The 70,750-nt window shown below is 47.6% G+C and overlaps 4 protein-coding genes across 5 annotated transcripts in view; 1 reads left to right on the plus strand and 3 right to left on the minus strand.

Moving 5' to 3' along the window:
- Positions 1 to 6,955: 6,955 nt before the first annotated feature.
- LOC142590136 (E3 ubiquitin-protein ligase sina-like) lies at positions 6,956 to 21,096 on the minus strand. Of its 2 annotated transcripts, none has more exons than XM_075702018.1 (5): positions 21,022 to 21,096; positions 14,209 to 14,427; positions 11,386 to 11,518; positions 9,405 to 9,511; positions 6,956 to 7,885 (listed from the first exon to the last, which is right to left on the minus strand). In XM_075702018.1, the coding sequence occupies exons 2-5, from the start codon at positions 14,405 to 14,407 to the stop codon at positions 7,500 to 7,502; spliced, it is 825 nt and encodes a 274-aa protein (XP_075558133.1). In that variant the 5' UTR covers positions 14,408 to 14,427; positions 21,022 to 21,096; the 3' UTR covers positions 6,956 to 7,499. The 2 variants fall into 2 exon arrangements, with proteins under 2 accessions (XP_075558133.1, XP_075558132.1); XM_075702017.1 differs by lacking the exon at positions 21,022 to 21,096 and adding an exon at positions 18,963 to 19,035.
- Positions 21,097 to 24,584: 3,488 nt separating this feature from the next.
- LOC142591010 (E3 ubiquitin-protein ligase sina-like) lies at positions 24,585 to 33,959 on the minus strand. The gene is made up of 2 exons (XM_075703386.1): positions 33,703 to 33,959; positions 24,585 to 25,358 (listed from the first exon to the last, which is right to left on the minus strand). Exons 1-2 carry the CDS (start codon positions 33,845 to 33,847, stop codon positions 24,973 to 24,975), a joined length of 531 nt encoding a protein of 176 aa, XP_075559501.1. The 5' UTR covers positions 33,848 to 33,959; the 3' UTR covers positions 24,585 to 24,972.
- A 2,511-nt stretch (positions 33,960 to 36,470) lies between these two features.
- On the minus strand, positions 36,471 to 38,973 carry LOC142591374 (E3 ubiquitin-protein ligase SIAH1B-like). Its single transcript, XM_075703699.1, has 2 exons — positions 38,775 to 38,973; positions 36,471 to 36,607 (listed from the first exon to the last, which is right to left on the minus strand). Exons 1-2 carry the CDS (start codon positions 38,971 to 38,973, stop codon positions 36,471 to 36,473), a joined length of 336 nt encoding a protein of 111 aa, XP_075559814.1.
- A 22,738-nt stretch (positions 38,974 to 61,711) lies between these two features.
- Prp31 (pre-mRNA processing factor 31) overlaps positions 61,712 to 70,750 on the plus strand; it is an 18,420-nt gene continuing 9,381 nt past the window's right edge. The window contains exons 1-7 of the mRNA XM_075702020.1: positions 61,712 to 62,138; positions 62,908 to 62,965; positions 63,040 to 63,123; positions 64,167 to 64,264; positions 64,979 to 65,085; positions 67,969 to 68,020; positions 69,491 to 69,608. Coding sequence (XP_075558135.1) covers positions 61,965 to 62,138; positions 62,908 to 62,965; positions 63,040 to 63,123; positions 64,167 to 64,264; positions 64,979 to 65,085; positions 67,969 to 68,020; positions 69,491 to 69,608 — 691 coding nt within the window. The 5' untranslated portion in view covers positions 61,712 to 61,964. The remainder of the gene's footprint in view (positions 62,139 to 62,907; positions 62,966 to 63,039; positions 63,124 to 64,166; positions 64,265 to 64,978; positions 65,086 to 67,968; positions 68,021 to 69,490; positions 69,609 to 70,750) is intronic.

Genomic DNA, 70,750 nt, shown 5'->3' on the forward strand with positions numbered 1-70,750 from the left:
AAGACCTCCGTGCGGCGAGTGCGTCCGCCACGACCAGTGCTAGAAATAAGAACATCGAAATTCGAACCAAACAAGCGGGCGACTAGTGCATGACACAATAAAGATACGAAGACACCTAAGCACTTCTCATAAGTTGTGAATGCCAAAGCAATAATGTCCGGTTGAATGGAGCTCAGCGGTCCTTCGAGTTTTGCGCTGCGAGTAATGTACCATAGCGGTACGTGCCGCCCGAGCCAGCAAGCAGCGGCAGCCTGCGGTGCCAACGCCGCATGCTACCGACGCGGCGACGCCATCTCCCCTCAGGCAACACCTGGAGCGCTAGCGCTGCAGCAAGTTGTCGCGGCTCGAGGCGGCGTTTGGGCCAGAAATCCACCGAGCCCATCGACGAGTGCGTCCGGTAGTAGGAATGAAGGAAAACGGGGTTATTTTCACATTATTTACACTGGCTCCAGATACGGAAGCCCACTCCATGTAGGAGCATAGTAAACGTCACGGTTCACGTCAAGACACGTCAGCACCCCTTCACTGCACCAAAGGTATCCGCTTTCAATATCGTCGTCATCCCTAGGAGACTAGACTAGGGAATCTGATGACTGTATGGCTGCCAATCACAATCGTCGAATCAGTCGCAATAACCCACCCATGATTATCGCACCGTTCCGCCGAACAGCGCCTCCGATGTTGCACCTTCACCCCCGCATGTGGCGCAAGCGCGCAGCAATCTGGGAATCCGAGGTAGAAGCCGTTCCTACGGTAGCATTAGACGTCGGCCCTTTTCATCAATTAGTTCAGCTTGTCAGGTTCATGTAGAGAGGTCTTTTGTTGACCCGTCAACAGACGACGTCGACGTTGCGTCGACTTCTGGATGGGCGCTGATGAATGGGAAGGGTTACCTCGTGGTAAATGTCGAAGGATTGCTCATTGCCGTGTTGAGACGTAACAAAGTGTTCTCTGTAGAACGACTTGTTGTCGGGCTAGTTGGTGTTTGCTTATCAGCCTTATGTAGTGGGCAGGTACAATTTCAAAGAAGAGACACAGAATACGTCACGGGAGCTTAACAACTGTATTTGAAAGACAGCGAGAAGACTATATGTACTGTTCCAAACACGCAGGCGCACCTACCGTTACTGAGGGCGATTACCAGGGCTGGCAAGATCACTTGGTAGATCTAAATAAAGTAAGCTTCGCGTTGTACAAAACAACATAAGTCTGGCATGCGCAGGCACTACTTTTCTTTCTTTTATGTGAAACGCTTCTAATACCTCACGTGCCCTTTTATCTTTACTTCTGTCCAGGATCTTCACATCATGAAATACTGGCTTACAAGGGCAAGCTTTACAGTGTTCTGAAAGAGGTGCAGTGAAGTCCTTCTTCAGGTCATTAGCATGCTCCCTCATTCGGTCATTGACGCAGCGGCCTGTTTGTCCTATATAGGACTTTCCATAAGACAGGGGAATTCCATAAACCACCCAGGTGACGCAACGCACGTAAGGTTTCACGTGTCTTACTTGGCAGCCTCTCTTCGAGCTGCCCATTTTGCGGGAGCACAGTTGGGCCAGCCTGTTTGGAGCGGAGAGCACGACAGGCACTCCGTACCTATTCGCCCCTTTTTTTCAGATTGTGGCTCATCTTATGCACATACGGCACAACTTCCGGCCTTAGGTCACTCCGCTCGCCGGCTCTTGCCGCATTCGCTGGAGTGCCTGCTTTTGGCTTCTGTTGCCGGGATTCGGCCACTGATGTCGGGACTGAACGAGGTAGCCGGCTTTTGAAAGCCTACTGAACTGCTTGTAAAAAGTGTCCTGCATCTTGTGTCCGCAGGTCCTCTTGAGTGCTAACCCCAGAGTCAAGCTATAGCTTTTTTGACAAGATAGGAATGCGTGGTCCATCACAACCAAAATATCATCAACGTATATAAAAACATTAAAAACAGGTGAACCGTGAAGGCTGTCAAGAGTTTTGTACATTTCCGGCAGGACTGTCACACATTAAGGTACTACGCACGATCCTATGTATATGCCCTTCTTATGCAAAGACAACCAGTTGTCACACATGACAAAAGTACTCTTCTGGTAGGTCTCAAATAAAACTAAAAAGTTGTCCACACACATACCAATAGTATTATGAAAAGAAACATCCCCGTTAACTTCAACACACTTCCGAACAGCAGTAAACAACTCGTTGTGCGGCACTGAATAGAACACGTGTTCAATATCAACAGAGAATGCGTAACCTATGTTCTGATTTTTCTGGAAGAAATTGCTGATGTCATCGGAGTTTACTGCGATACAATGATCATGAATGTCGAGTTGTTTCAAGCCCTTTAACAAAAACCTACTAACTTGAAGTTGCCATGCGCCGCGCTCGCTTACAATCGCTGTCAAAGGAACGTCTTACTTGTGGGTCTTTGCTGTAAAGAACAAACTCGAAGAACAACACGCGCTCTTGTCAACGCTCTCGACGAGCTGCTGCGGCTCGTTCTCTTTACAAAGTCTCAAAAAAGCCTTCTTAGCTTTCGCAAGCTGGTTTTACCAGTGAACAGGAAGCCTCGAGCACGCTTCTTCCTGACACCGCCCAGGTTGCGGGAGCCGCTGGGGACTTTCTCCATCGGCGTCGCCGCCGCTGCTAGGCCGCTCTCAAAAGTTCAGAGTTGGCAGATCAGCTCTGGGCAGTGCGGCAAGCCGAAGATGCCGCCCAAGTCCAATGACTTCGACCCGCCCCCGGAAGCCACCACAACAAAAACTGCCGCACCATTCTTTAATAAAGCCGTCCGGCAAGCCGAAGATGCCGCCCGAGTCCAAGGACTTCGAGCCGCCACCTGAGGCCTCCACAACAAAAAATGCCGGACCATTACAGGCAACTAGAGTCAGATCAAATCAACATCGGGAGCTCGGGCACACAGCACGGCTCGGTGATCTCGCCGATGCTCCACAACCTCGTCCTGCTGGGGTTACCCGACCGATTGCTTCAAATCGAAGGACTGCATCACACGCTATACGCGGATGACATTACGATCTGGACGACAACGGGCAGCGACGGAGCGATCGAGCAACGTTCACAACAGGCCACCCAATGCGTGGAAAACTACCTCGTGGGCACGGGACTCGCTTGCTCGGCCGAAAAATTCGAACTGCTGCTATATAGGCCGGTCAGAAAGGGACGCCGTCCTCGTGGCCGGTCAGAAAGACTACTCGTGGAGGTGTAACAAGTACACCAACTCGAGCGCCTATCCAAGACCCGCCCGGGCAGACACGTGCTTGAAAAGGTCGGCATTACATACCACTCGCAGTACGGCATCGAAGTAGAAATTCCAAGAGCTATACGCGAGCAACCATACGTACCCCCATTGTCTCGCAACATGCACCCCCAACATCACACGGGGAGGCGTAAAGCCAGGGCACAATACATGAACAAAAGTTACTCCAACGACAAGGAGGACGTCTTCACCGACGCAGCCCGTTATCGAGACAGGAAGAGTTTCGTGGCTGCAGTTACTAGCCACCGAGCAAACCACCTCACGAGCGTCACCGTGAACACGGCACATGCCTAAGCGGCAGAGGAAGCGGCCATAGCCCTGACCCTCACACAAACTAAAGCTACATACGTGATCTGCGATTCGCCAACTGCAATTCGCAATTTTGCAAATGGGCGCAATTCGCAAGAGGCGTATCACATACTTCAGCGACATCCCATACACCAGGGAGAGGCCGACTTCGATAACCGAAAAGATTTGCTGTGGATCCCGGCACACACTGGATTGAGCACCCCCAACGAAGCGGCTCATCGCGCTGCTCGAGGCCTAACTCACCGAGCATCATCGGAGGATGAGCCCCCACGGGGTACTGCAAACGTCTGGGCTTGGGAGGATCGTATGACCAGGTTCCACAGCATCACGATACACTATCAGTTTCAAGACGCGTATACCCATTCCCTCACGCTAGGTTAGACAGGACACAAGCAGTACACTTCAGACAATTACAAACGGATTCTTACAGAAACCCCACACTCATGCACGCTATGTATCGAGACATATACACTACAAACAGATGCACATCATGTGGCGAGGTGGCCACACTTAATCACATGCTATGGGAGTGTCGGGATTTAACAAACAAGTCTGGCAGTGCCGACTCCTCCGTCTCTTCCACCGCCAGCCGCCGTTCGCGCTGGAAAACCGCACTGCTAAGCTCAAACTTGACAGCACAACTCTGGGCCGTCCAGCGAGCCGAGGAAGCCGCTTCGAGACAAGGTCTCCGAACCTTGTCCGCGGCGGGTGCCCAGACCCACTAAAGAGACGCCGGACTCAAATCTTCTTCATTTGAAAATAAAAGTTCTCTCTCTCTCTCTCACTCTCTCTCTCTCTCTCTCTCTTTAATAAAACCACCCGGCAAGCCGAAGATGCCGCCCGTGTCCAAGGACTTCGAGCCGCCACCTAAGGCCACCACAGCAAAAACTGCCGGACAATTCTTTAATAATGTTTCTTATTCTTCTTTACAAAGTTCTTGTCAATGGCCTTTTGCGCTTCTTCACTAAATGTGCCTTTCGGCATTACGACAAAATGGCCTTCTTTGCCGGCCTGTAAAAGACATGTCATTACGCTTAAAGTAAGCCGGTAAGTGCTGCAAGGCCCACATTTCACTAACTTTGCCTTTTGTTGCGCATTTTTGGAGGCAGTCCACACGTTCAAGGAGGCACCTTTCCCGTTGTTCCGAATCCGCTTTTCAAGACACCTTCCTCATCGTCACTGCCAGTTCGCGTGCTGGAATCTGAGGCTCCACTCCGAACTTCGGGCCTTTCAGAAGTATCCTCGCAAAATTTTCAGGGTTGTAAGCACCACCTACCACTTGTAGCCTAGACACACAAGCGTCCTTCTCTTGAGGATTCCTAAGCTGACCCAGTCATTGAACTAAGATACTCTTCCAAACAGCTCCTATCGTTTCGTGCGTTTCATGAATAATACGCATGTGGCCCTTTAGCTTTCTTGAGGCTAGCCAGTCTGGGTCTCGTGTGTAGCGCAAGACTTTTAACCAATCGCTCAAAGACGAATCTGGCACCACAGTTCGGAACACAGAATATTGGTCATCACCTTGACGGTGCAGCTGGCTGCTGTACTGAGGTAACACGGTTCGACACCCCCCATCGGACCAACTTGGGTCATTGAATATGTGGCAGTGTGCACGTACTTGTTTGTCACTCTTCGACGAGCCTTTTCTATGCCGGCATGGATTGCTGTAAGATGAGGGACTGGGTAGGTAAGGCGCTGTTCAAAGAAGCTTCTTGACGCTGACTTGGAGCACTGCGACTGCGCCAGTTTGTCACTGATGATCTTCACTGAAACTATTTGACGCCAAATTGGGTCACTATGTATGTGTCACTGGGAATGTGCTGCTCTAGATTCACGAAAAACATCCCTTAAATTTCTCCGACGATGAGCGGAATGAAGCCGGCGTCACAAGGGTTCATCATGGACAGCAACCCGGCGCTAAGAAACTGTCCTAGACTTAGCTCCCAGAGCCGCTTCAATAATATACTGTGATAACTTTTCTACGAACCAGCTAGTAACAGTTTATGTTCCCGGTAGGTGCGTGTCGCAGCGTTATGACGCCGACTGTGGTCACGCGGGATCAAGACTGCGCTAGGTTTCAGCACCAGTTCCGGCTCGCTTGGTTGTCTGCAATGCGCTGCTGTACTGGCTTCTATCTTATTTTTGCAGCATCGCGTTGCCAAGAACGTACATAAAGAAACGGTGGTGGTGGTGATAAACTTTATTGAAAGGGGGAAGGGTAAAGAGGGACGTGACTGAGGGTTAGGGCTCAAGTAAGGCCCTGGGCCTGCTTGGCCTTTTCCGCCCAGTCCACCAGTTCAAGTTGTCGGTCGACGTCCCCGGAACTGAGCCAGGCTGTCCAGTCAGTCTCGCTGCTGACGGGGGGATGAGAGAACGGGAGCGAGGTGCATTCCCACATTATGTGTGTGAGTGTTCCTGTTTCTGAACAGAGCCTACATTTGTCGCTTTCCCTGCCCCCTGTGATTTTGTTAATGTATTTTGGGTGTGGGTATGTATTTGTCTGAAGTCGCCGAAACGCGACCGCTTGCATTTTGTCGAGTTGCTTGGCCGGTGGTGGGAGCGCGCGACGCCTCAAGCGATACCGATGGGCTATATCATAATAAGTCTCGCAGGGTTCCTCGTGTCTCTCCTCCTCATTCACGCCGTCCGCATCCGCGGACGTGGCTCGGCGCGCGAGATCTCGAGCCAAACTGTGAGCCGAGCGTTGCAGGGCACAGCCGCGTGAGCGGGGGTCCACACGAGGGTTGTCAAGCCGCTTAGGGGGCGTCGTGTGAGGACATGGTACGCCTGTTTGCAAATTCTACCACGGACGAAATTGCCTATGGCCTGCTTGCTGTCGCTGATGACGGTATGCGCTTCCGCATGCATGGCCATGGGAATCGCGGTTTCCTCCGCTTCCACCACTCGGCCAGCCGTGATTGTTGTATGTTCAATCAGTCCTCCGTTGTAATCAGCTACCACCGATGTCATGAGGTCGCCGCGAGGGTGTCTGGCTGCGTCTGTGTAGACCACTCCATCTTGCGAGCCGTAGCGTCGCCAAATGGCTTCACTACGGGCCTGCCGACGGCCCTGGTGGAACTCGGGGTCCATGTTGCGGGGTAGAGGTGGGGCATAAATATGCCCCCTGACCTTTCGCGGAATCGTAATGTACTCTGTAACCTCGGGGATAGCCTCGAGACTGAGCTTCCGGAGGACGGTGCGGCCAGCCAGAGTTAGCGAAAGACGACGGACTTGGGCTGTGTGGTGAGCGTCTAAGAGCTCCTGGATCGTGTTATGCATGCCTAAGGCCTCTAGCCTTGCGGTGGCCGCGTGGTCCGGAAGGCCCAAGGCTGCCTTTGTGCTTCGTCGGATCATGGTGTTTAATTTGGCAAACAAACGGTAGTGAACAGGTGAAACGCAAACTGCCGAATGGCGTTTATTTCAAAACGCATGGCATAATAAAATGAACACTGGCAAAAATTGGTGGCCTAATTGGTCGGCACTAAAATATGCACTATAATTATACACATCGATCTATAAGCATGTGCCACTTCATGGCCGCGTTCAGCTACTGATCTATATTACTTATAAAGAACAGAAAATGTCCCAATGAATATGTTCTAACAGGCATTAACTTATCGCACGCATCAATCTGTGCTTGAAATACGCGGAATACTTCCAAAACACCGCGTCCCAGACATCATCCTCCAATTTTCGTTTGGCGGCGATTCCCTGGCGTCTCTCCCTGTTGTCGATCAAGGGCCCATGTCGAGATCGCGACGTTGTAGAGGTGGTTAACGCTTAAATTTATCCGAAAGCGCACAAATTTATGGCGTGAATCGTCCCGCAGAAGAAGATCTAAATGACGTCATGTACGATTCTGAAATACATAGTTCCAAATTTTATCTTATTAAGTTTCCTTTTTTTTTTGTCAGCCGGCCATGCCCCCGCGTGCCTACAGGGCAATATCGCCGCTCGAGGACGCGATACTGATGGCCACGTTCACGTTGAGATCGGCCCCATTACTGAGTCGCTTGGCGGTGCTCATGTCGAAGGCCAGGCCGTCTCCGCTCTTGATCGTCTCGGCTCGGGTGTGGAGGCTTCTGGGTTTGGCCTCCCAGGTGAGCCGGTGTTCGGCACCGCACAGCTGCAGGCGGTACACGAATCGCTGCGCTTCCTCGCTAGAGCCCACCAGCAGGACGACGCCGAAGAAGCGGTCGCGGTAGTTGTTCCTCTTCTTGAGCATCACGACAAAGTCGCGACCCAGACACGACTGCAGCGCCACCCAGCAGAAGGCCTCGGCACGGTTGAAACGCATCGCGGTGAGGACTACGTTCTCGCCTACAAATGCGCAAGAAAAACGAATAGGACGTTCATTATAAAAAACGTGAAAGGGCTTAGACGGTCGATCAATGTGTTGTTCTGTTGGGCCCTGCTTTGCCTCGTTCCTAATACATGTACTGCATTATGACTTTGAACAGCCAAGCCAAACCAAGCCACCCAGCCAGCCAGTTGGAGACACCATCACATGGCTCATAACCATGCTACACGAATGCGCAGTACGTTTTCATGCAAGCGCATGAGCAGTCTATACTGCTTCACATATATAACCAATTCAGTGGTACAATAAATTCAGTTAAAAGTTGGCGCTTCATGTGTTTTCTTCTCTTACGTCCGTGCTTTTTATTGTGCAGTGATACTTGACTATAAATTACATGCAGGTAGACTCTTGTCATCATATGACTTGTGAATTTAGTCTTGTACAGGTTGTAAACCCAACGAAACTGCCGGTTTCTGTTAGAGTTGCTTTTGTTTTATGATAACGATTACAAATAAATAATTGATACAGTAATTAGACTTCAACTGGAAAAGAAGCATTGCAAATAGATAATTTTTTTGATGTTCAACGGGAACAATAATAAAAGAAAGGTTAGTGAGACCAAAGGCTGGTAAACACGCGAGTTTCTTGGCGCCACAAAGTTGGAGTTTTCCATGCTAAACTTTTCAAGATTCTACCATTTCACGCTGTGCCATGCTTAGGCAACTCAGCTATCCTCGCCGTTAAGGCCTTGTTCTTTCTGTTCGCTCGTACAGGATCGGATACGACAGAATTCGTATTATCGTCTCCGTGGCTCTCAGTATCTTCACCGATAATCAACATCTAGGGCCACTGTACAACTTATATTGTGGCATTTTCTTCTGTGCATTTGTACTTTATTCTATCTATTTTCTTTCTGCAATGCTATCCACCCTTGTAGGCATGGCATGGTAGATATTGAAGGAATATTATCCATGCTAACTAGGCTGGCAGTGCAGGAAGGTGCATGAGGGCCCACAGAATCGACAAGCATGATGGCCAAAGCCAGAAAATGTCACATGCATACAAGAGCAGCTTAGCACAAGGCGAACTTTCGAGAGAAAACGGCGCAAAATCAAAAACGGCGCAAATACACCGTATCGTCTAATCAGAGCCACTTACAGAGTCGCTGGCCATTCAAACAAGTTCGAACAGCGGTTTAATGCTGTCGCTTGTACTCAGTTTAACTGTACAGCATAGCACATTTCTATGATGGTCTAGTCTGTAAAGGCATGCATTTTCACATATAGAAGTACCAGTCTGGTTATTTCCCTCGCCGATCACCCGGTCTAGAAGCAAATCAAATCGATGTAAATCTTGCGGGGGAAGTTTCCAGGATCCCGTTAAATTTAGTATGACTTACGTTACCTCTCTATAGAACCTACAAACTAAAGTCAAATCATCAAAAGCAGCTCTCCTGTTACCCTCAAATCTGAAAAAAAAATGCGCACGTTTATTAGGGCCGGTGGGATAAAAGTGAGCTCGCATAGCTCGGTGCCTCACCTTGCAATCGTGGAACGAAGTCGTGCGCGCGAAGAATGTGGTTCACAACTTCTTGCAGCGGTCCTCGCCACTTGCACGACTTCAAGCCGAGCACGCAAGGACACGGCCTGAGAAGCATTGGAAACAATGTCACACCAAAGCCCACCACTGTGTCATTTTGAACCGTGCTGTCAGCGGGTGCTACACGTTTACGAAAAGGAGTTTCAACCACCTGCGTAGATTCCTAAATACAGGACACACTTGAAGGATGACTAACATTTGCACATTCAAACACTTCGGGTTAAAAGCAAACAGCGAGGCTGGCAACTGCGTTTTGTGCGGTTTGCTCTGCTTGACATAAAAATTGTTACAGCGCAAACACATGCAACCACAAAGTATCAAGGACGAGACACAGTGCTTGTGTCTCGTCCTTGATACTTTGTGGCTGCATATGTTCGCGCTGTAACAATTTTTACGTCAAGTATGCACCAACTCGCCCAGAAAGAAGTTTTAATGAATTACTCTGCTTGTAGTGCATAGCCTCACTTTCTAAAAGAGTTTTACCTTTTGGATATAACCTATTGCACTTCACAGAATGGAGAGTTGCCCGAGGCGAGAATGGAAGCAGCAACGCTCGTGGCAGCTCGTGGTGACATATTGTGATGCGCTGATCATCCACGATTGCTTAGACACATTTCTGTCTTATGTAAGTTTTCCAGTGAAAAAAAATGTTTTTTTGCTGCATGTTAGTCACTATTTCCTTGAAACGCTTTGCACCAGCCGCTTAGTTGAATATAACTTGTAGCTACGACAATAGAAATGTGTCTTCTTCGGTTAAAATCAGCGCTACCACTACAACTACACGGCGCCGTGTTGTAGTGTTAACAACAGTACGCTACCAGCATCGTCACCTCTGTCCCCTTACCCGGTAATCCTGCATTTCCTACCGGAAAGGACTCTCTTAATAGCGCTACTGACATGACCAAATTGTTTACCAATATCAAAATTTTTTGGACTGTGTGATCGCCGAACTGAGTCTACTTCAGTCAACAATTGCTACAGCGCTCTAAAGTGATAAATTCAAAGGTGTAAATTAGGTAACCTACGCATTTAGCCACACTGTTATCCATTAACACACAATTTCTGAAAGTCTGCTGTTCAATATAACTTGCTGCCGGAGAAAAGGGGGCATTCGCATCCTCATCTCCATCCATCTGTGAAGAAAATTCTGACCTGCTTTATATTTTCTCTACATTTTTGAGGATGCGTTGTATTTGCTATATACAGTGGTGTTATATCCCTTGCAAACTTTCATAGAATATCCAACCACCGCACCAGACCAGAATCTGTTACTCTGTAAACATTCGTTTTAGAGCAAGCGCAACTTAATCCCGATCCCAGTCACCAGCTGTCTGCGCGGACCACGATAGCTGTCAAATATATGACGGGGAAGCTGACAGCAGAGACACGGCGACCGAAGACTGGCCGTGAGCATACCCTAAGAGCAGGATGAGCGCTTTCGCGGTCTTTCTTTCTTTATTTCCGCCAGTTTCCGCAATTACCCGGCAAAAAGATGGCCGCCCCCTAGGCGTGCAGCAAATTATGGTCTATATTTCTGTGTCATAAGGAGCACACACGATATGATACCGCGAGCAAAAAAACAAGGCAGTGCCTATTCTTCAGGCAGCAAGGAGAATATGTGAAACGAATTTTTTCCCGGCACTCAGTTCATATTGGCTTTCGGAAAGTAAGGTTTGGCTAGGTGAGGTTATGCGAGCTTAGGTTAGGTCAGGTTAGGTTAGGACGCACCTGCAGGCTCACGGGCAAACCTGCCGACAGAGTTCCCCAGCAGTTTGTCACGTGACTTCGGAGCGCCAATAGCATGTGAGTGCCGGGAGGGATTCGTTTTAGAATTTTTCCTGACTGCCAGTAGAATAGAACGCTGCCAAAAAAGACAATGCCGCAATACAATACTGCCGGTACTTTGGAAAAGCGATCTCACCCATACTCGCAGGAGCCTTCGTGCTTCTTTTTGGCGGTGATGAGGAGAAGGGCAGTGCAGCCCTTGGGGCGGTACTGGCACGGGAATGTTGCCGTTTCCGCTAGCTTCTCCAAGGCCAGGTTCCTGTTCCTCCCTGGGTGCAAATAAACGTGCAGGGGACTTTCCTGACCGTGACAGCTGGATGCTGACGTCTCGTCGACTGGCTCATACTTAGAAGAGATAACCGAATTCTGTGCCCAACGGGGAGATCGAACCTCCGATAACCGAGACCAGCCACCGGAAGTTCTAGCCATTAGGCCACAACCTCAATTCTACCGTACCAACAACTAGAGCTTTTAAGACGATCGCCGCATGGGTCCCAATGCGTAGCACGGCGTGTGCGAGTTTAATTTAAGCCAAAGAGACACGAATTAAAGACGCAAATTTAAAGCATTTTTATTACCGGCTTCACTACAGCTTCGCTTCACGTAAATTCCAAGATGTGCGTTAGATTTGCGTGCTTTTTATGGTTCTTTTTTTTCAATGCGACGGCAGTTCAAAGCTCTAAACTCGTTTTCATCTGCCTGGCCAATCATTCCGTTACGACATCGATGACAAGCCAATTGCATCACATACCCGTACTCGGCATCACACTGGCCGTATGGCAAATAACAACAAAAAAAGATATTGCGGCAACCATCTCAGAGCGGATGTTGACATTAAGGCGATAGGCGTTGAAATAATGATATCATCATTTTGACAGGTCAGAGCCCACAATTCAACTTTTTAATAATCATTGAAGCACTGTAGCGACACATCGTATTCCGCCCCACCCCAAAAATATGTATCACGATTTTTTTTCGTTTGTTTTTCGTTAAAGAGCAGAACATACTCAGCGGAGCATAACCATTGTGACACAACACGGAGTGCAAGGAAAACACCGCCGCTGTAGCACGATTGATAAAAGCATCGCATGCGTAATGAGAGGATGTCGGTTGGCATACCAACAACGGCAAGTTGTTTCACTGCTGTTAGCATTCTTTAGGAACTTCACACAGTTTGAAAGAGAAAGAAAATTTAATTTACAGAAACGGCGGAGAGGTCGGCCAGAGCTATAGCTTGCTATCTATGTGTCTATGTATAGCGGCCTATCTATGTACCTGTGTATGTCCATGCCTAACCTCTTTGCCACCAACATGGGTCACTAGCACGTCCATGATCAAAAATTAAGAGCCAGTGCACTGTAAAATTTACACCCTTAAAAGTGAGAAAGGGTGCAAATGTGTCTATAACTCGCACCCTTAGGGTGTAATTTATATAACGGATACCCTATGGGTGTGAGTTACAGACACATTTCCACCCTTTTTTCCCTTTTAAGGGTGTGAATTGTTTTACAGTGTAGGCTGCTGTGCTGGGAGAATCAAGGGGTTCAAAACTAACCATCGGACCAACTTAGGTCACTGGGTGTGCAACTCTGTGTGCCTGGTGCTCTTCAATGAACCTATTCTACGCCAACATGGGTCTATGGGTATGTGCCGCTCTTCGATTAAACTTTTTCCCGCCTACTTGGGTACCGCGGTATTTCTCATTGTGTATGAGCTGACTAATAAAATTGGGAAATTTACAGGTGCAAGTTGGAATAAGCTAGCCGCAAGACAGGGGTAATTGTAGATCGCGGGGAGAGGCCTTCGTCTTGCAGGGTGCATAAGAAGGGGATTATGATGATGATGATGATGATGATGATGATGATGATGATTATATTATCGTCAGTAAACTTCTTTGATACTAACTTGAGTCGATGGGTATGTGTGACTTGTTACGTGCCGCCTCTGATGATAATCATTACATAAAACATATCGTCAATTACCTACCAAGTATAATATAGATAGCTAAAAGCAATAAAGTCGCCAATCATTTCTTAAGAGAACCCTGAAACACTTTTTGAACATAGTAAGATAATGTGTCCAATAGGTTAAGGAAGGTCCTGCGAGTATGTGAGCCAAATATTATTGCACTGCATGCAGCAATGGATTTGCAATCTCGTGCCGATTGCAGTGAAAAATCGATTGCTCTCTCCTTCGCAATGTCGTCATGCAGCGTCATCGCAAGCAGCTGGACCCGCCAACTACTAGTGGCTGATTTTTCGATCGCCGAGAACATTCTCAGTAATAAAATACTTGCCCATTTGAGTTAAATAAATGAACATAAACCATTTCATATTTGCACTGCCGGCCTACATATGACAGTTGCACATTACTGCGTCTGCTATGCATGGCCTCCGAGATTAAAACCGTAGCATAGACACCACGGCCGCCACGAGGTGCCGCCACGAGACGTCTCGCCGCCGAGGGTTTCAACCTCTATAAGGATGAATGCACCTACAATTTCTTTGTCTACTTTCATTTTCCTTTACTTTAGTGCTTCTACTTTAGCGTTTTTACATGGTTTTCTTGTTTTCCTTATCTATTGCTTTCAAAAATCAGGTCCCTCGATTCCCACTCCTCTTGTTCTATAGCAGATAGCACATTAATAATAATGGGGTTTTACCTGCCAAAAAATATGACTACAAGGCGCGCCATAGTGAGGACTACGGGTTAATGTAATCCCCCTAAATCTAAGTACACGAGCGTTTTTTTTTTTTTTTACATTTCGTCCTTATATAGATGCTGCCGCCGAGCTCAGCAGCCCAACGTCATAACCACTGAGCTAGTGTAATGGGTAATCTAGCACGTTTCTGGTCTGGGAACCGGACTGCCAACACAGCGTGCACAACCCGAAAGTCATGGCGTGCCCCACGACCTTTCCTTTGGTACCACCTTCGAAACATGCGGCACCTCGGCTCACCTTTGGGCGCGCGACACACGGGGCACTTGGCCACGTTCTTCCGGCAGGGGGCGCACAGGTGGTGGCCGTTCTCGCACTGCATGATGGGAGGCAGCGCGTACTCCCTGCACACGGGGCACTCGAACAGGCTGGACATGTGGGACAGCGAGGACGTCCTCACGGATCGGGATGGGCGGGATACGCTCGTCACCGAGGCCATGCTTCCTCCCGTTAGCTGGACTGGAAAGAACCGCGCATATGCAGTACACACCGGGTAACTGGTATGTGCGGGTATCGGCAGCGAGCAGAACTCCTGCGCTCGTCCCTCTCGCGACGACGAGTGATGGCCGATCAGGCTCGGACATAGTAAATTTTCATTTTTGGAGTGAAAACTAATACCTATATTTCTCTCTTTTATCTCGAAAGTCTGGTGCGCGAGCAGTCAACGGCATTGCATTTTTCGATGTTTGAAGTGTATAAAGATCGGCGTGAGCGTTACAATCTAGGGCACCTTAGAATCGAGTAAATACGGTAATGTCATTTACACTTCTCATAGTTTGCTTTGCCTTCTTGTACGGTAGGCTCGTCCCTTTAACTAATTAAGCCTATCGGGTAAACCGACCAACAAGTATATTTCCTTTTTGACTAGTGTGCTCCGCATGTTTCTAATGATTTTGCAGATAGCCTGTAGTAGTCAGTTGATAAAAAATCCGATGAAACCTTATGCTTCATCTCACAAGCTAGTTGCAGTACTGTGGAAGCTACACGAATCCTTAGTCAATAGCAAGGCCGAATGCCCCTCGAAATGTGCTTATCCGCGCCGCGTCGTCTGCTCAGTGTCTGCTTGCCACCGTGTTACATGCTCCATGGTTGGTGGACCGAGGCAAAAAATGTTTGGTGCCGTAACCATAACAAGTTAACATGCATGCGACAACAGGGCTTCGCTTTACCTGTACGCTTTCCCTGCAGTTACCTTGCAGCCTCTTCGGCGAGTAGTACGGGCGAGTGTCCTTACATATGTTCTCTGCGCCACAGCGCCTGCACGGCGTCTGCTTGGTGTTTGCTCGCTACTATCATCACGTACCATGCTATAGCGGTGTAATCAATTAATGACGCAGTGTACTACTAGGCTTTTATAGCGTTCCACTTCGTCAACGCATCACCAATGCTAAAGCCGTGGCGCCATCTGCTAAATAGAAATCAAACCATTTTTACGGCTCGGTGTCGTGTCTGTAGTCCTAGCAGCATAAAAACAAACAGCCGATCTCAATCATAACGACAAAACATACCTAATGATTTGACCTCAGCTTTACATAGATTAGACTTAGCAATGACAGATTTTGCCGCTTGTTTCTTGCTGACAGGGCGAAGAGACAGTATCAGGCGCGAATTCGGATTGAAGCAGGTGGTCGGCTCTGTATGAGCTCTGCCGTGTTGCCCCGTTTGGGGTAGCTATTACTGTTAGCGGTCGTAACTGCCACAGTAAGTCTCGGTATACGACGTGCATGCGCAAAGGTGCTAACCTGTCACGTATCGCTGTACGGTGTCACGTAACGAGCAAAAATAGAACTCTCTAGTGTAGACAATAATCAGCCAGTTACGCCCGGAACTATATAGTGATGTGCAAGGATATTGCCTGTTTACGCCTCGCACCGTCGGCAGTGCTGCAACCAGCTAGTGAGATGGTTGAAGCCCTGCCGGTCCACTAAGGCCGCTGCCGATCCGCTGGAATGTCCGCTTGGCTTTTAGCCCAGTGGACCATCCAACATATTGTCAGGTAAATAAACTTGAATTTGAGCTTGAATTTGTGTATAAGCTCATCTTATGAGTTGTGAATGCGAAAGCATTACTGTACAATCGAACGCCACTGGTGGTAGTGGTAGAAACATTTATTGCCAAAATATATGATGGGGGGGGGGGGGGCGAAACCTCCTACATGGCATTTGGGTGGTCCCCATGGGGAAAACGCCCTCGACATCGGAGCCAGCAGTTGAAGAAGTGGACAAAGTGACTCAGGAGCGCGAGTGGTGGTTCATAGCCCGGCTAGGCGCTCTTGGGCGCGGCCGGCCAGGATCCATGGGGCCTGTTGGCGTGGACTGAGAGACCGCGCCGTTCCCACAATAGCAAAGGATAGTCCTTGTAAAGCTATCCTTTTCATTGCGTCGGGAATGATCCGGCGCTGATCTTTAGCTGTCGTGCTGGTGAGCAGAGTTTCCCAGTAGGACTCCGCCGTGGCCGGGGATGGGGGATGACGGAAGGCGGTGCAGATGAGGAGGGCGTGAAGAAATTTTCCTGATTGGCCACAGAGCTTACAAGAGGAAGGGAATTCGTCGGGGTACCATGCATGAAGAACGATGCGGTAGGGGGTCGTGCGAGTCTGTAATCGGCGCCAATGTGCTGCTTGCGGAATAGCTGGGGGTGTGTATTCTCATTGCTTGTTCCGATAGTCAGTGAGAATATCTGTAAAGATTAGCAGGCGTTCCCCAGTTGGTGGGCGGGGTCCAGCTTCTGCCCGGAATGCGAGACCTTGGGCTAGGGAGCGGACCTCCTCGTTCCCGGGGAGGCCAGCATGCGGTGGGGTCCAGATTAGGGTTACCGGGTGTTTGGGGTGCCAGAAGCGCAGCAGGCGAGCAGTAGTTTGGGAGATATAGCCTTTGGCATGATTTAACATGGCGGATTTGGAGTCGGAGATCATTTTGGTGGCAGGCTTGGAAATGAGGGCGAGCGCAATAGCCGCCTCTTCTGCCGCTTCGGTGGTTTGGTAATAATTGAGCCTGATGTAAGAAGTTTTGAGTGGTTCTTTGCTCCGGCTAGGATCATGCAGGAGCACGACGAGTACGCAGCTGCCTCCACGTAGACTGCCTCCTGATCAGCGTCATGCTGTTTGTGCAGGGCTTGAGCCCGGGCTGCTCTGCGGGTCCCGTCTCGCTCAGGGTACATGTTTTTTTTTGGGGGGGGGTGGAATCGGGGGTATGGTAAAGTGAGAGCATAGGCATGAGGCAGGGAAACCCCCTCGGCAGGTTGGATGACTGGAGTTAAGCCCAGTTGGGATAAGACAGTGCGGCCTGCTGTCGAGTTGGATAGGCGAGCTATTTGCGATGAAAGGGTAGCTTCTGCTAGCTCTTCGAAAGTGTTGTGAACACCAAGCTTGAGGAGATGTGCATTATAGGTGCCTAGGGGAAGGCGCAAATCCGTTTCCGTGCAGATTGTCAGAAGCATGTTTACCCGGTCTCTCTCGTTTTGTTTCAGTGGGAGGTATGTAAATGCAAACGTTGGGCGACTGGTCATGTAGGCCTGAATGAGGCGTAGTGCGTACAGCTATGGCTGCTGTAGCTTCTGCTTTGGCCACCGCTGCCTCCTCCTGGGATTTCGCCTTCGCCAGGTCATGATGTCGATTGTGCGTCGCTGTCATGGATGTCGTGTGTTTGTGTGAAGGAGGGGAGGGGGGGCTGTCCCAGGCTTGTTTCAATGGTGTCGTCCAGGCTTGCTTGTGTTGGTTTGGCTGGTTGAGTCCGGACAACTGGGGAAAGTTGTCCATGGGTGCGACCAATTCTTGCTGTTGAGTTTGTTGGCGACTTTGCTGTTTCCTGTCTGGTGAAGGTTTCGTCCCTTGTACGATCCCGTGCTGGTGAGGTGAGGGCTCTCGCACAAAATGCGCTTCGGAGTGCAAGGAGGGTCTTGCTGCGAATGTAGTGCTTCACAGCGGCAGCAAAGGTTAGGTTTGGGGTTTGGGCATACGTCGTGACGGTGACCCGGCTATCTACAATTGGTACAGGCATCTGGACTGCCACGGTATGGGGTGCATTGGTGGATGGCGCCCATGTATTTGATGGAGTGCGGGGCTGTGTTTGCGCCGAAAGTTATTAGGATAGAGTGAATCTTCCCTTAGGTCGGGCTGCTGGTATGGTGTACTCCGGGTTTCTTCTAACCAGGTCTTGATAAAGTTGCGTTGGGGTCTTCTCGTCGTACGCGTTTGTGACGACTCCTCTGGTAGACCCCGGGGGGGGGGGGGGGGTGGCACCACGTAGGCCGTGCACGGGTAGGTTTGGTCTCCAATGGTGAGAAAGGTCAGCGTCTTGAGAGTTTCTGCTGCTGGGAAGTGCGTTGTTGCCATGGTGAAAGTGTTGTTGGTCGGGTGGATGCGCAGGCAGAAGTCGTTCAGTTGAGTGACTTGTAGCTGGCTCTGCACTGCCTTCCAGAGTCGAAGTGTTGGGGCTACTCGGAATCGTAGTTCACCTCGCAGGCGAACGACTTCCCGAATAGCGTTGGGTGGGAACGATGGCAGCTGCTTGCTGCGTTGCACTGTGAGGCGAGCGTCCTTGGCCGCAGCTGGTAGGCGGGCCGGCGTCTTGCTGCTGCCGGCTGCGACTGCTGCATCGCGCGCCGCGTTCCTGGCGTTCGAGTTAGCTGCCTCGGAAGCAGCTTTGCTGGACTGGTGAGGTAGTCTCGGCGAACTGGCTGTTCGGGAGGCACAGGCTTTATAAAGAACCGGCATCCAATCGCATGACTGTAGCTCTTGTGCGGTTATAGTGTGGCCTTCAGCCGTTACTTCCATCATAACGGGTGGCGTCGCCATTGGTGTCGACGGAGGGGCGGAATTGGAACTAGGCTTAGCTCGGCGGCTTCGCGTCCCGACCCGATAAGCGTTTTTTTAGTGCAGAAATTGTCGGATTTTGCCCAGAATGGGCGGTTGCACTGTCTTCCTTAGGCACTTATGTCGCGTTTCGAGCAGATTAGTGGCCGTAGGAGAGATTTGGTAGGAGTGCAGCACATACCGTTTGCCGGAGCCGACGTTGCAGGCATCCGCTCGCGTTGACCCATAGCGTGAACGCAGCTGAGCGGTCCCTCGAGTTACGAACTGTTCGCGGGCAAGCGAGCGCGCTGAGACGCTTGGCGCGTTTTCATTTGGCCTTACCGAGGCGGAGCTAGAGCGAAGGCGCGAGCTTGCGCGGACAAGGAACGCGTGGATAACGCAGGCTTCCGAGACCGAAGTAACGTGAACGCTTGAGTGCAGTGGGGCAACTCTAGGTGGCTTTGAGTGGGGTCGTGCGGGGGCCCGGGATCGCGCGTGTTCCAAACTCCTCAGTCTTTACAATAAAGCTTTTATGATGATGACGATGACGAGAGCGAAGGTGCCGTGGCGTCGCCGCGATGCCTTCTCCCCCTGATAGTGATCTAAAGAAAGGAAGGACGCTTGATTCTGCTGACGCAATAGCGTGGTAGCGGGTGCTCCCTTTCGCCCGCTCTTCTCCGTCGAGGCCCGAGCCAGCAAGCGCTAGCCTGCGTCACGAGCGCGCGAGACGCCTTCATGACGTGGCGTCGCACAGCCAATGGCAAGTTTCGCTGTTACACACGCCACCAGATTTTTCGCTCAACGGGTGGGTCATTTGGCGCTTTCGCATCAAAAAGAGGTACAGTTTTACGTACACAAGCCGTCTTAGGCAATCAATAAAATTCAACTTCAAGACTTCTATACATTTATGGAAGCTGCTACATGAATGTTTACGGTATGTTATTATATTCTTTTTTATAAAATCTAGTGAACTCTTAACGAACCGCAATCGACAAAAGGAAGCTTAACATATTATTGCGCTGCGATAGTAAATTTAAATTCCAATTGAGAGCTTATCGAAGTGAAGAAAATTTCATTAAAGGACTGCGTTGCGTATTTGTGAATGAGGAACTATTGCTGCGAGTGTATCGGTTTGCCCCTAAGTTTGATGTAACATAGATTACTTTGCTGATTTCCTCACTTACGGTTGCATACACGCAGTGCGTTTGTGGGCACAGATTAGTGGCGGTTGGTGGTGATATGTCCTAGAAGTGGGCAAGTATTGAAAATTTTGGAAACAACCTCACCATCGAATCAAAGCATTCGAATAAACTGTTCCATATTTACTTTCTCGGAAAACTGCACCTCTGCCAAATACACGCCGTTGCTTCAACTACTGGCACCTTGCATGCCATTGAAAAAGGCCCATGCAGGGCAGGGTTCCCGTTCTGAGCTAATTGTGAACTACGGTGACTATTTTTCGTCGATTTACAAACTAAACTGTCCAGGTGATCAATCACCCGAAAACCACTGTGTGTATCGAATAAACAATAATATTCACATGTTCTCTTCATATTTCTTTACCTACATTTTGAATTATACAAAAGAAAAGCGGCATTCGATTCAATTCTGGTGTCGGTATTCGAAAAAAAATTTTGTTCGAACAGTACTAGCACTGGCTTGTTTTTTTTTCGCAGTGAGATTTATATAGACCCTAGTCAAAATATTTCTTGCTAAATCAACGGGTATTCGGGTGCGATAGTGTTCCAAACACTCTCATACACTTTGCTGTTCGACATCGACAGTGAAGGCCTCCCTTCGTCGACCATAGAGTGCAGTGAATTTTACTTATCACGCCAGTGTCCCCGACGCCAATAGGGAGAACTGCGAGTAATACTAAACGACCTTCCGACAGACAGTAGAGGCTTGCCTGAGTGTTCACAACACCGAGCACTGCTCAGTCCGAAAAAAACCAGCTTCAGAATGCTCGTGATAGAGCGTTCGAGCCGCGATCCAATTACCTCGCGATAAGCGTCCCGAATGGACATCGCAAGTCTAGTCCATATTCCTTCGATTTCACTTCTTTTTTTTTTCTCTCGCTAGTTCTGTGTTCTGGCTCTGCTCTCAGCTGCGCGGAACTTCAGTGCAAGGTGCTTATAACCACAAAGAGATACAGAAGCACAAAAAAAGGGTCTCGTAACTGCTGGTGGTGTTATCTTACAATGATGCCATTGAGGTTTCAAGCTGATACGATCTTAGATACGAGCAGACATGGTACTTACCTTAACACGGGGTCAATTTAGGTTGTTGTTAGTGTGCCTTCAATTTTGGTTCCATATATTACTCGTCTTCTTCTTCCTTACGCGTGAAGCTGGTTCGTGGTTCTCCTACGTTCGACGACCTCTCAAGCGATTGCCCAAAGACTGCATGTATTTTTTTTTATTTTTTTGCAAAATGTAAGTACGTCAAAAAGCATTTCCGTAGTGATTTCGCACGGCAACGGCACGAAGGTTCCTATTTTAAAGCGAACAGTTTTTGTGCCTTTTTCAGCAGTTTTCGTGGTTGGTCGGCTATCAGTGGTCGAACTTGCATGGGGCGCTAGTGGAAAATGGCGCGAGCTCTCGGACAACCGATTTACGAGGAGCGTTCAATGCCGAGTCCTGTCTTTAGAGCTTTTTGATAAGTTTTGATGTTTCTGAAGCTTTAGATGCGAAAGTCGAACGCTTTCTTAGGAGAACTTTCGTTCCTTCGTTCGTTCGTTCATTCGTTCGTGCTGTTCGGATATACATCGACAACCATCGTCCATGGTGTCTGCCCAATTTCTTTATTTCCTTTAATTAGCACATTTAATCTGTCTCCTATATTTTTACGACGACTTCAAAAGACGTATATACTGAAAGTCTTCGAACGCTGTTCTTTGCAATATAATGTGCAAGAAAGTACTACGAATAACATTACTTTAGCAACTTCTCGCGACAACGCGAATTTTTTCTATTTCAAGAAATCGGGACATCTATGCTCTTTATTCTGGCTGTAGCCACTGGTGTGTTCGTACCTGGATCCACCAATTTATTGGAAACTAGGCTGCCCTTTTTAAGGTCCTTTTATAATATTTTGTAGCATGTTCCTTCAATTAGTACGTATGTTCTCATTTCATTCAAAATATACATAGCAATGATTTTTTCGTCCAAAATTGTTTTTTTACTGATTTTCGCGTCAATTGACGGTTTTATCTGATTCCTCGATGTTTGGCAAACCACCTAAGTGAACCATAGAATTTACTGCAAATATTGCTACATGAAACTCTGGGGCTTAGTGTCAATACGGGAGTTGCAAAAATGGCGCTTCAGCGGGCGAACAATACTAATTTGGTTGTTTTCTCTTAACTCATACGTGATTTTTTTTTTAAGTTTCGACCAACTTACAGACACACCCTGTATATTATCATTTCCTCGGGCTTCAAACCTACCGTCATGCTGGAAGTGGCACCGCGTGAACACTGCATAGACTGCATCGCGTATTGTGGGAGTGTGCGGCAAGCGATCAGCTCAGGCAAAAGTTCACTGACACCCTGCCACAGCGACTTCGAGTTGACAGCTTCGACTAGAGGTATCACCCCAAGCGATCGCCGGATCGGACCAAGATTCGCTACGAAAGCAGTGGAGAGGGGGCGGCGGCACACACAAATCAATAGACACAAGACAATCGCTGAAATAACAACTGACAGTTTATTAAGAGCTGCAAAGAACCAGATACGAGAGCCAAACCTGAGTGCGCACCCTCATATTACCGGCATAGACCAAATCTCTCGAGAAGACTGACTTCGCAGAGCAGCAGGGTGACAGATGAAAACAAAATGCAAAATTCACGTTTTTTACTAATTCGTTAGTATTCTAGGGGTACGTCACGCATTTTTCGGGGGCTATTCATGCATCTATCTAGCTATCTATGTTTGTATCTAACCGTTTTTTTTTGCTTACCTGGGTCACCTCGTAGACCTTGGTCGAATGGGTAGAACACCGGACTGCTGTGCTGAGGTAACAGGGTTCGAAACCAACCATCGGACCGACTTGGATCACTGAGTATACGCGGCAAAGCAGACATGCGTGTCACTCTTCAATGAAACTCTTCCACGCCGATATTGATCACTGCAAGATGCTGGACTGGGCAGGTACCGCTCTTCGAAGAAACACTTTGACTCCGACTTGGAGTACTTGGTGCGTGCCACCCGGTTTGCGCTGGCCTTCCGTGAACCTTTCTGACGCCAAGTTGGGGTCACCATGTATTTGCCAGTAGGAGTGTGCCGCTCTTCAATGAGGCGTCTTTGACGTCAACTTGAGTAACTAGTCATGTGTCACTGGGAAGGTGCGGACCCGCCCTTGTTGCTCAGTGGCTACGGTGTTAGGCTGCTGAGCACAAGGTCGCGGGGTCGGATCCCGGCCACGGCGGCCGCATTTCGATGGGGAGGGGGGCGAAAACACCCATGTACTTAGATTTAGGTGCACGTTAAAGAACCCCAGGAGGTCGAAATTTCCGGAGTCCTCCACTACGGCGTGCCTCATAATCGGAAAGTGGTTTTGGCACGCAAAACCCCACAATTTAATTTTTTTTGGAGGAATGTGCAGCTCTACAATGACGATTAAAGATCTTTACATTCCTGACGATGCTGAGCTAAATCGTACCCGCGTGTCATCGGGACGCAGGTGGTGGTAACGTGGTACCAGGACGTCGCGACGCTTTGGCACTATGTAGCTCCGGCTCGCTTGCTCGTCTGCCATGCTGCTGCTCATTGATCGACCCGATGTCGCAGCACAATAGGCAACCGAGTGAGCCAGAGTGACTGCCACCACGTCGCCATGGCCCGCTCCCCACTTTGCCACGTTTTGCGACACGGAGCACCGCACGCACTAATCCGGTGCAATTTATTCGCTCTACCGTGTCTTTTCAGCTGCCACACTATATCTGAGCTTAGCACTTCTATACTATACGTTATATCCGACGCATTTCCATGTATGATGTGCCGGTGTCCCGGCGTCGAGCAGCCTATTTTGATCGCCTGGTGTGGCTGTGTTGCTGATTGTAATGAGCATTTGACGCAGTAGTTCTGCGGAAACCCGCAAGGTGGAGAGAAGTAATGAATAAAGGGAAAAATCGGACATCCACCCGTTCGTAGCAATTGCTACAAAGGAAAACCCATACGGGTTCCTCGAAAGAAACGCCTCATAGTTGAAGAAAAATTCGTCCTGGTCCGGGACACGAACCCGGGACCACCGCCTTTCCGGGGCAGCCACTCTACCATGTGAGCTAACCAGGCGGCTAGCAGATGGCAGGGCGAAGTCGAATTTGTCGACAACACGAAGCAAAGGCTAGTGTTTGACGTAATAGTTCTGCGGAAACCCGCAAGGTGGAGAGAAGTAATGAATAAAGGGGAAAATCGGACATCCACCCGTTCGTAGCAATTGCTACAAAGGAAAACCCATACGGGTTCCTCGAAAGAAACGCCTCATAGTTGAAGAAAAATTCGTCCTGGTCCGGGACAACACATGGGTTTTCCTTTGTAGCAATTGCTACGAACGGGTGGATGTCCGATTTTTCCCTTTATTCATTGTAATGAGCATTGTGTTTCGTGCACTCGTTGTGCATCACCGACGCCGGTGCCCAGCTGCGCGTTCTCACCAATGACCTGGTCACACGGCTGCTTCGGGGCTCCACCGCAGGCTCTATTGCTGGCTGCCATCTGAAGCCCGCCATGTAAGAGTGAATGTCCAATTAAGCTCGCACTACTAATCGCATACATAGATCATTAAAGTTGTGCCACCTCGTTGGCCGCATTCAAAGATACCGATTTATTTTATCCACAACAACCAGCAGAGGTCAGGATAAATTTATTATAACGCGCACTGATTTATCGGACACGTCGATCTGTGGCTGAACGCCGCCACGCAGCATTCTTCCGAAACACGGTGTCCCGAACACCGTCCCCCAATTTTCGTCTGGCTGCGATTCCGTCGCCTGCCTCGCCAGTTGCGCTCGAAAGCGAACGACGTTCATGTCCACGTCGAGGTCACGAACCATTCAAGGGGCGCTTAAATTTATTCTACGTACGCAAATTTATCGCGTCAATCCTTCCGCAGCAGATGATTGCATACGACGCCATGTAGGATTCTGATATACGCCGTTCCGAATGTCATCCCGGTAATCGGCTTCTGTCAGCCGGTCATGCCCCCTCGTGTCTACAGCGCAATATCGCCGCTCGAGGACGCGAGGCGGATGAACACGTTCACGTTGAGGTCGGCGCCGTTGCTGAGTCGCTCGGCGGTGCTCATGTCGAAGGTCAGGCCGTCCCCGATCCTGATCGTCTCGTTCCTGGTGTGCAGGCTCCTGGGTTTGGCCTCCCAGGTGAGCCGGTGTTCTGCACCGCACAGCTGCAGGCGGTACACGAATCCCCGCGCATCCTCGCTCGAGCCCACCAGCAGGACGACGCCGAAGAAGCGGTCGCGGTAGTTGTTCCTCTTCTTGAGCATCACGGCGAAGTCGCGACCCAGACACGACTGCAGCGCCACCCAGCAGAAGGCACCGGCGCGGTTGAAGCGCGTCGCGGTGAGGACAACGTTCTCGCCTACAAATGCGCAAGGAAAACGAAAAGGACGTCCATTATAAAAAAAAAACGAACGGTATTAGAAGGTATATATACGTATAGCTCTGGATGTGCCCTGCTTTGCCTGTTTCCTTATACCTGTACTGCATTATGAATTTGGACTTGTTAGTTAGTTAGTTAGTTAGTTAGTCAGTTAGTTTATTAGTTAGTTATTTAGTGTATTAGTTAGTTAGTTAGTGTATTAGTTAGTTAGTGTATTTGTTAGTTAGTTAGTTAGTTAGTTAGTGTATTAGTTAGTAAGTTAGTTAGTGTGTTAGTTAGTTAGTTAGCTAGTTAGTTAGTTAGTGTATTAGTTAGTTAGTGTATTAGTTAGTTAGTTAGTTAGTTAGTTAGTTAGTTAGTTAGTTAGTTAGTTAGTTAGTTAGTTAGTTAGTTAGTTAGTTAGTTAGTTAGTTAGTTAGTTAGTTAGTTAACGATGCCTCATGGCACCACGAGGAGCATAGAGTAAGAGGAGAGAAGGGGGAGCAACACATGAGTGGGTATAACACATAGTAATATTGAGTGAAGACACTACTGCCTATATGTACACAGTACGAACCCCCTACGCTCCACATAATCGTATAATTTAAAACACAAATGATAAACATTATTGAAAATACCGTTAGCTTTGATGAATTCAAAGTGCAATGCAGATACAGTTCACACGGAGATCAATGGCATACTTTAAACACATGTACGAAAGAGACACCCAACACAATGTACACAGCGGTAAATTTGCAAGACCGGAGTGAAAGTTTCCTTTCAGAAGCGCGGGAGAAGGCGCTTTAAATGAAGGAGATCTTCAAAAGAACAGACTGGTGGGCCAGTTGGTACTGCATAACTTGAGGTAAAGCGCAAAAGAGCGCGCAGCTAGGAGGACAGAGGGAGACGAAGAGACAGTGCTACTAACAGCTGATTGTTTAGTGCACATGGTTAATACATATATGTCATAGTACAAGAGGAAGAAAACAGGGGAACAAAGCCACCGTCGCAACATTGATCACATCTTGGCCTAATCATCCGTCACTGCCGCTACCGCGATAAGAACCGAATTTTTTTTTATTTTTGACGTTGAAACAGGTGGGCAGCTTACACAGTTATTCTTTTTATTCATTTCGAACGCCTCGATAATCTCCCTAGTCACTTGATCCGTGTTTTTTTATACAACTTTTGATCTATCAAAAGTTATTTTGTCTCCTTGTTTTCTTCCTGTTGTACTGTATGGTATATATTGCCACATCGTATATGGTCACTGCGGGTATGTGCCAGGCGATGAGAACGACGCTGAAGTAGCGCGCGAGTGGAAAAATAGAGACGACAATGACGTCGCGTTGACCGCTCTGCTAAAGTGCTTCCATACGTCCTCTACGCCGGCTTTCCCGTCTTCTACTAGGCTGCGACACTGGTGGAGGTGCGGGGTAGGATTGCCTCATGCTCGGCACCCCTTCGCGGAGCCATACCTCGAAAGCGGAATCACCTTCGTTCATCGAAACTCCTGTTCACCGGTACAGTCGCCGCCTGCTAGGCCTGACGCCCGAATTCAACCCTTTGCAGGACCCTGCTGGAACGCGTCAACCTACTTCCGCCATGGCTACTGCAACTCCATCGCAGGTGACGCTTCAGAATCCTAAGATACCAGAAATCTTCCACGGCGACGCTTTTGAGGATGTCCAAGATTGGCTTGACCAATTTGAGCGTGTCGCCAGTTATAATGACTGGGGCTCCCAGCAAAAGCTGTCTAATGTCTATTTTGCGCTTCAAGACAGTGCGCGGACGTGGTTTGTGAACCGGGAGAGAAATTTGACCACGTGGGATGCCTTCCGCACCCAGCTACTAGACACGTTCACTAGTAGCGACAGAAGAGACAACGCGCAGCGCCTACTCGAATCCCGCATTCAAAAACCAAACGAGAGCGTTGCCATGTTTGCAGAAGATATGGCGCGCCTTTTCCGCAGAGCAGACCCTGAGATGGCCGAAGAAAAGAAGTTGCGCTATCTCTTGCGCGGAGTGAAGGAGGAACTGTTTGCCGGGCTCGTGAGGAACCCACCGACGACAGTGGCCGAATTTACCAAGGAGGCTACCGCTATAGAACGGGCACTACAGCAACGGTACCGCCAATATGATCGCCAGAGCTCGCCGGTGAATGCATCCATTCTACCTGAGAGCTGCAGCACATCTCTACGTGAAGTCATCCGAGAGATTGTGCGAGAGGAGATCCGGCAGCTCGGGATCTCTCCCATGGTACCAGCGGCGGCTTCTGTCGCTGATATAGTTCGGGAGGAAGTTCGAGAGGCCTTTTCGTCGCCCGACTGGCAGGCGGTGCCGCGACGATTGACCTACGCGGAAGCTGTCTGCCGTCCACCTCCTGCCACTTCGATGCTGCTGACACCGTCGACCACTACGACGCAGCCGTCACCGCCACCCCCGACGCCCTATTTTCGACAGTCACAGCCGCCGCCAACTATGCCGTATCGCCGCCAGTCGATCGCTGCGCCTCGGTCTTACGGCGAATCCCCTGTGGGCTACCCGCTTCGAAAGACCGATGTGTGGCGCACCGCTGACCGCCGGCCGCTGTGCTTTCATTGCGGCGAAGCTGGACATGTTTATCGCGCGTGCCGCTACCGCGCAGCCGGGTATCCAAGGTTTCCCAACTGCAATTACCCTGTGTTTGATGCTGCACGTACCTGCGACGACAATTCTACAAACTTTCGGCCAGAAGGTTCAGCGACGCCTCGATCACGTTCCCCTTCTCCGGCTCGTTATACCCCACCGACCCGTCGCGATTTTTCTGACGCCTCTAGGGGCAGGTCCCCTAGCCCACGCCGGGGAAACTAGAAGCAGCGGCCTCCGGGGGTGAGGTTGCAAACCGTCTAGCTTTCCAAGAGCCCCCATCACCGACGACCGACGACTCTAAAACTCCGACGTCTCCAACCGCACCCCCTGTAACCGATGCCGTCAGCGCCGATCTTGTCGTTTTCATTGACGGCCACCAAGTGGCCGCTCTCGTCGATACTGGTTCGCATTTTTCGATAATAAGTCAAAAGCTGGCCGACAGGTTGAGAAAAGTGAAGACGCCGTGGACCGGGCCCAACATCAGAACTGCCGGCGGCCAGTTGATGACGCCGATCGGAAAATGCACAGCCAGGATAGTAATCGCCGGTGAAACCTTCGTCGCCACCCTCGTCATTCTCTTTGAGTGCTGCAAGGAACTTATATTGGGCATGGATTTCTTGCGGGAGTACGGTGCAGTGATTAATGTCCGTGACCTCGTCGTCACATTTTCTACGAGCTCAGACGACGTCGACCCCGCGGAGCACCAGCGACCCCGCTTACGTATCGCCGACGACGACGTCACGCTTCCGCCGCGAAGCTGTGCCCTCGTACCTGTTATCTGCGACAACTTGAACACCGGGACTGGTGTCGCTGAACACATCGACGCACTGGTACTGAGTCAAGGCGTTTCCATCGCCAGGGCCGTAATTAACGTACACGACGGACGTGCTGAACTCCTACTGACGAATTTTACCAGGGAACGTCGACACATTGTTAGAGGCACGGCTGTTGCGTACTTCGACGAATTTACCTCAATACGAGACTGCCTCTCAGTGGAGCACGTGACGGCCACCGTGGCCATGCCTGCCCCTGTGGTTGATATCAGTCCCACCTTGTCATCCGTCGAACGTAACAGCCTTCTTGAGCTCATCGATGAGTTTAAGAAATGCTTTTCATCTACGTCACGAGTCAGCCAGACGCCGCTCACTAAGCACCGTATTGTCACCGAAGCCGACGCCAGACCAATTCGGCAGCATCCTTATCGTGTGGCACCGAAAGAGCGCGAGGCGATACAAACGCAAGTGAAGACGATGCTTGAGGACGGGGTTATTCGGCCATCTAAGAGTCCTTGGGCATCGCCTGTCGTGTTGGTGAAAAAGAAGGACGGTAGCCTGCGCTTCTGCGTCGACTCCCGAAAACTCAACCAGATCACAAAGAAAGACGTTTATCCGCTGCCGCGTATCGACGATTCACTGGACAGGCTACGAAACGCACGTTACTTTTCGTCGATGGACTTGAAAAGCGGCTACTGGCAAATAGAAGTTGATGAGCGAGACCGTGAGAAGACCGCATTTGTGCCGCCCGACGGACTTTATGAATTTCAGGTGCTCCCCTTCGGTTTGTGTTCTGCGCCAGCAACGTTTCAGCGACTAATGGACACGGTACTCTCAGGCCTCAAATGGCAAACCTGTTTGGTGTACCTCGACGACGTGATTGTTTTCTCCGCCACGTTCGAGGAACACTTACGGAGACTAAAGACGGTCTTTGAAGCCATACGCTCAGCTGGTCTAACTTTGAAACCTGAAAAGTGCCATTTTGGCTTTGAAGAACTTCAATTTCTCGGTCACGTTGTCAGTCGTGAAGGTGTCCGACCTGACCCTGATAAAACCTCTGCCGTTGCTAATTTCCCAACGCCATCCGATAAAAAGGCCGTGCGACGTTTTCTGGGCCTTTGCGCCTACTACCGACGCTTTATTGCGGACTTTTCGCGCATCGCATGGCCATTAACGCATCTAACCAGAGAAGATGTCCCCTTCGTATGGGGTGACGCCCAGCAACGGGCATTTCACGACCTACGGCAACGCCTGCAGACGCCTCCCGTGCTCGCACACTTTGATGACGACGCTCCTACGATTCTTCATACCGACGCTAGTAATGTCGGCCTCGGCGCAGTGCTTGTACAGCGGCAGGACGGCGCCGAAAGAGTGCTTGCTTACGCCAGCAGGACGCTCTCAAGAACGGAGGCAAACTACTCCACGACAGAAAAAGAATGTCTCGCACTGGTGTGGGCCGTCCTGAAATTTCGGCCATATTTGTATGGTCGGTGTTTCACCGTTGTCAGTGATCATCATGCACTTTGCTGGCTGACTAATTTAAAAGATCCCGCTGGTCGGCTAGCGCGCTGGAGTCTTCGTCTCCAAGAGTTCGACTTCACGGTTGTCTACAAATCAGGGAAACGACACACCGATGCCGACTGCCTTTCTCGGTCTCCTGTTCAGACTGCAGTGCACGACGATGATGACACGGCTTTTCTAGGCGTGCTAGATACTGTCGCCGTTTCACGCCACCAACGCGAGGACGCAGAACTGGTTCCTCTTTTTGATTACTTAGAGGGAAGAACAGGCAGTGTGCCGAGGTTATTCGCTAGAGGGCTGCCTTCATTCTGCTTGCGCCACGACGTTCTGTATAAAAAGAACTTTTCACCTAGTGGCAGCAGCTACCTACTCGTCATTCCCGCATCTCTTCGCGACGAAGTCCTACACGCCTGTCACAACGAGCCGACCGCTGGTCACTTGGGCTACACTCGGACATTAGCAAGAATTAGGCTCAAGTACTATTGGCCGAGACTTGCGTCGATCGTGAAACGTTACACACAGACATGCCTGGATTGCCAGCGCCGCAAAGCCCTACCCGGCAAGCCAGCTGGACTGCTGCATCCTGTTCAGATACCGCAAGCGCCGTTCGAACAAATTGGCATGGACCTTTTAGGTCCGTTTCCACTGTCTATTGCCGGAAATAGATGGATAATCGTCGTCACGGATTATCTTACGCGATACGCCGAAACAGGTGCTATCCAACGTGGAACAGCAGCCGAAGCAGCGCGATTTTTTGTCGAAGCCGTCGTCCTAAGGCATGGCGCTCCCGCAGTGGTCATAACAGACAGAGGATCTGCGTTCACGGCTGCGCTTCTGGATACCGTGTTGCGACTAAGTGGTACCACTCACCGCAAGACCACGGCTTACCATCCCCAAACCAATGGGCTGACAGAACGTCTGAATAAGACTCTGGCAGACATGATGAGTATGTACATCGACGTCGACCACGAGAACTGGGACGAGATTTTACCATATGTTACATTTGCATATAACACGGCTCGCCAAGAGACAACACGCGTGACGCCTTTCAGCCTTGTTTATGGACGCGAAGTGACAACCATGTTGGACGCAATGCTGCCGCACGAGTGCGGTGACGGCGAGACAGGTGCCGAGGAGTTTACGCAACGCGCAGAGGAAGCCAGGCAGCTTGCGCGTTTGCGAATCAAAGCACAACAGGAATACGATGCCCGACACTACAATCTTCGACACAGACCCGTCACGTACAACGTCGGTGACCAGGTGTGGGTCTGGACTCCGATTCGTCGGCGGGGGCTGTCTGAAAAGCTCCTGCGAAGATACTTCGGCCCGTACACAGTTCTGCGCCGCATCAGCGATGTTAATTATGAAGTTGTCCCCGACAGCCATAACTGCTCCAAACGCCGGCGGCATCTGCCCGAGGTTGTGCATGTGCTTCGTATGAAGCCATACATTTCCTCATGACCTCAACTTTGCACCGTCTGTGCACAGCCTTCGGACGTTGGTGCATCGGGACGATGCCCTTTTTTTTCAAAGGGGGGGCAAATTCCACATCGTATATGGTCACTGCGGGTATGTGCCAGGCGATGAGAACGACGCTGAAGTAGCGCGCGAGTGGAAAAATAGAGACGACAATGACGTCGCGTTGACCGCTCTGCTAAAGTGCTTCCATACGTCCTCTACGCCGGCTTTCCCGTCTTCTACTAGGCTGCGACAATATGTATTAATCATGTACATTAAGCAATTGCAGCGCTGTGTCTTTTGTCTCCTTTTATCGTCCTGCCGGCTCTTTTGCGCTTTGCCTCAAGTTACGGAAAACTCAACGACTCCAAAGGCACACGCTTTATATTCTTAGAGCTGGACTACTTGAGGACTCAGTGCTACAGACAAATAATTCGTTGTGTACGGCCCTGAAATTATGGGGCATGTACATTATTGTTGCTATTAAAGCAAAATTATCTAGCCCCTCGCCCGCCCCCAAGTGGCGGAAGCGAGCACACAGATTCAAGAAGTATCGTTTAAACGCTGCTACAGGCGATAAAATTAAAGGCCTCTGAGCTGTCTTCACGATTACAGGACCGGATTTGAGAGCAAATCGCACTACCGCTTCGATCGCTTGTGTTATCTTCGCCCGTAATCAACGTCTGCCACCGCTGTACAGCTTGCATTCTATTATTAATAAAGCGAGGCTTTCTTCTTCTCTTCCTTCCATTTTTGACAGTGCTGGCCCCTGCCGTCTTGCAAAGCATACAACATCCTGAACCACTAGGTTTGTGCAGCTGGGCGTGTGTGTCTGGGTTCTGTCTCACGAGCAGAACAGGGGACAAAAAGTGAACAAGTGAGCAACACAACGAGCCGAGCGTGGATAAAGAAGTGGAGGGAACGAAATGGGCCCGGAGTGCGCATTGAGCGAAGAGCGTGACACTATACATACAAGTAAATAAGCAACGCGGAGACGTGTCAGTAGACATCGAGGTCGATCCCGAAAAGAAACGTGTCAATGTGCGTGAGTACGTCGTTGCTACAGGGAGGCTCTCGTGTTCAACATCTTTTCCTCGTTATTAACATTAGATTGCATTTTTTTATAATCTAACAACTTCGTCAAAAACGGCGTGATCAACTTATAATCGTTAACTATCTAAATATGAGTAGTACCAACCCCTAAGTTAACGAGAACCAATGAATTAATATTATGTTTCCATTGCGAACCGTGGCCAATTCCCCCTCGTGAGTACATGCCGTGTGTTGAAGGCTGCACCAGCAACAGCAACATCAAGGAAGGTTACGCTTATCACCTATTGTCAAGCATGCGTGGGATCCATCGATATTGTTTTTCCGTAATGGCGCCCGTCCATGGAGGCATAGCACGTTTCTGAAGAAAACACTATCTGCGCTCACTAGGATGACAATGCAAGAACGCGCGTGAGGAGACACGGGAGCGACAACGATGACGGCGACTGACAGAAAAGGCCACAAAGGCTGCAAGTGCAACTCAGTGCAAGGTGAACTTTCCGGTCGCAATGGAAAAAAAACGGCGCAAAGTTATCGTATCGGCTAACAAGAGCCACTTACAGAGTCACTTGCCATTCAAACATATTGAAGCAGTGGTTATATATTGTTGCTTGCACTCAGTTTAACTCTACAGTATAGCACATGTATGACGGTCTAGTCTGTAAAGTCATGCATTTGCGTTTGACGTGCTGCTCGCCTCGTCTAAAAGCAAGGACCAAGATAAGTAAAACTTGCAGCAGAATCTTCCAGGCTCCCGTAAATTTTAGTGCGATTTGCGTTACGTCCCTATGTAACCTACAAACTAAACACCAAATCGTCAAAAACAGTACTCCCGTTACTCTTAAACCTCAGTTCGCAGGTGTATAAGGAGTGGTGCGACAAAAGTGCACTCGTGTAGCTCGGTGCCTCACCTTGCAATCTTGGAACGAATTCGTGCGTGCGAAGAATGTGGTCCACCACTTCTTGTAGCGGTCCTCGCCACTTGCACGGCTTCAAGCCGAGCACGCAAGGACACGGTCTGAGGAGCACAGAAAAAAAAATCCCACCGATGCACATCGCCGTGTCGCTGTGAACTGCGCAATCAGCGGATGCTCCGCGTTTACGGTAAGCAGTTTCAACCACACCCACAGGTTTCTCAATACCGAGGCGATTGAGTAGCGTTGGCCGTGCGTCCACTACGATTCGTCTTTTTCACAGCCAAACGCGCTCTGCGTTTCTTGAGACCCTCTAATCAACAGTACACAGGAGGTATTGCTCTGACCCTCTAGGTGCTCGAACCGCGCATGCGCCGTCGGCGGGACAACGCGGCAATGGCGAAGGCGCCGACGGCACGAAGGCGTCTCGAGTGTGTGTGTAATTGTTATCGCAATAAAAATGTAACCGTTTCGACATTAAACTCTTCAGCTGGGTTACAAAATATTGCAGCTTCGCCATGAGGGCAAATCAATGAATGCGATATCAACGTGTTAGAATATTACACCAAGTGTATAAGGCTCGTAGCATTAGTGGCGGCATCAAGTGCAGTAAACGTAAGGTAAACACGCGTGGTGTGGCGTGCGGGGACACGTGAATACAGAAAACCACGATGCCCGCGAGCAGCACCGGTTAGAATTACAGGGTCTTGTCAGCGTTGTCGCCTTATGTTGAGCTCGCGTTCCCATACAGTGGAATGCTCACGGCGAGCACGATGTGTGTGCGTGTCCCCTTGTCGCTTTTGAACATCAGGGTTTTGTCGACGTTATCGCTTAGCCTCGGCCTCTTTAGGGTGCCTCGATGTCCTCCTCGCCCGCCACTCCGTGCAGAGTGGAGACAACCGCGGCGTCGACAACGGCGTTGGGCACGCGAATGGCGGACGCCTTAGCGACGCGTTGCCGGCGCTCTTGTGTATCCGCCATTCGCGTGCCCAACGCCTATGGTAGAAGCCGCGGTTGTCTCCACCCTGTACGGAGCGGCGGGCGAGGAGGACATCGAGGCACTCTAGACCATAGAGTTTCATACAATAATTCTATTCTCTATAGACCTCCTTAAATTAGGCCTCCTGTTTCCGCAGCGCCACGTCTGGGTGCCTCCGGCGTTGAGCCGCAGCGTGCGCCTCACACGCAGCAAAGCATAAAATTACTGTTTCTGCATCTGAACTGATGGAGTGCACTTTGCGCGTATGCTGGACCCGCCTTGATTCCTTACGATTATGGTTTCGCTCGAGCCTATCAGCCGGCGTTCTGACAACGCGCGCGGGCATGTTTGCGTGATGTGAGGGACGCGGTGCTTCGACGCTGTAACCGTGCACGCAAGTGCGTATCTTGTCTACTATACGCGTGGGAAAATGATGGCACAAGCCGATAGGCTCTGCATAGTTTGCGTAGTCTGCGTATGCTATGTTGACATTCGTCCCACCAAGCAAAGTTGTCTAACATGAGGTCTTGCAATACAGCTTGTTCTGTGCAACAGTCTCTGCGGTTGGAACACAAACACGCCTAGACATCTTTCACCACCTTGCGTTCAAAATCTTACGCAGGGAAATCGTACAGTAAAGGTAAGTAATGGTCCTCAGAAAACGTAATAAATCTAAAGCAATCGGTATTATTATGTGGCGGCGAAAAATCGCGCGGAGTGTTTGTAAAACGCGCCAAGCGTCTCAACAAACTGGCTTTGCACGCGGGAGATGGTGGTTAGAGAATTGAGCTGTTGTGCTAAGGCGGTCGCGGGTGCTCTGTTCGAATCCTGCCGTCGGATAGTTTCAGTTACGTTTGTTTATTACACCGACTAGGCATTTCTGAGCGACTTTACCACCACTTTTTTCCATCGGGTATGTTTCAAACCATTTTCGTGGACCGATCCCGAAGATAGTTCGGAGCCGCGCCAGTAAAATTACCTCACTTTCAGGTTTAAGCTTTGAATATTTTCGCACTTTTATGATTTAAGAGTATTCTGAGAAGATTTAAAATAAAAAGCATCCGCATCCACCGCTACGCATCCACGCATCCCACAGCTATGATTTCCAAAGTAAATTGGGTAATGTGTGCATTTAGCAACAGTATTATTCCTTATCGCACAATTGCCGGACGTCTGCTGTCTAAAATCATTCGCGGCCGAAAAGGAGGCAGCAATCACAGCTTCATTTCCGCTATGCGCCATCCTTGAAAAATTTCGAACTTGTTCTATAGTTGCTCGATATTTTAGGAATGCGCTATATGTGCTACTATCGTGTTATATCTTTAGTAATCTTGCACTGAATATCTAACCACCAGAATGTGTTACTCTTGCACTTTCGTTTCGAGCAAGAGCACTCAATCTCGAACACAGCTGCCTGCGCAGCCCGCGCTGAGCTGCAAAGTCGATGACGGGGCGTCTGACGACAAAGACATGGCAATCGACGCCTGGCCGTAAGAATGCCATAAGAACACGCTGGGCGTTATCGGGGTTGTTGTTGTTGTTGTTGTTGTTGTTGTTGTTGTTGTTGTTGTTGTTGTTGTTGTTGTTGTTGTTGTTGTTGTTGTTGTTGTTGTTGTTGTTGTTGTTGTTGTTGTTGTTGTTGTTTGCTTTGTGCCAGTTCCCCACGAAAGATGGCCGCGTCCTAGAAGCGCTATACATCGAGCTCATAAGGAGCACAGTGGTCATGATGGCACGAAATAAAAACTATTTTGCGAACCAATACTGCTGCTATACGTGAAGATGAATCTCACCCGTGCTCGCAGGAGTCTTCGTGTTTCTTCTTGGCGCCAATTAGTAGAACGGCAGCGCAGCCCCTTGGGTTGTACTTGCATGGGAACATCGCCGTTTCCGCCAGCTTCTCCAAGGCTAGGTTCCTGTTCTTCCCTGAGTGTGAACAAAAGTACGCGGGCGAGTTTAGCAGGCTGCGGGCCTGTTCTGTTTTCGCAGAAAGCGAAAGCAGTTGAGAGCTCGAAACTGGCTTTGCTGAGCCTGTCCGCCCGTTCCGTTGCGCAGTCGTGTCACTTAGGCCACCTCGATCGTATTATCCTGACCGCATGGCGAAGAAGTAAAAAAAAATGACGACATACACCATCTCAAGATGAATTTCTACGTTAGAGGAGCTCTGAAATGCTGCCGTAACTACTAATAGAATGGCCTCCTCATTAAAGGACGTAATCTCGCGAATGTCATGCCGCAAAGGTGTTTTTTTTTACTCATTTACCTACAAATGGAGTTATCGTTCCGATACCTGGCTTTCTCTCTCTTTTCGTCCCCGCTAGCGCACTGGAAGCTACACAGCGGAGAAGGCCAGAGGACAAAGTACCGGCCAGGCCAAAAAGTTTAGTGTCGCTTGTCGCGGCACCCCGTGGCGGCTACGGTAGACTATGCTACGCAGCACGCCGCTGGTATCTCAGAGGTCAAGCGCAGACGCAGACGCAGCCACGCGCAGTACAAGGATGAAATAATTTAATTGCGATAGCAATTATATGGACACTCGAGGGGCATTACCGCCCGCATTACATTGCGGGCGTTCTACTCCGGCGGCCGCTGCGTGTGGCGCGTCTGAGCGCAGCCATGCGTGCTCCATCTTGAAAGCCATCTGCGATGGGTACATAGTCTAAGCGCACCGAAAGCTGATAGCTTCGTGCGCGCTGTGTTCTCGCCGCTTAGGTCGCGTTGATGCGAGGGGCAGCGCAGATGGCCAGTTCGCTCGCTGATGCTGCCGCTCTTCCTCGTGCCAGCGTTTTTTGACAGTGAGTGTTCGCGCTCATCGAGTGAGATTTGTTCATGTTTGGCTGTGCGCGCGCGACACCATGCTTCTTACTTTAGTTAGTCAGCGAATGTATACGAGTTTATACGGGCGATAATACTGTTATCCTTACTTCGTATAGCTATCTACTAATTTACTGTTGCAATCGATGCTTCGCCTTTTGGGCGAAACTGCGACATTTTTTTCTGTCTTTTTAAGAACGCAGACGTATATATTTTCAATTTATTTAACTCAAGATTACCCATATTATATTATTGAGAATGCTCTTGTGATCACGAAATCAGCCGTTAGCGTTGGCGGGTTTGGCTGCTCTCGGTGATGCTGCATGACGACGTTGCGGAAGCGAGAGCAAGTGACTTTTTTTTCCGAGCTGTGTTTGACGGGAGATTGTAAATTCCATGCTGCCTACAGCGCAGTAATATTTGGCTCACATGTTCAGAACAGCACCTACGACAGATGAGGAGCGTTTTCTTACCATGTTCAAAAAAGCGTTTCGGGGCCTCTTTAATGCGATTAGCACTGAAGCAATGTTGCGGCCCACCGTATATGCCGCCCAGAGGTAAACAAATTTCAAAGGATGTTATTTTCTGTCATTGAAAGGCGGCACATACCACATAACCAGCGACCCAAGTTGCCTTTGAAAGGAACACAGCACCGAGGTAGCTCGATTGTTAGGAGCATATACCAGGGTAGCGCGATTGTTAGGAGCCTTGCACGCGTATTGCAGAGACGTGGTTCAGATCCGAAGTGCGGCAAGTGGTTTCTTTCGTGCACTTCAATTTTCCTTTATCGTTTCTACATTTCAATTGAAACAAGTACATCGCCCGATGCTTTTCTTGTTTTCATTGTCTGTTGGTTGATTGTGACTAATTAGAATAGGGTTCCTCGTTCAGTAGCGGGATAAGCATTTTAAAAGTGCTGGGCTTGCACGTGCCGTGGCAGTGATGCGATTATGAGGCACGCCTATGTGGCGCGCACTCCACGTTAGTTTTACCCACCTAGACCTAAGCACACAATCGCTTTCGGATTTCGACCCCATCGGAATGCGACCGCCGCGGTAGGAATCGAACCCGCGTCCTCGATCTCCGGAGCACAAGGCCATGGTCACTAAGCTACCGCCGGCGGTTGAGCTAGCGCATCTTTTCAGTCTTAGAAATAGACTCCTCGAAATGGACCGACACTACTTCGCAAACACCGAGAACTGTCGCGATTGCGGCGTGCCCAGTGGAAGGCTTCCCGCTATAGCGGCGTGTTTTCAAACGTGCGGCACTCTAGGCTCACCCTTGGGCGCGCGACAGACGGGGCACTTGGCCACTTTCTTCCGGCAGGGGGCGCAGAGGTGGTGGCCGTTCTCGCACTGCATGATGGGAGGCAGCGCGTAATCCTTGCAGACGGGGCACTCTAGCAGGCTGGCCATCTGGGTGATCGACGAAGACGTCTGCGCTCTGGACGGACGGCATACGCTGGTCACCGAGGCCATGCTTCCACCCCACTAGCCGAGCTGGAAAGAATCGCATAACAGCACACCGCGCACGTAAACGGAAGCTTTTTGTGGATTTGACTTTCGACGGGTTATTACCATAAGTGTAAACTTATTCTAACCGGCCTCCTTATTCCGGGGAAAAAATTCACTAAAATATGCTATGCCCTCCCATGTTAGAACCCTGTACGGAACCAAAACTGCAAGATGTCCATTCGCAACCCACAAATTTCGCATCCCACATTGTAATGTCAGACAGCGCGACCACGATTCATGCCCCATCTGGCTCGGATTCAGTAAATTATCCTGTTCGCAGTGACAACTAATCGCTACATTTCTCATTCTTGCCATGAAAACCTGGTGCGGCAACAATCAGTGGTATTGCATTTTTCGATGTTCCAGGTGTATGAAAATCGGGGGGCGTAGTGGTAACGTTATTTGCACTTCTTGTAGTTTGCTGTGCCTTCTTATACGGTAGACTCGTCCCTTTAAATAATGAGTGCATCGGCAAAAATCATTAAAGTATATTTCCTCTTCTCTATTGTGGTCTGTATACTTTTGAATGGGTTTTCACATAGTCTGCATGCGTCAGCTCATAAAAGCGAGACACCGTTTGACGTGCACAATCTGTCTTAGTCTATAAAGTTCAATTAAAACATTTCTGTACTTCTGCAAGCAGCTGAACAATTTTTGTGAGTTAAATGTATTGAAGTTGTTGCGAACTCCCACAACCAAAATGACGCTTCGCCTATTATTTCGCTGAAGTAGTAAATCCAATTTCCAATTAAACTCTTATGATTGAATGAAAGAAGGTTTTATTAAAAGAACTGCGATTTCTATTTGTGATCGAAAAATTACTCCTTCGAATGCTTCGGTCTGCAGACAAATTCGATGTAACGTTGAATATTTTGATGTTTTCGTCGTTTAGTTTTGCATGTACGGAGTGCGTTGGTGAATTCTGCACAGTTCAGTTTTCGCTGCCAGCACGGGTAGTGGTGACCTCACCGTGGGGATGAGCGCTAGGAATCTGTTAATAATACAAACTTCGAATATTATCTCTCTGTCGAATTGACTCAGTGGAATCAACTTTTTTTATATTCACTCTCTCGGAATGCTCCATTACGATCAAATGCCACCTATTCTGCCATTGGAAAAAAGTCCATGCATGGCGGGGTTCCCCATTGTACGCCAGTTGCCAAATTTGGTGAATACTATTTTTCGTTAACTTACAATGTAAGCTGCCCAGACGACCCCCTCTTAGGAAAGCCGCTTAGCTTATTGAATAAACTGTAATTTCTTTTCAACGTTTTCTCTACAGATTTCTTTCCCTACATTTCGAAGTATGCAAAATAGAATCGGCAGCAGTTAGTTTAACCTTCAATAACCACGTTTTGCGAATGATGGTGTTCCACTAAAAAAAATATCCATCGTTAGAACGTTTATAGAGGTGACGTTTTTCCACAGCGGGATGCAGACAACAGGGCAAACATTTCCGTGCTGAGTTCATGGCTGTTCAAGTGTTAGTGTTCCAGACAGTTTCACATGCTTCGATGTTCGATGGCGATAGTGAAGACCCCGTTCGTCAGCCACAGCGCGCGGCGTCTTTCACTTATCGCACCAGTGTCCCCGACGCCAGCGAGGACAACTGCGAATTATGTGAAACGGCCTTCCAACATACAGGAGAGGCCTGTCTGAGTGTTAAGCACGCGGAGCTTTGCCCAGTCCAAAAATCCAACCTCAGGAATTGGATGATTGGAGCCAGGATCCAATTGCCTCGCGATAGGTTTCCCGAATCGTCGTCACCGATCTGAATTGTATCTCCTCAATGTCGCTTCTTCCGCTCGCTATAGGCTACCGTGTTCTGGCTCTGCTCTCAGCTGCGGGTAGCTTCAGAGCAACGTGCCTATTAAATTAAATTATGGGGTTTTACGTGCCAAAACCACTTTCTGATTATGAGGCACGCCGTAGTGGAGGACTCCGGAAATTTCGACCACCTGGGGTTCTTTAACGTGCACCTAAATCTAAGTACACGGGTGTTTTCGCATTTCGCCCCCATCGAAATGCGGCCGCCGTGACCGGGATTCGATCCCGCGACCTCGTGCTCAGCAGCCCAACACCATAGCCACTGAGCAACCACGGCGGGTGACGTGCCTATGCCCACGAAGCTAAGAGATACACACAAGAGCAGGAAACGAGGTTCCCGTAACTGCTGGCGGTGGTAACTCACAACGATACATTAACGTTTCACCACTAATATGCTATTAGATACGAGCAGACGCCGCACTTACCTTAGCACGGCGTCAATTTTGGGTCTGTATACACAATTCGTCGTCTTTCTTTCAGGCGAGGCAGGCTTGTGTCGTCTGTGACATGCACCAGACTCTCGAGAGATCAAAGACTGGATGATTCCCAACACAAATACGAAAAAAAAAACAATTTACGAATATTATCGTTATGAAGAGGATTTGCATGACAACGGCGCAAAAGTTGCTATTTCCTTACTTTCTCTACATTAGCACAATTAGCTGTCCCTTCTTTTTCGATGACCTCAAAAAACGTATAGCCATAACGTTCGCAAGTATTTAATGCGAAACGAATTTTTGAGAAAGCTGTACGAATTATATCGCGACATTGTGACTTCGGGCGACAACACCGAATGTTGCAATTAGAAAAAAAAAATTTGGTGCTGTTTGCTTTTGGTGTAGCCACATGCGTGTTTGGGCTGGGCTCCACCAATTCATCGAAGATTCTACTCTGTTGGGTAGCCGTGAGCACCGTTTCTGCTGCAACGTCCTTTTGTAATCTTTCTTTGTCGCATGTTGTTTCGATCAGTATACGTATCTTATCAGTTTATCGCGAATCTGTATCAATTCATCTTTTATATTTTTTTCGATTGATTTTTGGCAGGTTTTGGCATTATACTTTCCAGTTTGTCCAGTTTCTCTGTTTGGAAAACCGCCCGCGTGGGCCATACTGTTTGCTACAATATCTTGACAGGCGCATCCGTCATTTAGAGATTATCTGCGACTTCAGTCTCACTTGTGATTAGTGGGTAATTGTTTAATAAAACGTTTCCTTAATTATTGCAAAATTAGAAACCGCTGGGCGAATTGGAGTGGTAACACGAAAAAGAAAACAGCGTCAAACCCGAGCAGAAGGATAGTAAAAACAACAAGATGATGTTCTGTATGGATTGTAAGGGCACCGGCTTTTTTTTTTCTTCTTCTTCTTCTTCTTCTTCCGCGCAAGCCTAACTCTCCAGCTCTTCAAATCGGCGGTGTTTGTCTGAGACAGCCAAGCAAGCGAACGAGGAAGGCGCCTGGAAGCGAAAAAAAAAATAGCGCATCGGGGAAAGTACGAAGGAACGCGAGCGCGCGCCAAAGTAGCGCCACCTAGAAGAAAGTGTAGGTAACGCTGAGCGAAGGCGGGAAGGACAAAGGAGACGAAGCCTCGCGGAGGACGAAAGCAGGCGGAGGCGCGCCTGATTGACCTCCTCTGACAGGTGCTACAGGTTCTGGTTTAACATCGTCCTCGCGCACCGTGCGATGTGCGCGCGAGTGAAAGCGTGCGACGGTTAGCCGACGATGGCGGCTCAATCTCACGCGCGCAAGGGAGGAAGCGCGCCGAATTCCGTCGCGCGCCTGACACCGGAGCAGGGGAGAGAGGCGGGGCGTTGGACTTCGGCCGGGCCTTTATCTTGAATTAATTAATTAATTATTTAATTAAACTTTCTTGAAAGCGATGTGCTTTGGGGGCGCAGCCTAGGTGGGCCGGCGGCTCGTAGCTTTTGCGTGTGGTGTGTTCTCGCCCCTCAGTTTGCGTCGAAGCGATACACAGCCCAAGGCGACTTCGCTCGCTGCTGCTGCCGCGATTCCTCACGCCAGCATTTTGCCAGCGAGTATCCGCGATCATCCAGTGTGAAGTGTCCACGTTTGACTGTGCGCGCTGACACCATGCTAGTTAATTTAGTTAGTAAGCGAATGTTAACAACGGTGCGTTCTACTCCAGTGGCTGCTCCGTATGGTGTGGCCGCGCAAGCCCTGTCTTGAATACGATCTGCGGCGTGTACAGTGTAGGCGTCTAAGCGCACCGAGGGCCGATTGCGTCGCGTGCGCCCATACGCTTGTGCCTCACCCACGTTCACGAAGTGAAACGTCACTGAAACGTTTTTTTCGTGCGCTCGTCTATAGCGCTGTGTTTTATGATGCTATGTAATTAGTGCTATGATAAGGCAGAACAGTGACACACAGTCAGTGACAAAGTTGGCATCAAATAGGTTTATTGAAGTGCGTGGCGAATACGCTGTCGCCTAACATGGCGTCAAAGAGGTTCATTGAAGAGCGGCACACAGCAAGTGTCACATATCCAGTGAACCGAGTTTGGGTCAGAGACTTGCATTGAAGAACACCGCATCCCAGTGTTAGATACCCTGTGACCCAGGTTGGTCCAGTGGTTGGTTTTGAATTCGGCTCCCTCAGAACAGCAGTGACCCAGTGACCCAAGTAAGCGAGAAAGAAGTGTAATACACACACACACGCACACCACCAGTTGGATTAGGTCCCCAAATATAGGCTAATAGTAATAAAATTACTAAAGGGAACTCTGGCGCAATAGTGTGGAGGGAAGCTGCAAGCAAGGCGGTTCAGAGAGCATGGGACATGTGACCAGTGCGTGTAGATTTGTTCAAACTTCGTTCTTATGGCGTCAGCCAGGTTTGTGACTGTTCATCATTTTCAGCAAGATATTGCGTAATAAGTTCAAGATATTGCAATGACTACGCATTTGTTTAGAGAGTATTTGTCATGCTATGTTTAAAAACTACGAGCGCTTGAATATTTAAAAATATAAAGAACTTTTGAAGCCACAAGCATCCCGATTCAAGAAATCCGTGTACAACACACCATCTCCGTGGTAGCTGAGCGATTGAAGCGCCCCCTCCTGGTATTCCTTTATAGAAGATTCTATGGTCGTGGACACATATGTCGTAATTTTAATAGCAACATCAACGCAAGCTCTTAGTAGGCATACATCAGCTCTCAGCAAACCCGTTAATGATAATTTCTTCTAGTCGTCGTTTGATTGAATTTCCGGACATTTTCGTTAGAAACTGAATCGGTACGCAATCTGTAGGATCACATTGCTGTTAAGTGTTCACTGAGCCGCTCTAAAGAACAAAAGCAAGGCCACGGGGACCTTGAAACTTCATCAAATAAAATCGAAGCACTTCTCTCCAGTCTTAAGATTACTAAATGGTTGCAGCACTTCAGCAGGTACCTTGAAAACTTCTAACCGTCACGGGCGAATCACGAAAACATGGTCTTTGGACACTCGATAGCAAATTCATGGGAAATACTAGCACTCAAAGAAATGTACAAAAGCGTATACAAAAAAAAAATGACTGGCACAGCACAGTTCAAAAGTGTCGATACCAGATACCCGCTTTGGTCAGTCATCATAGTATCTTGGCAGTCTGGTCAGCACGACGTCATGGAGCCCGTTTGGCAACCACGGCCTCCAAAATCGCGCAAATCTCGGAGTTCGTGCTGTAACCTTTCTCAGAGGCAGCGAGAACTCGGTCATGTGATCGCAGTCCTGTTGTGGTGGCGACCGTATAGTAGGCAACGTCGGGGCGTCACCGAAGCCTTGTTTGGCCGGCCACCTCTTCAAGGTCTATGGTCTCCTGAGTGACGTAGATGATCACGGTGCTTATGGGTGAGGTGATGACGTTGACTGCGATAGGTATAGGCGTTGTGCTTTGTTTGTAAAACGCGTGAGGGGGCCCCAGGAGAGAGTTTTAGTCAGTAAAGACCTACTGCATCAAAATTTTAGACTGTGTAAAAAAAAAAGACTAAATTCCGATAGTATAGATATATATCAGACTTCGTGCCAAATTTTGCGTTTGATGTACCAGCGAATACGTCACCAAAAGCTCGCAAAAGTAGACTATTTTGACACTGAAACTGGAAGAAATGCCGGGACGTTAAAGACACACCGAGACCGAGCAAAGCGTAATGGCAGAAATGCGTGAAGAGGAGAACCCTCTCAGGCGTCAATTAAGTCTGTATGCTAAAATTTGAGTTCTGTGAGTTACTGCATCTTCAGTATCAATATAAACGTACACATCAATAGAGCCTAGATTAAGAATCTAGAATATTTCTACGAGTTTTGTCGCATACGCACAAATACGAACTTCACGCCTGAACTCCCAAAAATACTTGAAGTGCAGGAACAACGATCACATCACGAACAACTTCGCTTGAATAACAGGGCGCCGCGTCTAATTGCTCAAGTGAAATGCGTTGCCGTCAAACTACGCCTGCTGACGTACTGTCGTCGCATCAAACGCGCGTACAACGTCTTCTAAATCTTTTCTTTGATACTAGTGCTCATTGTTCAAGGTGCGTGCAAAGCATATTTAAGCGTGATTATTTTAATTGTTGCTCTAAACTTTGAGGCATTATTTCGACGTGTACAATTACGGATTCGGAGCCCGAAGGGGATTATTCAGGGCCTCAGACCCGCAGTTTGTTAAAAGCTTGAGCAGACCTCAAAGATATCGAAAGCAATGTCTTCCTAGGCGAGTTGCACCCCTCCCCCTTTTCCGCGTAGGGTATCTGGGCTTCTAACGTTTTTCGTGGGCCGATCCCGAAGGTAGTGCAGTCCAAAAATTTAAGCGGTCCGACGCTCCTGCCACTGTCCTCGTGCGAGTGGAGACGCGATAGAGTGTCGTGCGCAGTGACTCCATCCCATTCTCACCCCCCAACTCACTCGGGAAGACATTGTTTTTGACCGACGTCAACTAGAAGTTGAATCGCCATCCAACGTGTGTTTCCCCCCCCCCCCTTTAGGTGGCGCCAACTACTCGCTTTGCACCCGCCGTGGTTGCTCAGTGGCTATGGTGTTGGGCTGCTGAGCACGAGGTCGCGGGATCGAATCCCGGCCACGGCGGCCGCATTTCGATGGGGGCGAAATGCGAAAACACCCGTGTGCTTAGATTTAGGTGCACGTTAAAGAACCCCAGGTGGTCAAAATTTCCGGAGTCCTCCACTACGGCGTGCCTCATAATCAGAAAGTGGTCTTGGCATGTAAAACCCCAAATATTATTATGTTACTCGCTTTGCGATGGCTGTCTTACCCACGTAGAGAAAAACGCAAAGTGAGACGATGAGGGCCATGGTCACCAGTGTGAACAGCGCGCAAATGTAGCAGCTCTCTCGCCGGGCACTGGCTTCCCTGCAAAAACATAATAAGCAGTGATACGAAGCATTGACAACTGATAGTGCGAAGCCTAACTGAGTTTCAAGCAGCGTTTAGCAAATCAGCGTGAAGCCAACGGCCAGAAGTAATGATTGTGGGCTAACGGCTGTAGCCCGCTTTACGCGTCGACAGTCACCCTGCTACATGCACTGGAGACGGTCCAATTCCGGCGTGCTGTCGAATTCCGCCACCTTGGCCTTTTTAGCGGACCTGACGCGGCGTAGTTGCCCCGCGAGGCAATTGTACATGTCAAGCAAAAGGTGGCGAATTCGACAATATGGCGCCACTTGGGCGTTCAGAAGACCATCTTTGTTGTTGATCATTGAGTCGCAGATAAAGAGACACTAAAATGAAATACTAAATCAGTTTTTAATGATAAAATATTACTTCAAAAAACCTATTTTTGTTGACTTGGCGATGAGACGTTTATTACCAGAAGGAAGAAAATGAAGGTCGAAGCTAGTTTCTGAATTTCGAGCCAGAACGCAAGTGCCTGCGCATCAGTGTGACGTCACCAATATCATGGTATTCTTTCTTCTTTCTTATTTTGGCCGCTGCGAATAAGCCAAAGTTCTCGAAACTGGCTAAGTTGAGTCTTTGGTTTTATTTATGACGCATTGCAGCCCCCATCCTTTGTCGACAAAAGATAGACTAGGCTCGAGCAGGCGCCGTCGAAATTCATGACGTCACGAAATGTTTGACTCTCTCTCACGCTTACCCTCATTCGTTCGTTCGTTCGTTTTTTCGTGCTATTCGCTTTCATCGATAGCTATGATCGATAGTTTCTACACATTCTTTTTAACGGTAGAAGGGCAATTTACTAATATATTTTTATCTTCACTGTTATTTTACACATAAGCTGCTGATCGTGATCCAAATCGCTCACCTCTCAATGTTGATCTGCCCTTCGACAATGGCCGTGAGAGCCGGCACGGTGTTGGCCAGATGTCGGATGTCTCCAGTCATGAATCCCTGAGGCAATGCCAGACCGGCGAACGCGTTCAGCTGTTGCCCGGGTTGCACGTTCTGGCTCATCGTCGTTGTCTGCTCTGCCTGCGTGATTCAAGCCAGACGCGCTTTCAAATGACGTCTAAGAGTGATACTGTACATATCAGTTTCGACTAGTAAAGTGTTCTCTGAAACTGAAAAGATATTGCGCCAAAAAACAACACACACAAGAAAGGCGACGACACCACGGTCGTCTTTCTTCGTAGTCTTTCTTGTGTGTGTTGTTTTTTGGCGCAAAATCTTTTTCAGTATGCAAGATCACCAACTAGCCCAGCAGTTAACTCTTCTAATGTTCTCTGAAAGCTCGATTTTCTTAAATTTAGTTGGCCATAAATACATAGTGTCTAATGTCTTTGCTGAAGAAGGGGGCTCACAGGCATAGTATGGCTCCTCCTATGTACGTGTGTGTGGGGGGTATGTATGTATGTATGTATGTATGTATGTATGTATGTATGTATGTATGTATGTATGTATGTATGTATGTATGTATGTATGTATGTATGTATGTATGTATGTATGTATGTATGTATGTATGTATGTATGTATGTATGTATGTATGTATGTATGTGGGCGGGTGGGTGGGTGGGTGGGTGTGTGGGTGGGTAGGTAGGTAGGTAGGTAGGTAGGTAGGTAGGTAGGTAGGTAGGTAGGTAGGTAGGTAGGTAGGTAGGTATGTATGTATGTACGTATGTATGTATGTATGTATGTATGTATGTATGTATGTATGTATATATGCTCCCCTCATAAATTTTTGGGCCCCAGACACCTCCACCGTAGCCCACACTGACTAGATTCTGCGTGAATAGCTGAGCAGAAGAAAATGAAAGCCTGTATAGTTACACATTCTTCAATAGTGCGCTTAGGTGCGAACACCCAACCACCTTCTGTGGTAGCTCAGTGGCAAATGCGTCGCGCTGCTGAATACGAGGTCGCGGGTTCGATACCTCACAGCGGCGGCCACTTTCCCACGAAGGCGGAATGCGAAAACGCTCGCAAACTCATATTTATGTGCTTCTGAACGAACGCCCGGCGGTAAAAAAAAAACCTGGCTCTTCCGTAATCGAGAGTAAATGTAAGCATTAAATGGCTGCCGGCAAAGCAGATTGGTTGGATGTAATGCTGGCCACAATCTTAAAGTAGGTGTAGTGCATGTTCGCACCGGCACCCCACAGCGCGCCACGCCATTCTCTGCACTGGTTCATATGGACGCAATAGTTTCCTGTCGCACACATAACCTCATTGCAAGTCTCGTCGCGGTCAAACAGCCGTCCGCGGCGGGCCGGACGCGCCGCGGAACTCACGGACCGCTGGCGTTGAAAAGAGCACTCAGCCCCAAAAGATGACAATCAAGTGCATAGTTTCCTGTATCTGCCTTTTGAACGCCGCTATTGGAAATGACAAATAAACCTTTAGCGCACTAGAAGTTACAGCTTCATCGATATTGTGAACAAGCATTAGGAAGAACTCGGAAGCAATATTTTTTGTAACTTTGGGAAGTAACCCGAGTATGCAACGCGGTCTTGTCTGGTTGCCCGGATGATCTCCTTCTGTACTCTCGCAACTTGCCCGGATGTCCTCGTTTTGGTGCCCGGATAACTGCTTTGGCTTTTTGGATCAAGGTCACTTGAACGTCGTCGACAACGGGAGCTAAAAGCAACACCCTCTGCTAAAAGCACTTCATGCTTAAAATTAATCAGAAGCCCTCCGCTACGGCGTTCCTCGCATAACCCACTGAAACCTCGTGACCTAACTTTACGATACCGTGTTAGTTTACAAAGCTCCTCACCAGGTTTAACCGTTGCGTAGGAAGAAATGCTGTGCGTCCATCACGTGGTGACGCTTCCGTCCGCAAAGCATTTAGCTGATCAATCTTCCGCGCGAGAACAGCTAGAAATTGAAGCGAAAGCTTGTGCGCCCTCCTCCTCACAGGAGGGCAGTCTTCGCCAGGAGAATAATGTCACAAGCGTGGCGATCCAAAGTCCGAAGGTTAGCGACAGCAGCGTAGAAATAACTAGCAGCAGCGTGAACCCGGGAATTCTAGTAAAACCCAGAGCGCGTAAAATAACCTCACGATGATGTTAAAGGTGAGAGGCAAGAAAGAGAGGGGGGCGCAGGGGCAGGGTTGCTGACGTAAACCTCACGGAGGCCCACATGAGGTTTACGTCACAAAGCGAGCCTAAATGAAAGACAGGAGAGGGAAGGGAGAGAGACTGTTCTGGCGGGAAAAATACATCGCCTTCTCGCACTGTACCTTCATATTTAATTTGCTTATTATCGCGGATACTACGCAATTCTCTTTTAGTTCATGTAGCATAACGGTATCCTGATGGTGATTTACAAGTTCTAGTGTATAACCAAAACTTCCAGTGGGATCTGGTCAGGGGTCCTTTAATTAAAAAATCAACTGCAACAAAATTTCACTTGCGCCGCATCCATTATCAATGAGTAGTATACATTACTGAAGCCCTGTTGGCAATGCTACACAGTTGGTATTTGTCTAAACTTAATGAACAGGCTTTAAGTAGCGGTTAAGCAGACGACGCTTGCACCTCGTGAATTGTGCCTATGACTAAGTCCTTGTGCGTCACCTCAGAGGTTTGTCAGCGCGCCCCGGCAAGCCGCGGTAATGGCTATCTCAGAATTCATGCAGAGAAGGAGTGCTTTCTTAGTCATGCATCACTTTGTGCGAGCGTTATTGGCGATGTTCTTGAAGGTCTTAGCTGACTTCACACGGGTTGGCGTATCTGGAGTCCGATTATCGTCTTACAACCCCCAGAAAAAAAAGTTTGCCGACGATTACGATACTCCCTAATGCGAATTTGAGTGCAGCTCCATATATGTTTTCATTTCGCGATATACTGACTGGCATGGACAATCTGTCTCGTGCGACCCGTTGTAAACGGAGCGAAGTGTGGCGCGGCTGCCTCGCTAATCGGGAGATCGGGAGAGGCAGCGCGTGGGTGACGCGTGGGCGCGATTCACAGCGGCCGCCACAGACAGACCTCCGCTCACGCAGCGCTTTGTTTCCATATATGGTATCGGTCGACGCGCTCGCTGCATGCAGTCGGTGAACAGACGGCGGTGCGCCGCTCTGGCGCCATCTCGTAGCGGTCGCCGCCGCGGAACCAGTCCTGAGCGGCACTGCGCTTTTCTTCTCGCGCTTTCGCTATACACTCCTCCTCCTCCTCGCGCTCTCTTCGCTATCGCAGTCCTTCATTCCCCGCTTCACTCTACGTTCGCTCTTTCATCCTTCGCGGTGCTCGTTTGCTCGGTTACGCCGAGGGAGGACATCGAGGGACGATGGCGATGCGAAACGCAAGAACGCGCGCCTAAGAGCTGAGCTCTAAAATGGCACTTTGGTTCCTGCAGAGCGTCGTAGTCAGTTGCAAAAGATGTCAGAATGCACGTGTCGACGAAACAAAAAGTGAAAATTAGTTGCAGAGTATCTAAATTTAGCAGTACGGGAGTAATTAGCGCTAATAAAGACAAAAATTAACCCCATTGCGCTCTGCTCCTGTAAAGGGTGCACCGCCGTAGATATAGACATGCTGAGGCAAAGCTGCTGTACGGCACACTTTTCGGAAGTGGAGCGAGTTCGCTTGGAATAACCAGGGCTCGCGAAAGGCGATGGTGCCCTGAAGTCGGCTTCGCCCGTGCCCGCAAGAAGCGGGGATTGGTCGCACAGTAGGTAAAATTACCGGTACGGCCGTAACTAGCGCCAATGCGCTTTTTGTAAGCATTCTCCTTCATGATTGAAGGCAACCTTGTATTTAACAAACGTCGGGCCTATTCTAGAATGTGCATGCGTTACCTGGGATCCATGCACTAAAAACCTCACAGAAGAAATAGAACGCGTCCAGAAGCAAGCAGCACGCTTCGTAACAGAAAATTATAATTTTACTATCAGAGGATCCGGAATACGGGAAGGGTTGGGTTGGAAAATCTTTCTTCACGCAGGAAAATCATAAGATTGAAACTCCTTTACAATATATACAAAAGTAAAACTGGTATCGACAAAACACTGTTCATCAAGGAGCCGCATTACGTTTCATCTAGAAGTGACCACGCTAACAAAATTAGAGCTTATCAGTGCCGTACCAATGTCTGAGTATTCATTTTTTCCTAACGCGATTAACGATTGGAATGAGCTCCCTAATGAAGTGATGGCAGCGTCTAGTATTGAAAATGCTATTGAGAGTCATATTCTTCGATTGTTCTGTTATTCATCTCTGCGCATACGCTTCTTTTTTTGTGTGTGTTAGTAACTTTGTTACTTTGGTACTTACTTGTTACTTTGTTTGGTACTTTGTTACTTTGTTACTTATTTTGTTTGGTACTTTGTTAGTTTGTCTTCCCCTTTTGCGAATTTCAGTGCTTAAACAATGTTGTATTTACTGATGTATTCTTTTGATGTTGCTGAATATGTTTCCATTGTGACCACCTGTTTTTTAACCCCTCTACGACAATGCCGTACAGGCAATGTAGGTATACCCAATACATAAATAAATAAATATAGTCGAAAAAAAGCCACACTGCATCACAGATTGCATGATCTCAACGCGATCGGCCCATTTGGCCACCTGGTCAAAAAAGAAAAGGGTCAACGAAGTTCTGACGCTACGATTGTCGACTGTAAACAAGACAAGGTCGACTTAATTGTCATAGACACAAAAGACACAAAGCGACAGAGTAGAGAGATGTAATCAACATTTAATCATCGAATCACTTGAACCACCATTATGTCAGCCTTATCGTCTTTAGCGTCGACGCTTCGTTAACCCTTTCTTTTTTTTTTTTAATTTCGCTGTCACAAACGTCTACCTTTGTGAGCCTTTTAAGACATATGGGGACCTATAACGTAAAACTATTCCAATATGTTTTTATTCCATTCGGCCGACGTCAAATCTGCGTAACCGCCGACGCAAGCATCGGGCGGTCACCCGCAGGGTTGTTTGAACAGACCAATCAAACGCTCTCCTCGTTCATAGGAGGTCACTTTTGTTTGCTTGAAAAACAAATAACATTGCCTGCACTGAGCGACTTGTCTTATCTAATTGGCTCACAAGAAGCGAGGAGCACGCTCAAGTGGAGAGGGATTCGATGGGGCCGAACCACTGCACTGAATGCCGATAACCGGATCAAGAGGGTGGTGCCGGCGTCTGCGACTGGTCCGCTTTCCCTTACTTAGCTTGCGGTGGCTGGTCTAAACTCGCGGCGGTATGCAACGGAAGCTTAAGAATGACGCTAAAATGGATCCTAAGCAAAGAATAGTTGGCAGAACGAGGTCGTAAACGTGCAGAAACTGACCCAAAACGTTACACGGCCACGCAAATAGTTGTATTATACCAAAATAAACCCACGCTCTCTCGCAGGTGCGAGTAGCCAGTGCCTGAGCGATCGGCGGCAGCCATCTTTTATTCCTTTCGGAACGGGGCAGCCTGCGGCTATTCCTAAAGAAAATCAGTTTTGATCAACATATTAATGCATCTTTAACGCGTACACGTCACCTTGACGCGGTGAGTTTTTGCGGTTTGGTGACGTTGCGTGATAGGGAGGTGAAGTGGGTGCAGCCCGAAAACATTTGACCAATAGGTGAGGGCTAATGGAGAAAAGGCGTCGAATCAGAAATAACTATTTTTCTTTTCTTCAGTCCAATCATGCATAATCAGTGTGTATATGTCATATCAGATGGGGAGCTATCGCGGTTTTCGTGTCGTAGCGTGACAGACAGATGAAGTGGGGGTGGTCCAAAAAAGTTTATGACCAATCGCGGAGGGCTGATTGCACTATTGGAATAGAAAAGTTTGGAATAGCTTTACGTTATAGCGCCCATGCACTCGTATTTCAAACGTAAAATTTCGCAGGGAAGGCTGCTCTACTATATCTGCACTACCTGAAACTATAGGCTTTATAACCGACCCAAAATTTCGTTGCGGTTGGCCTTTAAGCGGCATCGGCAATGGGACATCTCTTGAAACTGAATACTGCCTCACCCCCGAGGCCGTGGAAGTCGATCCTGAAAAAAAAATATACACAGAACGTGAAACACGTGCATTTCCTAAGAGTGCGCCGTTCCGAACAAAAAAACAACCTGTGTAGTAAATCGACTCTTTAACCTTTACTGCTCGTTCGTTTTTGCTACGTATAAGTAAAAATCAAACCTGTGAGAATTCCCTTCAACAATAATAACTTCCTAATGATCTACAGCCTTCGTGCATGTGGTAAAGACATAATATCTGCATCCTGCTATAAATTTAGGTGGGCGCTAAGAAGCTCAAGTTGAAGAGAGTCTCCGAGATGTACTAGTTTCCCTTCGAAAGACAGCGCACCTGTTCTCAATTAGGGCCCCCCAAAGTTTTGTCTTGTTCCTTCTCTGGTTCATCATTTTGTCATGAAGTTTGTTTGTTTGTTTGTTTGTTTGTTTGTTTGTTTGTTTGTTTGTTTGTTTGTTTGTTTGCTTGTTTGTCAAAAAGCTTTTTTGGAAGTCGTTCGTCTCGACCTTACCATCGAGCCATTTATCTGCACACGTGCACGAAAATAACGCATACAGCGACCCATAAATGTAATGTAATACTTGGCGAACTGCGCCGTCGTTGCTGCAGAGTAAAGCACCGAACAAAGTTAAGCACGAGACGAAATTTAGGAAAGGGAAGTGGACGTATGATGTGCGGCGCACTTACGGATTCTCGTCGTCTCTGCGGGGCTTTCGGTTGCTACAAGAGAAGGCCGGCGTCACAAGAATATAAGATACTTTATTCACAGTTCCCGTCGCTCCCATACACGTGTATTGTTGCTGTTGTTGAACATAGCGTTGCAGGTTTTCCGTGTGAGTTACACATGTATGGGGAGATATATAATTTATTGGAAAGTCAGAAAGGTCGGCCTGAGCTAGTATGCCACTCTGCGCAGTGCAAGATGGAAAGGGGATAGAAAATCGTGAATAAAGATGATGATGAGGAGCACAGGAAGAATATGGATTAATATATACAATAAACACAATGGTTAGGGCCCTCGTAGCGGAGGAGACAGCCATCGCCTTGGCCATCACCTCTAATCTGACCAACGAGTACATCACTATTATTACTGACTCTCAGGCAGCTTGCTGTAGCTACGCGAGAGGCAGAATATCTTCAATCGCCCACCGACTCCTCACACAAGCCTCCCCATTCCCGGATGTTGAAATAGTGTGGACTCCAGGACACGAGTCCTTCCGTGGAAATCAGCGTGTGCAGGCTGTAGCCCGAGCTCATTCCTCCCGGGCGCCACAAGAGAGGGATACGGCCGCATCTATGGAGCCCGTACCTTTACAATACAGCGCCATACTACAACACCACAGATTGAACAGACGACAATACCCGTCTCTTCACAAGACCCTCTCACGTGAAGACGCCGTAACATGGTGACAACTACAAACCAATACATAGCCCCATTGAAGCAGACTACACGCAATACAACCTACACTGTATTCATACAAATGTCTCCTTTGTAACGATTACGCTTCCCTATATCACATCACACGGGCGTGCCCCAACGTGAAGGCGGCCCCGCAAATACCCAAACCCACACCCGAGCAGTGGGAGGCCGTGCTGACTAGTTCGGACCCTCGTAACCAGCATCAACTGGTGCGGCGAGCCCGGGAGACAGCAAGAGCCGCAGGAGCCCTGGACTGAGGGCGCCTCCCGCACAAGCAGAAAGACACCTGCTTGTCCTTTCCTTTTTAAAAAAATAAATCAATGTTTCTCCTCCTCCTCCTCCTCCTCCTCCCTAAAGCCACGAGTCTAGTCCGGTGATCTTCAAATAGTCCAGAGGAGCCCTTGTAGCCGTTGTTGGCTACTGTGCGGGCACACGTTACAGGCAAAGTAGTACTTTCAGGAAATGTTTGCCTGCAAACAACTGCTAGCGTCGAAGCCAGCGTCTTCCCCTGTGACGCGTATATAGAGGGCAGTCGCAAAACAGATGTTGAAGAGACTCGGACACTTCGCAGCGCTCACACTTCGGGCTGTCCGCATGTGCATAGTGTCGACTGAAGGCGACGCCCAGCATAATCCGGTGAAGCACGCTTGCGCGGCATTGCTTGACTTTATAGCTGAGAGGCGAACAGTCTTGTCAGAGTCTATTTCGCGCAGGCGCCTGTAGCGATGGTGTGGTTGAGCCCAGTAATCTGCCTTGCAATCTCGCATGACCGCAGTCAACCCAGAGTTTACATCACTTCGCGAGTATGAAATATTTACGTCGACGGCTCTAGTGTCTGGTGTATCCACTCCTGCTATGTCTCATGTATCGAGACAGCAGTATCTGTAAATAAATAAATAAATAAATAAATAAATAAATAAATAAATAAACAGCGGTTCTTGCTTCCGCGTCAGCTAGCTATTTGAATAGGTCTTTCGCTTTTCCATCATTCCGCATTTCTTTTTATGTTCCGCTGAACATTGCCGTTACATTCTGAGTAAAATTGTTGGTATTATTTTTACGTATATTTTTACAGGTGTTGCTTATCGTTTGTGCATGATCTTTTTTTGTTTTATTTTTGGATACAGATGTATGTCTACATGTATGGATGTAAATATGTATAGATGCTGGGTTGGTGTAGATACGCATGGGCCTAGGTGTGAATATATATAGATGTTATGTATGTTCTGATGTGAATACAGATGTATGTATAATGTCAATTCGTTTCGCACATATGTAACGCATTCTATTTGTGAGTATGCTGCAACTGTATGCCAAGGAAACGGGACAGGAACCTCGTCGAGCTGCGGTTGCGCATCTTGTTGTTCCTGCCCTTGCATTTTCTTTTGCTGTAAAAAGGAAATTGCGAAATAAAGTTGAAAGTTGCAGGTCAAGCCACAGTGACCAGGTACCCATCGGAAGGTAAATGAATCACCGTTCCTCCGCGCATAATCGAATACGTGTAGCACGTCTACTGCTAGCGTAACAATTTTCCTAATGATATTGCTCTGCTAAGCAGAGCCCGTAGTTTTGCCAACACCGTTTTACAGTATCATACACAGTGCAGTGAGAAGAAAGGTGCACTGTGTTCGTCATAGGCGTATTCAACGGAGCGCGGAGTTCTGACCAGTCTTTTCTGTCCTTTATACAACAGGAGCTGGGGAGGCGGGTGGGGCTTCCCAAGGCCAGAAGATTTGGGAACCGCTGCTCTACAAGGAACACCTCGGCATTTCGGTCTTCTGTAAATGACGTAATAGCAAAACGTCCAGAATCTTACCGCGAAGGGAGGCTTCGCAATTTAGAAGAGACGCAAAAAACGATAGACTCGTGGCGAAGCCGCCTTCTGGTTTCCGCACCAACTTGGCTGAACCTTGCTCGGCTGAATCAACGAAATTCCTTCGACGAGGGAAGCGCGGGTAAGGCTTTGGCCAGCCCCCGCCTGTGTTGTCAGCTATCACAAATGAGGGCTTCACTGGTGGCGGTGGATGAGGGTACGAACGTGGGCGCGCTATCCACAGTTCTTTCTTCAAAATCGTGAGCTTCTGCGCGTAGTATCAGTGGGTATGTAGACTTCAAACACTCCGTAGAAATCACCAGATTAAGGATCGATCAATTAAGAACGCCCAACTCTGATCTGTAGGTGGTCATATCGAATTCGTTTGGCGCAAGGGTGGTTGCTGTTTGAACTTTGCACCATATACCTCCTCTGGTTCGCACTTACTGCTGGCTGCATTGTGGCATGATTGGCTGAACCAACATAATGTCTTCGAAGAAGAAAGCACGGGTAAGGTTTTGGCCAGCAGCTGCCTGCGTTCTCGGCTATTGCTAAGGATGGCTTGACTGGCTGGGGTGGATCAGGGTACGAGGGTGAGGCGCGTTATCCACAGTTCACTTTCTTTCCTTTAATCGTAAGCTTCTACGTGAACTATCAGTGGGTATATAGACTTCAAACATTCTGTAAAAATCCCCAGATTAAAGATCGATCGCTTATGGGCGGAGAACTCTGATCTGCAGATGCTCATTTCAAATCTTCATTCACAAGTTTTAGTATAGCTTCTACACAAGGGTCTAATTCATCGTTCCTCGTCGAAGAAGGATCACGTTGCATTCTAAAGGAACGAGTGTTCGACTTGGGAAATTTTCGAGAACTTGTCTCAAGGCCAATGCCGCCGATATTCTGGCATAGCCTGACCTGCCTGTGCGCGAGTAACAACGCGAATTGCAAAAAAAAAAAAGATAAACACTGAAATTATCTTATCTTACAATCAACGTTCTTACTCCGCAGTTATGAGATTTGGAGAACGCGCTGCAGACATGCAGGCATTTTAGCGCAGTTGAAGTAAGTTGTGCGGAATAATATACACAGACTACAATAAAAAGTATATTTAAGACAGAAGTTTGAAAGTTAAGAACGAGGGACTCACCCTTGGTCGGGAAACAAAGGCCTTTCCAGCAGCATTGCTTCTTCTTCTTCTTCTTCTTCTTCTTCTTCTTCTCAATCTCATGATGATGATAATGATGACGATGATTGCACCAATGACTGTGGCATACCGTATGTAGTGGAAGTATAGAGTGGAAGTGGCATGTACTGGCCTATGGGCTCGGATGAAGCCGGCGGCGGCCATCTTGCTGGGGCTAAGAAGCGGCCTGCCAAGAACTTCGCAGCGCTGTTCGCCGACTTTTCCAGCGGTTTTCAATTGTTTAACGGATTTTAAAGTTATAATGCAACACTGTGGGCTATGAGGTGAGTCATATTGGAGGTCTCCGGATTGCAAATATCCGAGTAGTGGGGCATTCTTTTTTCCATTTTATCGGCGTGAATATGCAGCTGCCGCAAAACAGAAAAAAAAAATCGCACGGTAATTCGAGTTTATTCACCTTATTTAACGCAGTGTAGAAATTGATAAATCATAGAAGCTGTTGAAATAAAATGCAATAAAAAACTGAAAATGTAGCGTGAGAAATAGCCAGTACACGCAACAAACATAACTATTCATTATTATCTCCATTATCAACAGTTGTTACCGGTGCTTCAGTATCCTCATTGCATGGAGGGTCTCGGAACTTTGGCGGCGCCCGTTTCCTCTTGGCCTCAAATATAAAGCTTTCCTTTATTCTCGAGCAAGCTTTCAACGGTAATCTGCAACCTTATCTATATGAGAAGGACAACGCTAACACGTCAATTGCTTCTATGTCAACATCCCTAGAAACACCCGAGCGCGACAGCGCATTTTGGGATTCGCATAGCATCGCGCACGGCAAGATACGACGACCCGAAACACACAAGCTGCGGCGACTGGCGTGCTTTTGCCCCTCGTAAGATGGCGACGAGGTGGCTTCACTTGACATAAAGCGAGATATAAGAAGGAAGAAGAAGCATGTGCTTGCTGCGGTAAAGCTAGGGAAACTATGGAGCATTTTTTATTAGAATGTGAACACGTCTGCTCAGCGGTCGACTTAGGTACCACTGGCCTCCTTGAAGACCTTGGGTTCAGCGAGAGCAGTGGAAAAGTAAACATGCCCGCAGTAGTAAGAGTCGATAGGAGGATTGGTGGAAGAAAAGTAGGGAAACGTCAAAGAACGGAGACGTACAAAAGCACAGTTCGCAATAGGGGATCAGAAAATTTGGTTGTGGGAGTTCATGGTGTTTTCTTTTCTTTTTTTATTGTTTAACTTAGGTAGGACATTAGACAGTATAATAGCAAGAGCTTGGTGGCGCAGCCCACCGCCCCGTTCCAAAGGGGACGCCCATAACATTCATCCATTCATCCTTGACAAGGGCTCCCTCCACTCCAGCAGTTCTTCTTTAACCTCCTGGATACCGACTAAGTATAGCCGTGCATGCAATAGGGTGGTGCTTGCAAAACACATTATTGGATGAGGCTTTCAAAGTTAAATATCTTTATATATTCCCTAACTTTTCTCTTATTTTCGACTCACTATATCTTTTTTCTGTGTTCCTTTTAGAGTGATAACTCTACTACTCTAGGTACAAATCCAGAGGACCCATGGTTGCATAAATCTGACCTTCAAACTCAGCCAAGGTCAAACTTAGGCTTAACCCAATCAGCGTGCGGAACAGCCACCGGTAGAGGGTCCCATTTTGACCTTGGCTGGGCTTGAAGGTCAGATTTACGGAACCAGGCATTTTCTTTGTTTGTACCTGGAGTAGTAGAGCTATCGCTCTAAAACTCAATCTTACCCGTGTCTTTCGCGTCGTAGATTTCTCAGAACGTAGGTTTTTCAGCATGCAGGTTTCTCAGCCTTCACGATTCTTTTCTCGACAAACGTCATCTTCATCCTCGTGACGTTACTGCGTTGACATCTCACACTGTGCGTTCACATTAACTTCTGTTTCCGTTTTGGCTTACATCGTGCGCGACGTGTAGCGCATAAACATAAACATTGGTATGCAATAAAGTCGTGACCCGTACAGTACATAGAGTCGGATACAACTCAAGTCTGCAGTGAAGCCCCACTCACGCCCTCATAACCGCCAGCCACTGTTCATCCGCGAGGCTGCTAATTGGTCGTACTTCATACATTCCCTGTTTCCTAAATAAGGCAGTAACCACAAAAATAAAATTATAAGCGCGTAATTTTATGCGTCTTCAGTCGTTTATTACAGTGGAAAGGGGAAAGCCTAACTCTTTATTGAACTGAAATAAAGTGCTTGCTTCGCTGCAACTATTTACTGTCAAGTTTCACTTTCACAGAAGTTTCACTTCAGTTGATATTGAAGTTTCATGAGTAAAACGGGCTCAGCAGGGAAATGAATTGTACCGCGGACTTTTGAAGAGCGAAGTGCTCAGAGTGCATACACTTTGTCCATGTATGTTGCACACCTCGTTACAGTGCACTAATCTCGTCGCTTCCGCCGATGAAAAGACTCTCCAAGAACAGCAGACGCTCCGGAGGTATCAAGTACGACGCCATTATGAAAACGTCGCATGACGATGACTTTGTTTGCTTCTGTGATTGGCTAGTGGTGTAACCCAACGCTGCGCGGTCCGTGTGCCTTGGGTGCGAAATGCTGTTTCCTTTAATAAACGTTGCATAGATAATAGTAAAGATAGTTATATGCATCGAATTTAGTTTTAAAGCATTTAACTAACCGCTTAACGCAAGCTTCGCGCCACGTAGATTCCAATATTTGCGTTGGATATGCATAATTTTATTAACCCATATATGCCTGGTGCCCTACATGCAATACATTTCTTTCAATGACAGTAACTCCTCACATTTATTGTGTAAAAGTTTGTGGTTGGCAGGTATCCATATAGTCATATCTCTTCTCTGTGCAAACTTTGGTAAGCGTGAGTAAAAAACTTTATTGAAATATGAATATTCCAGGGCCCCACTGCCACGAGTGGCTCGCTGGTCTTGGTCCAGAAGAGCCAATTGGCTCTCCCGACCCTCTTCCTCAAGCCATGCCTCCCGCTGCCTATTCCTCATTAGTGTGCGTTGGTGTAATATGGGGCTGTCTATGTGCGGAGGTATCCTGGGGCACTCCCATGTGATATGTGTTTGTATCTAGTTGTTTCTGCGTAACGATCGCTGCGACATCGTGAATTGGGCACCACCTCATGGCAAAGAAGTTACCAATTAGAATTGAACTGTAATTTATTGTTGCCGAGAATGCAATTACTTGTCCATAAGGGATCGAATGCATACACGACAGAATACCTCTTGTCTGTAGTTAAAATATGAAGGCAACGTTCTGAAAAAACATTTGGAGGCAGTGCGTTCCATTCGCTGATGGTTTGTGGGGGGGAGGGGGGGGAACGAGTGTTTGAAGAGGTTAGTGGGTACGACGTATGGTGCCAGATCGTGATTGTGGCTATGTCTGATCTGGCGGGAAAAAGTGGGAGAAATGCACTTACCAGGATTGATCTTGACTACCGAGTGTACTTCAGCCTGGCGATATCGCTGCGCTTTTCCAAAATGGGATGTCATTACTAGCCATTAGTGATGAAGGTAAATCAAGTTTGTGATGGGCGCTATAGATGAATCTTAATTGCTGCTTTTCTCTGAACCATTTCTAATATAAACATCCTTTTTAAAACACGGGTCCCAGGCCACGTATGCGTACGTCTCATCAATTAATTGCAGAGTCATCTGTTTCAGTTCCGATACGAAGTACTTCCTTACCAAGTACTTCCTACCTGGTACTCACACCAACGATCGCGCATTACGCGCTGATCTCATAGGTTGATTTCCCCTAACGCAGTAATGAACGATGCGTCAAAAATGTGTGGCTGCATAATGTTCCCGCCATACTTTGAAACTGAAAATTATATAAAGCCTTAGAATTACGACTTCTCATTTTGTCAGTTCATGTGTACTGACATTTTACAGTGCGTACACTTAACTTTACTTCATTTATTTTATTTTATTTTACTTTTTATTTAACTTAATTGTATTTTCAGAATAAGTAAATTTTATGTAACTAGTGGCGCTGTTATCTAACGTAGTTTTTGTTGTTGTCAAATAAAAGTTGACCATGCTCTGCGGATTAGTAAGTTTCGCTTGTGCAGCATGGACAACCACGCCAATGATCACGCGTTGGCTTGAACGTCGTCGCAACGTTTGTGTACTTCCTTATAGAAAGCTTACGCGGTAGATTACGTAAAGTTTGACCATCTAAACTGGTGATTGTTCCTTCCGGTTATATTTACCCACCGTCAATCAGCGTCACTTTGCGCAAGCAAGTCGTGGTTTTCGCCGAGTTGGTAACGTCGTCTTCCAGCCGCTTACCTGCAGCGTGAGCAAAAATGTCTTTAGCAGATGAATTGCTCGCCGATCTGGAAGATGCGGGAGACCTCGAGGAAGACCAGCTCTACCAGCAGGACACGCACATTCAGGAGGTCGAAGATGTCATACCGCTCGAAATCGACACGAAGGTTAAGTCGGTTCGGGCGATCGCCAAACTACGGGACTCCGAAGAGGTGAGATGCATGCGCGCGAGACGTGGTAAATGTGCTGGTTATGCAACTGTACTTTTATGTGTCGGCTGTCTAGCGGGCCTTCCTAAACAAAATTCAGATCTAGAGCTTCTCTCTATTCACCTACATTCTTCGTCGCGTTGTTGGGCTATTCCGCTCTACTGGCACAAACAGTTTCGTTTGTCCTGGGCCTGTCGGGCTGTTTAAAGAAAATCTTGTGGACTTTCGAACAGTCCGAGTGTTGCTTGAACACAACACGCGTTTTCATCTCGGAATAGAGTACCTGTTAAAGTACTGAGTAGGTAACCATCTAAGGAACACTGTCAAAACGCCAGCGCATTCGTAGCTGTCAGTTTACCTGGTTGCCCGTTTTTTGGGCTGGTTCTATTCACATAGCCAAGCATTTAGCCATGCTGTCGGCAGAAAATCGCATAACACAATGTGGTGCTGCGATGTATGATACCGCGTATGATTGCGTTGAAATCGTGAACCCCTGCATGTCGACCTCGCAGCATAATCATTTATCTCACCTGTGCTGTAATAGTGCGGTGTGACAGGATCACATTCTCATTGTGATGTGTTTCCCGTGCCCTGTGTGGCAACGTTGTAGCGACATGTCATCGAGGATGCCGTTTTGCTTTGTTTGCGTAGTGGTAGGTGCGATAGCCACAGTGCTGGGATCAAGACACTTGCGTAGAGACATAACGTTGGTTAACATCTGCACATCTATTCAGTTACTCAAACCACAAAACTTTCTTTCTTTCCCTGGCAGCTGGGACGTGTCATGAGAGAAATTAAACAGAAAGTGGTGCAGCCTCGCAAGGAAGAAGGTATGTACGGTTTCCTCGGTTTTAAGTCTGTTGCTTTCTTGTCCAGTTCCTGACCTTTTTGTGTTGCACTTCAGTGACCGGCCCTGTCGAAGCAGACCCGGAGTACCAGCTCATCGTGGAAGCCAACAACCTCGCCGTTGAGATTGACAACGAAATAAGTGAGTGAACTGTTGAAGACATTGTCCACTTTGAAAGTAACAGTGTTACTTTCTTCCCGCAGAGGTGTAGCAAGAAGAAACATTAAGCGGTGTTGTATAAATAGGTGTCATTGATTGCGCACTGCAGTCTTACAGCACTTTTTTTTTTCCTAGGTACAACATATTAGCCAGAGAAATCGCAAACCCCTGCATGTTGGCTTTGCTGCATAATCTTTTATCTCACCTGTGCTGTAATAGTGCAATTTTGTACATTTACATGCAGGTGTGCACCTGCACGTATATGTACGGACATTGCTCTATTACAGCACAGGTGAGATAAAAGATACTTGCACGTAAATGTTTCACAACCGTGCAAGTAAAGTATGGGCACCAGTCAGTATCAGGGCCTATTTCTTCAGAAGGAGGGGGATGTGTCGATGTTGACTGATGTCCTGTATAGTAGTTCATTATTAGTCTAGAGTTAAGAGTGCTCGAGTTCTAGCAACAAAATGGTGTTACGCAAACGTGAATAAATGCAGAAGCCTAAATGTTCACCCTGACCCATGATCATGGTGTCTGCACGGTGAGCTTACGCGCCTCACTCATTCCAGCAGATTTTGCGTTGCTTCTAAGAGTAATAACATCTGAATTGAAAGCGTGAGAGCTTTTCAATGCAGAGAAAATAGCACGAGTCTAAAGGTGATGCGCATCAGCCTTAGCCTCATGCCATTTTCTCTGCATTGAAAAGAATTGTACACTCTTCGAGTTCTTTCCCATCGATGGTTCCTTAAAATCTTGTCTGAGAGGCACATGCCTATTGTTCGTAGAGCAGCAGAATAAGTAGATACTCACTTGCCAATATCTCCAATATCTTTTCAGCCTACACACTCGCAGCCATCAGTGCTCGATTGTGTTCAAGCATGCACTTGCTGGCACCCTCTCATGTTCATACTCACGACCATTCACATTCATGTCGTTAAAGTGAGTGTAGGAGTGAGCATGCCAACCTATGCTTGTATGGCTCTGTTGTTTGATGCCGTCTCTTCGTGAACCTTCTGCTCCAGACATCATTCACAAGTTCACCCGAGACAACTACCAGAAGCGATTCCCTGAGCTCGAGTCCCTCGTTCCAGGAGCCCTGGATTACGTTCTTACTGTAAAGGTAGGTAACTGCACTTCTTAATTATGCAAGTTTAGTTTTAAAAAAGGAAAGAACAAACGCATCTCAAGATATACCCTATATTTTTTTTTTCCTTTTCTCTTTCTTTTTTAGAATAATCACCGCAAACGTGTCAATGTACTTTGAAGTGCACATTGTAAGCGAATGAAATGCAAATTGGGGGCTTTATTTTTTTAGAATTCTTTCAAAACCTTTCTTTTCGTACATAATGCTGAGAGTTGATCCTGGTGAAAATGCTGTGCAATGACATCAGCAAGACAGTGATGCAACGCAAACTACAAACTACACAAATCGGGAGAACGTAAACATTACGAAATCTGACCCTGTGCATTGTAATGGTGCACTGAAGCTTGTAACATGGGCAAATCAAGATTACCTAAAGGATCATTCCAGTAATCAGTTTCCATCATGTTAATCTACCTTTGTCAAGGCACATAACTGGTCTCATTTAGATAATGGCGTATTTTGTCAGTTTGGGATATTTAAAACAGTTTGAGGAAGTGAAGGCGTGGACACTTGCTATGTCAGAAAATTAAGCTGAAAGTTTTCCTTAAAATAGAGAAGTGAGCACCCTTTCAATCGCAGGTGCTTGCTTGGTTACTTTATGGTAGATTAGCAATCATGCAAGGTTGTTGTGCATTTGGTGTTATGTTGCATGTATTTTCAAACATTTCTCGGGGTGTCTTGTCTGCGCAGGAACTTGGCAACACCTTGGAAAAGGCCAAGAACAATGAAGTGCTGCAGAGTTTTTTGACACCTGCTACGATAATGGTCGTCAGTGTGACAGCTTCAACAACACAGGGGTGAGCAGCGCATACAGCTCGACTGAGTACCGTTGGCTTGCGAGCTAGCGAGATTCGATGGTGCATGGAAAGAGGTCATACCGTTTTTCATTTGCACAATGCACGCACTTTTTCTCACGAAAAAATTAATGCGAAGTTGGGGATACGAAACCACATGGAGCAAATTCTCCTAAAGAGCATTCTAGGTGAATGAAGTGGCTGTAAATTGGGTGTCTCATGCCAGCCACTGTAGGCTCGGTCAGAGTATTAATCAGAGTCCAAACTAATCAGAGTCAGAGTCCAAATACTAGCACTTACCATTGCAATAGAAGCTCAGGTACTGCATAATCGGGAACTACAGAGGCCCTTTGTTTGCAGACACTAGCTGAAGCTAGAGTAACTAAATGAATAAATAAAATGACTCTGACCCAACCTATTCAGAGTCGGTGTCACCGCCAATGTCGAATTAAGCAGACGGCTGTCACAGCAGCATTTTTTTCTAGGGTGCGATAATTACTTGAGGGGAAAAAAATCAAATTTTTCATGGCCATTGGGGGGGCCGCCAGCATTATGCAAGCAAATATGGTACACACGTGCATAGTGATGGCTTAGATGTACAGAGGACAAGAATAAATGCAGGGTGTACGCTTCTTCCACATTGTTGTTTTTTTCTTGATCATTTGTAGTTCTATTGTGGCTCCTCCCACAGTGGAGTCTCTGTGGCTGTAGCATTCTGCTGCTCAGCACGAGGTTGTGGGTTCGATTCCCGACTGCAATGGCCAGATTGTGATGGCAGAATGTGAAAGCACTTGAATACTTAGCTTTAGGTGCATGTCAAAGAAGCCCAGCCTTATCTTTTCATCCCAAATTTCCACATCATCTGGTGGCATTCAAAACAAGCAATGTTTTTTTTTTTTTTTACGTTGGGCATGAATGCAGCAGTATGTGTCGCACAAAGTATGAATTTTCTTGGAATCCAGTGGAAACAAGATTATTACACACTTGACACATGAGGGTGACTGCATGTAGCTTTGCTACATCAAATTAAATTATTTTAGCCTATTATTTCCTGGTTGAACTTCAAAGATGATGAAAGTCGTTGTCCGGAAGGATGGACAAAGGGTCTGATGAGGTTATATAACCTCATCAGACCCCGTATCATACCTCGATATAACAAGCATGGATTCCATATCTAAGTATCAGATGTAATGAAGTAACTATAAAAACTTTCTCACCAACATCAGTGTGTAGCGAATATATGCTTGTAACGAATATTGGATATAACGAAGTTATTTTCATGTCAGATACGATTTTATTACAACAAGATTCAACCATCATGATTAATGCTTACCAACTAGCCTGTATTGCACTTCTATTGTGTGTGTGCATTGTCGGGCAGCTGAGCTTGCCATTCTGCATAGATGGCAAGTTCACTGAGGTGATTGGTCACATCCTAAGCCATTGCTAACGATTTCCAACCACCAAGTAGTTGTTTGGTATATTATGCACACAGATTTGGATGAATGATTTTCTGGGTTGTTGGGGCATTGAGGCTAGGAATGGCAATGCTACCCAAGCCACAAACACCCTGTTGTTGTAGTTACATTAGGACCCCGCTACGCTTTTGTCAGAACTGACAGTTCATTTCTGTTATTTACGTGACATGCTTGCCGCCTATTCTAGTTAGACATACGGAAGGTGGCGCCAGTCAAGCTGCCCTAGTGCTGTTTTTTTTTTTTTTTTTCGGTCTACCTTCCTCATCACACGCCGTACAGGTGCAAGTTCAGAGACCGTGGGATCAAGGGAAACAATATTTAATTTCTTCTAGCACAGCTCTGCAATGTGGAATTGTCTTGGCACGTTGCATTAGTCGAGACGTGGCTGTACCACTTAACTTCAGTTGGCGTCCCCAGGCAGTGAAGAAATTTTTTGTTTTTGTTTTCAGCAGAGGTCTTTATTTATTTACACAATACTGCAGGCCAGTAATTTGGCCCTAGCAGGAGGGGCTACAAAGGATACATACAATGTAACGAAGCTTAAGGGGAGTTTTGCAGCCTTTTTCATGTGGTGAAGGCCAGCTTGGTGGCAACGGGATTGGTGTCAAACAGCAAGCAACGCAACCTGCATTAGAGCACTGACTGTCTGCTTTGGAACATTATTGTCAATGAATCTAAAATAAGGGTTACCTTGCGCATGCCTTACTCAAATAGACAGCAACTTTCTTGTGGGTTTCTTAGCCATTAATCCGTAATTTTCATTCCACGCATCGCAACTTATCAGCTCCACATTGCATGGCCGTGGTGGTGCCATCTGGTGGCATGGTCGAGTGACGCAGCCAATACGGGAGCCCAGTATGAGTACGACCAGGGTGTTAGGGGTGAATCATCACCAAGGACAGCTAGCAAACAGACCTCTAGTACTTAGAGCTCGCGTACACAGCTTCACATTCATTGTGTCAGTTGCTCAGATTGGCATACATCTGCAGACAATTTTTTTTTTTTTCAGTGCCATTAGTCTCCAAACTTTCGCTCGCAACTTTCCACATTTCGGAAATAAACTCTAAATGGCAGGAGTAGATCACAGTAGCTGGGAAAACGTACTTCTCAAATGTGCTGAACCTGTAACTATCACTAGCCTTCAGTGTTCTCAGAACCAAGAAAATATATCAGTGAGAAACGTTCTGGCAAGGCTATGCAGTGCTCTTTGGCATATTGTACTTCAGGAGTTGATTTCTAACTTCTGGTATCATTCTTATTAAGCTTCTGTATTATTGGTTTGTGTGTTTGTGTATGTCACCTCCTCCTGAAGTTGCAGTCATTGCATGTAGCAGGGCAGAACGTCTTCAGATTTGACTAAAGTCTAGCTCTCACACATGTGTGCTTTTTGTGTTGCGTGGTCATGCAGGCAGCTGCTTTCGCAAGAGGAGCTGGCAACCATCTTTGAGGCGTGCGACATGGTGAGCACTGACGAAGCCAGACAGCAAAATGTTGTGAACTTCTGTGCCTTCAATGAAACAGAAAAAGAGAGAGAAAACAAAAGAATTTATTTCCAGGGAAGCAGTGTAACGTGCACAACTCTCATTCTGGACCCATAGCCAAAAACTTAGGGGAACAACAGACATGGTGTACGACTGTGTGGACAGAATGTGAAGGACAATAGGGGCAGTAAAAATGTAGAAATGTGGGCGGCAAGTTAAAGACTTCTGTAGCTGAGAAAAGTGGAACGACACAGTTTACTGTCAATCCCAACGGGGAAAATAATCACCATTTGTAAATTATATATAATGAAGGTCGTAGCAAACGTTAGTGCCTTCTTAATTTGCTACGTAACTGGGGAAGTCGTCGTGATAAATACACGCTACTGCTTCCTAACATGAAGCAGTGCGTACATGATACAAATGAATCAATGAATACGTTAGTGTGCACTGATATGTTCAGGAAAAAAAATTGATCTGTCAATAATTGGAATCCAAACTACAGTCCGAGTGGGATAGCATTTTCATTTTTCATGGCCCTGCACGTTTAAGTGAGGACATCATTACGAACCATAGTTATATGAGCAAGGTTTTGCCATATACTGGGTGTTTTCTTTTTTTTTTTAAGCTATGCAGAATTTTTAAACATTGCCTGTGGCATATTGCGCGATTCTAGTCTTTGAGCTGGACTGCTGAAAAAGCCAGGAGAGATTGCACGAGAGATTGAAATGCATTGCCGACTAAGTGACAAAAATTAACAATTAAGTTTTTATTGTTACTTTACAGCGCATATTGAAATTCACAAATTGTAGCCAGTGAGATTACAAGGCGCATCCCACTTAGAACGAATTTTCAGGATGACACCAGTTCCGAGATAGTCATCCCAAAGTGTGACGAATTGCGTGGCCATCCCAGTTACTCTTCTGCTTCGATAGACAAAACGCTGTTCTGTTAAAAAAAGTAAATGGAACAACAGTTCACTTTTACCATGGCTGCAATTCATAAATGCAATATTTGCCGTAAAGTAATTACATAAAAACGTTATTACCTATATTTTGTTAATTAGTCAATTATGCATCTAGATTTCTCACGCACGTAAAGTCCGCCACTTCGAAAAGCAACCTATGTAATGAGAATGTCTATGTTAACGAAGCCTAGGGGGTAATCTGTAAGTGTCCAAGGGGACACATCCATTTCATCTGCTGCTGAAGGGCTGATTGGCTGAGGGTACCTGTCTTCTTTTGACATGATGTACTGCAGACAAGCCAATCAGAACTTCAGCAGCATATGAAATGGACGTGTCCGTTAGGTGGACACTTACAGAATACACCTCCTGATCTAAGAAGAGGTTGAACTTTTGTGAGAAATGAAAAAATGAGACTGAGAAAAGTTTAATTGGGGTTTTGTTTATTAGTTCTGTGCAGCCTTGTGACTAGGAGTGATGTTTCGCAGGCTCTTGAGCTGAATGACTTCAAGCAGGAGATCTACTCATACGTCGAGTCACGGATGTCTTTCATAGCACCCAATCTCTCTCAGATTGTCGGAGCATCTGTCGCAGCCAAGTTGATGGGTAAGCGGCGAAAGTAATTAGAATTTTATAAATTAATTACTACAGCATTACAATTTCATGGTTTTGCTATATTGCACGAGCTTCCTATAACCTCCTGTTCGGATACTTAAGTGTTATTTTGAGGCCTTGAAAGTTTTAAGTGTGTCCCTTTGTATTTCTAAATGCAATAAACGTTAATTTAAACTATTATAGATTTAAATTATATCCGGCAGTGTGTTTATCAATCATACTCCAGGTGGGGACACCACTGTTTTTTTTATAAATGAATGGATGGATAGTATGAGCGTCCCCTTTGAGACAGAATGGTGGGTTGCTCCACCGAGCTCTTGTTCTCATTTTGTCTGATCACCTACCTATATTTTTGAGAAAACACACAAACACAAAGAATTCATAGCATCAAACTTTTTGAACCATTACTGGGAACACTGTTTCTGTTCCTCAGTCGTTCTTCAAAATCAATTTTACTCTGAGCTCCCCTCGCTTCAACACTTGTCCAGCCCGTGTCACCCTGCACAGCTTCATTTGTAGTGTGGCCTCTGCCTATTCAGCGCACCTGGATGTTCGAGCACTTAGTGAACGGCTGAGCATGCAGGTATGCATAAGGTGGGGCACGGATGTGAATTCGCTGTCGAAGTCCACGCACGACATTGAAACAAGACCATGAAATGGGTAGCCGACGACCTTGTAGCAAACATTTCAAAACATTTAATAAAGTATACATAGTATGCACGTACGTCATTCAACGATACTCCGCGACTTCCAGTTTACGGCAGCGCCATGTTGGGGAACCTATAGGCCTATGCGTGCACCTCTTGATAAGGTACCCCAAGATGGCAGAAGGTAGCAGAAGCAGACGACAGCAGCGGATGTGACGTGACGTGCACACTATGTATAAAGGGTGTCCCACGTAACTTGTGTCAAAACATTGAATTGTTTCAAACTGACACGTAAACTATATATTGTATGCTACAGCTGCTTCAACTGCAGTACATATTGACTAAAGTGTACTGTGCCTGTGTACCAAAATTATAATTATGTAAATTCTTAACCACATCGCAGCACCGTGCTTGTGCTTTTCTGTTAGTACACAGATTAGGTAGGTCTCACGATTTTGCAGTAATCTATAAGTAAGTGTAAGGCGG

This window comes from Dermacentor variabilis, chromosome 8 (assembly GCF_050947875.1).
Source record: "Dermacentor variabilis isolate Ectoservices chromosome 8, ASM5094787v1, whole genome shotgun sequence".
NCBI classification, from domain to species: Eukaryota; Metazoa; Arthropoda; class Arachnida; order Ixodida; family Ixodidae; genus Dermacentor; species Dermacentor variabilis.

What these genes read in the sequence shown, in the direction of transcription:
- LOC142590136 (XM_075702017.1), bottom strand. Translation starts at nt 19,008, where the DNA reads ATGGGTCAACGCGAGCGGATGCCTGCAACGTCGGCTCCGGCAAACG. An exon ending in CGTGTGTCGCGCGCCCAAAG is followed by an intron (nt 11,519 to 14,208) that starts GTGAGCCGAGGT and finishes ATTTGCACCCAG; the next exon opens with GGAGGAACAGGAACCTGGCC. An exon ending in CTTCGTTCCACGATTGCAAG is followed by an intron (nt 7,886 to 9,404) that starts GTGAGGCACCGA and finishes GCGCATTTGTAG; the next exon opens with GCGAGAACGTAGTCCTCACC.
- LOC142591010 (XM_075703386.1), bottom strand. Translation starts at nt 33,847, where the DNA reads ATGTGCATCGGTGGGATTTTTTTTTCTGTGCTCCTCAGACCGTGTCCT. An exon ending in ATTCGTTCCAAGATTGCAAG is followed by an intron (nt 25,359 to 33,702) that starts GTGAGGCACCGA and finishes GCGCATTTGTAG; the next exon opens with GCGAGAACGTTGTCCTCACC.
- LOC142591374 (XM_075703699.1), bottom strand. Translation starts at nt 38,973, where the DNA reads ATGGCCTCGGTGACCAGCGTATGCCGTCCGTCCAGAGCGCAGACGTCT. An exon ending in CGTCTGTCGCGCGCCCAAGG is followed by an intron (nt 36,608 to 38,774) that starts GTGAGCCTAGAG and finishes GTTCACACTCAG; the next exon opens with GGAAGAACAGGAACCTAGCC.